This window comes from Vitis vinifera, chromosome 5, assembly GCF_030704535.1.
Source record: "Vitis vinifera cultivar Pinot Noir 40024 chromosome 5, ASM3070453v1".
Classification (NCBI taxonomy): Eukaryota; Viridiplantae; Streptophyta; class Magnoliopsida; order Vitales; family Vitaceae; genus Vitis; species Vitis vinifera.
Genome location: NC_081809.1, coordinates 11,037,602 through 11,103,434, shown reverse-complemented (window position 1 = coordinate 11,103,434; position 65,833 = coordinate 11,037,602). Strand labels below are relative to the sequence as shown.

Here is a 65,833-nt window from a genome sequence, read left to right as displayed (position 1 = left end):
TATGCCAAGCACTAGTGGCAACCATTATTAGCCTTAAAATGACCATAATATTAAGCCCCAAATGACCATGAGGATGGATTCAAAAGGGCTAAAAATGATCCTCGAAAAATCAGTTTGAAAAAACTTTTCAAAAATCACAAAAATAAATATAACAAATATCATTTTCTCAAACATGATGGTAAGACCAAAACTATGGAAGGAGACTTCACCTTGGCCCACAAATTTGACCATTGAAAGATGTTTGAAATTCTACCAAAGGGGGTTTGAAAATGAGTTTTACTACTAAATTTGCATAGAAAACACAAAAAGGCAAAAAGAGGCTGTAAAGGGTCTTTCCTAGAGAAAATCTTATTGACAAACAAATAAATACTTTGTGGCTCTGAAATTTTATTTTAAAATCAGTCAAAAAGCTTTAAAAATTATCAAAATAAAGGGGAAAATAAAATCCCTAAAATAAAAACATAGATTTCAAATCCAAATAAGTCTCATGTCAAGATTTAATCAATAGGCTTCAAAATGGTAAAATACCCAAAAAAAAAAAAACCAAACTAAAAATTATTCAAGAGATTAAGCATGTTCTTAAGTGATCAAGATGAACAAAGTGAAGAAAAAAAAAACGCTCCATAGATGAAGAACAAATATCCAACAATCAAGTGTGCAACCTTCAATATCTGCACCCAATCTACATATCATCTTTAGAATTAATATATGGAAGAAAATGAACTGAAAATAAGCACAAAAACCAGAGCTAAAGAGAACTTACCCAAGAAATCTCCTCACAAGTGAAATCACTTAGCTTATAGTATGCATAATTGTTGGGAATCTTGGATTCCTTTGTTGGGATTGAGCCCCAAAAAGCAAGACATGATGTAACAAATTAGATTTAACTATCCCCTTACTATCCCTTTGGTTTATTGACATTGATTTGTGCATTTAGCTTATGTCTTTTGCATTGTATATGACTTGGATGCATTAGGAGTTATACAGAAGATACAGGTCATGGGTTCCTTGTAAGTAAATAAGTTGTCCACAGTCGATTCATGGATTCGGGTAATCCAATAGAGACTGTAGTGCACCACTTCCTAATTGGAATGATGGTTTATCTTGGTCATCAGGATGGGTTTCCCATAATGAGCGCACTAGTGTATGTGATGCACACTAGACATGACCTATGATGAATCATGATGCAAGGCTATCAATTATCATGATTCACCAAGTTACTATACTAAATGGACTCTCAACCTTGAGAGGACATTGGGCTTGTGCCAAAACCAACATGAGGCTTTGACCTATGAGTGAGACCCTAAAGTAGTCATATAGCCCTATAGATTGGACCACTATTGTTTGAGGCTAGTGGCAACATGTATTCTCAATAGAGGCACCATGATATCTCATGGGATTGAGACAATGTGTCCCCTTGGGTGATCCAAAGGACATGTGATTATGAAATTTGTGGTCATAGTAATTCCTTTAGTTGAATTTGACATATGCTCCTTGGAGCTAGAGTATGTCAATTGATCACATAATAAGTGAAATTTATAACTCAATTATTTGTGGTAATCTTGATAGGTAATAACACGAATTTTTTAGATTACAGACATCAACTCATAGAGAGTCTGGATTCAGTGGATAGTAGGTCACGGACTTGAGCACTTAGTGTCTCGGTGTAATATATATGGGGTACTGGAGTGCAGTTGACTCTCTATAGTAGAATGTTGAGTCAATTTCATAATTTGATTCCGAGGGAGCTAGAACTCCTATAGGTCCCAATGGTTCCCATTCTGAGCTCATATTCCTTGATGTCATATTTTATGAGGGTTGAATGGGTTTTTAGTTCACTTTTGTGCATAAAGGTGTTTTGGTAATTATGCAAGGTTGCACAAGGATAAGTGAGTGGTATCTCTGGACTAGGCTAATTGATTAATTACGGTCTTAGATGGTTAATTAATCAATTAGTAACTTTTTTGAACTAAATTAAGTAACTCAAGCCTATGGTGGGCTTAAGTCACTTAACCTAATAGGAAGCCCATAAATACCCCTTTAGGGAAAGTTCTTGTCATTCTCCCCTTTAGTCTAGAGAAAGAGCCCTAGCCTCCACCTTTGAGATCTCCACCATCTCAGTCCTTAAACATAAGGAAGAGTCATCAAGCAGAAGATCATGGTGTTTTCGAGAACCATTATGACTTTGGAGTTATCTACATCAATTGGAATTGATCCAAGAATATCCAAATCAAAGGTATATGGATTTATTTTCTAAATCTATGTTTTTTATGGTATTCATATTGTTTTTGAATACCTGTTTATCTCTTATAGTAGATTTAGAGAGCTTATGATAGATTTGCATGCACCCTACACGATCTAGGGTATGAGAATAGAGTAATCTGGGGTTCCCATCAAACTCCATTCTCCTGCCCTAGATCTTGTAGGGTGCATGCATCTATCCCTAGGCATCTGTAAATCTATCACAATGAAATAAAATGGTAATAAAAATCATTATTAACTATAGATCTAGATATATGAACCTCATACATGGATATGGATGTTCCCAAATCAATTTCTTATGGTGAAGAACATATTTGAATAGTTTGGAGGTCTTATACACCTAAGATCTTTCAACGGATAACTAGAACTACAATCTTAGCACTCTAAATTGTAGGCTTCAAAATGGTGGAAACCTTGGCTCTCTCTAGAGGTAAAAGTCAACTCTCACCAAAAGTCATTAAGAAACCCTAACCCATGAAAGGGTATTTATAGGGTTTCCTACTGGGCTTAAGTGACTTGAGCCCATCAAGGCTTGATCATTTAATCTAGCCCAAAACGGGTCCTAAATGATTAATTAGCCACATAGGGCTATCTAATTTATTAATTAACCTAATCCAGAGACCTCGTTTATTATCTCTTTGTACAGCCTTGCATAATTACTAAAACCCCCTTATGCACAAGAATTAACCTAAAGTCAATCCAACACTCATAAACCTTATCATCATAGTATATGAGCTCAGAGTAGGGACCACTGAGACCCAAAGGAGTGATAGCTCCATCACAATCTAATTCCAAAGTTGATTCAACATTCCACAAAAGACAAACAACTACACTCCACACTTTATGTAAATAACAATAAGACAAAGTTTGAGTTCATGACCTACTATCCACTGCATGCAACTCCCTATGAACTGGTGTCCATAATCTAGCAAGGCAGTGTTATCACCTATCAAGATCACCTATCAAATCCTTGAGTTACAGATCCTACTTATCATGTGATCAATTAACATACTCTAACTCCAAAGAGTATGTGTCAAATTCCACTAAAAGAATTATTGTGACTACAAATTTCATGATCACATATCCTTTGGATCACCTAATGGGACATACTGTCTCAATCCCATGAGATATCATAGTGTCTCTATTAAGAATATCTGTTGTAATCGGCCTCCATCAATAGTGACTCAATCCATAAGGATATATGACCACTTTATGGTCTCACCCACAAGTCAAAGTCTCTTGTTGATTTTGGCACAAGCTCAATATCCTTTCTAGGTTGAGACTCTATGCAGTATAGTAGCTTGGTGAATTATGACAATTGATAGTCTTGCATCATGATTCACCGTAGATCCTATTTAATGTGCATCACATATACTAGTGTACTTACCATGGGAAACTCATCTCAATGACTAAGACAAGTCATCCCTCCAATTAAGAGGTGGTGTACTACAACCTCTATTGAATTACTTAAATCCATGAACCAATACACTCATAATGCACTCATGTAGGCTCTCCATTTTGTCCTCTTAGCACATGTGACACTAAGTGTCTTCCTGTACTTCTCTTTTTACATGTAGTCATCCTTTGGCTGCCTTTCGAGCTTAGTTTAGATCTCACTTAGAGGATAGGTTCCATTCAGATGTTCCTATAAGCTTAGTTCAGTTAGGTTAGTTCCTAAGTTTGGTTGCTTGTTTTTTAATGTCAATGAGCTTTGGTTTGGTCTATGCCAATTTGACATTGTTTTTATTTTTTATTTTTATTATTATCCATTGAGCTCATTTAACATCCTAAATTCATTGAATTGCAAATGTGATATTTATGGTTATATTTGTTTTATCTATTTATTTATTTATTTATTTTTTCATTTTTATTATTTATTGCATAATTCTGATGTTTAGTTTCAATTTGCTTTATACTACTTTCAACCTTATTTTATTTTGCATGGGACTCGAGCACTATATATATTGGAAATTGAGGACTACCACTTCGGAGAAAAACGTTCTTGGCAAGTCGCTAGTATGGCACAAATCAAAGTGCAGTACTATCAATATTGGAAATATGCCTCGGTCAGGCCCCACCTATTGCATGGCCATTTAGGCGCAGGTAATCCCTTTTATATGTATGCATGCAGTCAACAAGGCATAACTCATGCTTTATTGGAAATTAAGATACAAGTGAAGACCATGTTGTAACGCCCAGACATTTTCTTTTAAGGGTAATTTAGGAAATTGTTATTAATAATTTAATTAGTTAATTAATTAATTTAATAAAGTGAAAGAGGGGTAAAAGTGTAATTTTACGAATAAATACCTTAGGTATAAATTAGAAATTTTATTATTTCCCTTCTTTTCTAAATAGAGTTCCTGTTCGCAGAATTCCAGAGAACGTAAGGTTGGAGTCAGATTTCAGGGTTGAAGAACAGATAGAGATAGGTAAGATTCTAACCCCTAGTTTAATATTTTAGATTCATTGATTAATTTCAAACGCATTAGATATATTTCTTTTGGAAAACCCCAAATCTAGATTAGGGTTAGATTATTTTTTTAATTCGTTTTAATATCAAATAGTGAAAATTTAATATTTTGATTTTAGTATTGAAATTTGGGAGATCTTAAGTTTTATTAAAAAAAAAAAAAAATTGCTTGGAATATTTCGATTTTAGGTTAGGGTTAAATAAAAAAAAAAAAAAAAAGGAGAACGCGTGTGCACAGCACTGGAAGGAAGGAAGGAAGAAAATAAAAAATAAAAAATAAATAAAATGGGGGGCGTACGTGTACTGGAAGCAAATGGAAGCCTTTAATATATATATATATATATATATATATAATGAATATGATGATGGCAATGGAAAAAAAAAACTTGCTTTTTGGTTTGGTGGTTTGGTGTACCCGAGACAACTAGGTAATGGTTTAGTGGCTTTTGAATTGGTTAATTTAAAATAATAATATTTAGTTTTAGATTAATGAATAAGATAATAGTAATAATGGTATTTTTTTTAAATAGAATGAGAGATTTAGCAAAAATATATATACATATATATAGAATTTTATAATGAAATAAAATTGTAATTTAATTAAATTAGTAATGTGTTATTAGAAACAAATTGGAAATTTATTAGTTTTATTTAAATAAGGAATAGATTAGTTAAATTATAAATAAATAGTAATAATTGTTTCTCTTATGTTATATTAGGTGAAGAGTAGATTATATTTTTTCAGAATTATTCTTCTCCCAAGCTTTCAAGGACTTCTTTTGAGGTAAGGGAAGTTAATGTAATATTTATAAAATTAAATTATCTTATATGTTATTTTGAATTGTGGAAAAGAAAATGATATTTTGTTACCATGCATGGATCAAATTGTTTTGCACTAAATGTTATGTTGGAATATTTTGTTTTATTTATGACACAAAATATGGAGATATTATGTTGTGTAAATTTGAATACTTGAACGAAAACATCACTCTGGTTTATTTGGCCCTTGTCAACGGGATATAATAGTTGACTATTCGGCCCTGTCAACGAGATATAATAGTTGACCTTTACATTTCATGGTGGGAATGTAATTGATTTGGACCCCAGCCTCTAGGGGTTTGGTTAGAGGTTACTAGTACTAGTAGTGTTTGGTTCCGTCCACCAGGAACAATTTGAGGCTAGCCACCCATTTGAAAAGTCCCACCTAATTGGGCATTTGATATTTGATAACCAGAGTAATGAAACTTGAATGAATTTGATTGAATCTTATGTGAAAGTGTTTGAATTTGATATGAAATTGGTTGGTTGAATTTTGAATATATTAGTATTTTTAGAACTCTGATATTTGATGAGAAAAAAAAAATTGATATCTCCTATTTGAAATGAAAATATTTGATCCATGAATTGCATTAATATTCCTTATTGGGCTGTGAGCTCATTCCCATTTGTTGAAAATTTTCAGGTACTCTTAGTTCGGGTGAGGAGTGATGGCTAGGCTGAAGAATGGTCATCATTAGGATTTGACTTAGGATTTTATGTTGGATTTTGTTTAACTGTTAGTTATGTTCATTTGGATCATTTGATATTTGGAAGTTATTTGGAAATTGAATTTTGAGGATTTTAGATTTTGTTCCGCTACTCTGAACAGGTATTTGGTAATTGGTAACATCCAGTTACAATATGATTGTTTGGGTCAGATTATACTTTAAGCCTTCGGGTTTGAGGTGTGAAATGACCGTCACGCCCTTGGAGTGGGTCTTGGGGCGTGACAGAGTGGTATCAGAGCACTAGGTTGTGATCTTGATGGGAACTTGTTTAGTGTACCTTTGGGAATAGATGAGTGACGTATTAGTTTAAGTTTCAACTTCATCTAGTCTGATTCCTTTTATTCCTTACAATTCTGATTTGCTTATTTGACTTCTTAGTGACTAATTTAGTTACACCTATTGCTTTATAGGACACCATGCCACCAAGGAGACCTGCATCTTCCCAAAACAGTCAGGTTAATGACAATGTACCTCCAGTTGAGGGTTTGCCTCCCGTGAGTGCAGAAGGGATCTATAGGTATCTTGGGACACTAGCTGGTTTAGTTGAACGCCAAGCTCGAGCTGTTGTGACTAATGTCCAGGGACAGTCTTCATCTTCTAGGGGTAGCTCTTTTGATGACTTCAAGAAATTGGTCCTCCTTACTTTTCTGGTGCTACAGATCCCACAGAGGCAGAGGCTTGGATCCTTAAGATGGAGAAATTCTTTGGTGTCATAGATTGCTCTGAGGAGCAAAAAGCCTCTTATGCAGCTTTTATGTTAGATAAAGAGGCAGATCATTGGTGGCGTATGACTAGGAGACTTTTGGAGGATCAGGGACCCATAACATGGAGACAATTTAGGGAGGCTTTCTACAAGAAGTATTTCCCTGACAGTGTTAGGCGGCAGAAGGTGGGAGAGTTTATTCGTTTGGAACAGGGGGATGTGACTGTGACTCAGTATGAGGCCAAATTTACAGAGTTATCACGTTTTTCCCCACAGTTGATTGCTACAGAGGAGGAAAAGTCATTAAAGTTTCAGGATGGATTGAAGCCTTATTTGAAGAACAAGATATCTATTCTGAAGCTTGGTGTCTATTCAGAGGTTGTTGATAGAGCCCTTATAGCAGAGAAAGATAATGAGGAGCTTCATCAGTATAGAGAACAGCAAAGGAAGCGAAATAGGAGTGATGGTGCTCATGGTAATCAAGCACAGCGAAGGTCTACATCAGGAAGAAATCAGAATAAAGGGAAGGCAGCGCAGAATTTAGATGGGGCTTGTCCTACTTGTGGTAAGAAGCATGGGGGTAGGCCATGCTATAGAGAGACTGGAGCTTGCTTTGGTTGTGGGAAGCAAGGACATTTGATCAGAGATTGTCCAGAGAATAGGAAGTTCATCACTAGGAAGCCTAAAGAGGAAAATAAGGAGGATAAACAGAAACCCAAAGCCCAAGTACGGGTGTTTGCTATGACTCATCGAGATGCTCAGGCCACTTCTGATGTGGTGACAGGTACTCTCCGAATCCACACCTTATTTGCTAGAGTCTTGATTGATCCTGGATCAACACACTCTTTTGTTTCAGTATCTTTTGCTGGTTTGTTGGGTTTGCCTGTTGTTAGCATGGACTTTGATTTGATTGTTGCTACTCCTATGGGAGATTCTGTTGTGGCCAGTAGAATGCTTAGAAATTGTATTGTGATGATTGGTTATAGGGAAATGCCAGTTGACTTAGTACTCCTTGACCTTCAGGATTTTGATGTGATTTTGGGGATGGATTGGTTAGCTTCCTACCATGCCTCTGTTGACTGTTTTGAGAAAAGAGTGACATTTAGTATTCCTGGTCAGCCTAAGTTTAGCTTTGAAGGGAAGCATGTGGACAGACCACTGCGTATGATCTCAGCCTTGCGTGCTAGTAGCTTGCTTAAGAAGGGTTGCCAAGGATTTTTGGCTAGTGTGGTGAGTAATGAAAGTGATTTGAAGTTGGAAGACATACCCATAGTAAGAGAGTATCCTGATGTCTTTCCAGAGGATTTGTCTGGCTTGCCAGAGAGAGAGGTGGAGTTCACCATTGATCTGGTACCAGGAACAGGTCTTATGTCTAAGGCCCCATACAGGATGGCACCTGTGGAGCTTAAGGAGTTGAAAGTTCAGCTTCAAGAGTTATTAGACAAGGGTTTTATCAGGCCTAGTGTTTCACCTTGGGGAGCTCCTGTTCTATTTGTGAAAAAGAAGGATGGCTCAATGAGACTTTGCATTGACTATAGGGAGTTGAATAAGGTGACAGTGAGGAACAAGTATCCCCTTCCTCGGATTGATGATTTGTTTGATCAGCTACAAGGTGCTTGTGTGTTCTCTAAGATAGATCTTCGATCGGGTTATCACCAGTTGAGGGTTAGAGGGGAAGATGTACCCAAGACTGCTTTTTGAACTAGGTATGGGCACTATGAGTTTCTTGTTATGCCTTTTGATTTGACTAATGCACCTGCTGCTTTTATGGACTTGATGAATAGGGTATTCAAACCCTATTTAGATCAGTTTGTGGTGGTTTTTATAGATGACATCTTGGTATACTCAAGAAGTAGAGAGGAGCATGAGGGTCATTTGAGTATTGTATTACAGACCCTCAGAGATAAGCAGTTGTATGCTAAACTGAAGAAGTGTGAGTTTTGGTTAGACCGAATTTCTTTCCTTGGGCATGTGGTAAGCAATGATGGCATCTCAGTTGACCCTGGCAAGGTAGATGTTGTAGCTAATTGGAGAAGACCTAGTACTGTGACTGAGATTCGAAGTTTCTTGGGACTTGCTGGTTACTATAGGCGGTTTATAGAAGGGTTCTCTAAGATTGCCCTACCTTTAACTAAGTTGACACAGAAGGGAGTTAAGTTTGAGTGGTCTGATGATTGTGAATGTAGCTTCCAAGAGTTGAAGAATAGATTAGTGTCAGCTCCTATTTTGACTATCCCTTCAGGTTCAGGAGGATTTGTGGTGTATAGTGATGCTTCTCATCAGGGTTTAGGTTGTGTTCTTATGCAGCATGGGAGAGTTGTAGCTTATGCTTCTAGACAGTTGAAGCCTTATGAAAAGAATTACCCTACTCATGATTTGAAGTTAGCTGTTGTGGTTTTTGCACTTAAGATCTGGAGACATTTTCTTTTTGGTGAAACTTGTGAGATATTCACAGATCATAAGAGTTTGAAGTATTTATTTTCCCAAAAGGAGTTGAACATGAGACAGAGAAGATGGATAGAACTACTTAAGGACTATGATTGTGTTATTCAGTATCATCCTGGGAAGGCGAATGTTGTAGCTAATGCCTTGAGTAGGAAGTCAGTTGGTTCTCTAGCAGCTATTAGAGGCTGTCAAAGGCAGTTACTTGAAGAGTTGAGGAGTTTACAAGTCCACTTTCGAGTTATGGGCTTAGGAGCACTTGTAGCAAATTTCAGAGTACAACCAGACTTAGTTGGGAGAATTAAGACCCTACAAAAGAATGATTCCCGATTAGTGCAAGTTATGGAGGAAGTTAAGAGGGGCAGTAAGCCTGATTTTGTTTTGTCAGATGATGAGATCTTGAGATTTGGGACTAGACTTTGTGTCCCAAATGATGAAGACTTAAGGAGGGGGCTTTTAGAGGAAGCTCATTGTTCCAAGTTTGCAATCCACCCAGGAGGGACAAAGATGTACAAGGATTTGAGGCAAAACTATTGGTGGTCAGGTATGAAGCGTGATATTGCACAATTTGTGGCTCAGTGTTTAGTGTGTCAACAGGTGAAGGCTGAACATCAACGACCAGCAAGGTCTTTACAGCCACTTGCTATTCCTGAGTGGAAGTGGGAACATATTACCATGGATTTTGTGATAGGATTGCCAAGAACCTTAGGGGGTAATAATGCTATTTGGGTGATTGTTGATCGGTTGACAAAGTCTGCTCACTTTTTGCCTATGAAAGTGAACTTTTCTTTAGATCGTTTAGCTTCTCTTTATGTGAAGGAGATTGTGAGAATGCATGGAGTACCAGTTTCTATAGTGTCTGACAGAGATCCTCGTTTCACTTCTAGATTCTGGCATAGTCTACAAAAAGCTTTGGGCACTAAGTTGAGTTTTAATACTGCTTTCCATCCTCAAACTGATGGCCAATCAGAAAGGGTAATTCAGGTTTTGGAAGACTTGTTGAGAGCTTGTATTTTGGACCTGCAAGGTAATTGGGATGATCATTTACCTTTAGTAGAGTTTGCCTATAACAATAGTTTTCAAGCTAGCATTGGGATGACACCTTTTGAGGCATTATATGGTAGGAAATGTCGATCTCCTATTTGTTGGAATGATGTTGGAGAAAGGAAACTTTTAGGGCCTGAACTTGTGCAGTTGACTGTTGAAAAGGTTGCTTTGATTAAGGAAAGATTAAAAGCAGCTCAAAGTAGACATAAGAGTTATGCTAATCATCGTAGGCGAGATTTGGAGTTTGAGGTGGGTGATCATGTGTTCTTGAAAGTTTCACCTATGAAGTCTGTGATGAGATTTGGGAGAAAAGGAAAACTTAGTCCTCGTTTTGTGGGTCCGTTTGAAATATTAGAAAGAGTAGGCACTTTGGCATATAAAGTAGCCTTGCCCCCAAGCCTGTCTGAGGTTCATAATGTGTTTCATGTTTCGACTCTAAGGAAGTATATTTATGATCCTTCTCATGTTGTGGAGTTGGAGCCTATTCAAATTTTTGAGGACTTGACCTATGAAGAGGTACCCGTTCAAATTGTGGATGTGATGGATAAGGTACTACGACATGCTGTTGTCAAGTTGGTAAAGGTCCAGTGGAGCAATCATAGTATCCGAGAGGCTACTTGGGAGTTAGAATAAGAGATGAGAGAAAAACATCCTCAATTATTCCAAGACTCAGGTATGTCAAGTTTAGAGGACTAAACTTTTGTTAAGGAGGGGAGGATGTAACGCCCAGACATTTTCTTTTAAGGGTAATTTAGGAAATTGTTATTAATAATTTAATTAGTTAATTAATTAATTTAATAAAGTGAAAGAGGGGTAAAAGTGTAATTTTACGAATAAATACCTTAGGTATAAATTAGAAATTTTATTATTTCCCTTTTTTTCTGAATAGAGTTCCTGTTCGCAGAATTCCAGAGAACGTAGGGTTGGAGTCAGATTTCAGGGTTGAAGAACAGATCTCTATAGGTAAGATTCTAACCCCTAGTTTAATATTTTAGATTCATTGATTAATTTCAAACGCATTAGATATATTTTTTTTTGGAAAACCCCAAATCTAGATTAGGGTTAGATTATTTTTTTAATTCGTTTTAATATCAAATAGTGAAAATTTAATATTTTGATTTTAGTATTGGAATTTGGGAGATCTTAAGTTTTATTAAAAAAAAAAAAAATTGCTTGGAATATTTCGATTTTAGGTTAGGGTTAAATAAAAAAAAAAAAAAAAAAAAAGGAAAACGCGTGTGCACAGCACTGGAAGGAAGGAAGGAAGAAAATAAAAAATAAAAAATAAATAAAATGGGGGGCGTACGTGTACTGGAAGCAAATGGAAGCCTTTAATATATATATATATATATATATATATATATAATGAATATAATGATGGCAATGGAAAAAAAAAAAAACTTGCTTTTTGGTTTGGTGGTTTGGTGTACCCGAGACAACTAGGTAATGGTTTAGTGGCTTTTGAATTGGTTAATTTAAAATAATAATATTTAGTTTTAGATTAATGAATAAGATAATAGTAATAATGGTATTTTTTTTAAATAGAATGAGAGATTTAGCAAAAAAAAAAATATATATATATATATATATATATATATATATATATATATATATATATATACATAGAATTTTATAATGAAATAAAATTGTAATTTAATTAAATTAGTAATGTGTTATTAGAAACAAATTGGAAATTTATTAGTTTTATTTAAATAAGGAATAGATTAGTTAAATTATAAATAAATAGTAATAATTGTTTCTCTTATGTTATATTAGGTGAAGAGTAGATTATATTTTTTCAGAATTATTCTTCTCCCAAGCTTTCAAGGACTTCTTTTGAGGTAAGGGAAGTTAATGTAATATTTATAAAATTAAATTATCTTATATGTTATTTTGAATTGTGGAAAAGAAAATGATATTTTGTTACCATGCATGGATCAAATTGTTTTGCACTAAATGTTATGTTGGAATATTTTGTTTTATTTATGACACAAAATATGGAGATATTATGTTGTGTAAATTTGAATACTTGAACGAAAACATCACTCTGGTTTATTTGGCCCTTGTCAACGGGATATAATAGTTGACCTTTACATTTCATGGTGGGAATGTAATTGATTTGGACCCCAGCCTCTAGGGGTTTGGTTAGAGGTTACTAGTACTAGTAGTGTTTGGTTCCGTCCACCAGGAACAATTTGAGGCTAGCCACCCATTTGAAAAGTCCCACCTAATTGGGCATTTGATATTTGATAACCAGAGTAATGAAACTTGAATGAATTTGATTGAATCTTATGTGAAAGTGTTTGAATTTGATATGAAATTGGTTGGTTGAATTTTGAATATATTAGTATTTTTGGAACTCTGATATTTGATGAGAAAAAAAAATTGATATCTCCTATTTGAAATGAAAATATTTGATCCATGAATTGCATTAATATTCCTTATTGGGCTGTGAGCTCATTCTCAATTGTTGAAAATTTTCAGGTACTCTTAGTTCGGGTGAGGAGTGATGGCTAGGCTGAAGAATGGTCATCATTAGGATTTGACTTAGGATTTTATGTTGGATTTTGTTTAACTGTTAGTTATGTTCATTTGGATCATTTGATATTTGGAAGTTATTTGGAAATTGAATTTTGAGGATTTTAGATTTTGTTCCGCTACTCTGAACAGGTATTTGGTAATTGGTAACATCCAGTTACAATATGATTGTTTGGGTCAGATTATACTTTAAGCCTTCGGGTTTGAGGTGTGAAATGATCGTCACGCCCTTGGAGTGGGTCTTGGGACGTGACACATGTTATGGATACCCATGCAACAAGTAAAAGGAAAAGACTAGGGCACATGGAGATGAGGAAGTATGATCCACCAGAATTTGAAAAGGTGTGGGGACAGAAAATGGGAAAGAGGATTCGAAAAGAGTGGAGGTGGGAGTTTCAAAGGGTTCTGCATGGGAAAACAAAGGATTTTGAAAGAAAATATATGGAAGGGCTATTTTTAGGACAAAATAATCTGATAAAGGGAAAGGGTTCTGATTTTGAGTAGGGAGAAGAAGAAAAAAGAAAAGGTATAAACAAGAAAAGAAATGACCAGAACATTTTCAGGAAAGACAGCCACTGGAAATCATCACCTATCTGTTTTTGGAGGAATTCATCAACAGCGCACCTTCTCTCAGATCAACCCGACGTCTCTAGATTTTAGGATCAATATTCAGCATGCACCATCAATAATCATCAACACACACCATCAAGTCTTTTTTTTATTTTATTTTTTATTTATTTCTAAATATTGAATTGCTTTAGAAGGAAGTTTGAGTGTAGTCGAGAGAATTTATTGATGTCAATACAAGGGTTTAATGGATTTAGTATGTGTTAGTGGAGAAATGGAGTGGCAACCATGTTAATGGAGATGTGAGGTGCATGAATTTTCATTGGTAAAAATATGAATTCGATGGAGATGTGTTAGTGGAAATGTGAAGCTGAATTTTATGAATTAAATTAAGGCATAAAGTGGCTTCTTATAAGGTAATTTTATGAATTAAATTAAGGCATAAAGTGGTTGGATATGTGTGTGCATGGTTGAATTTTTTTATTAAAATTCGATGGATGAAATGGTTGCATATAGTGAATATACGGTGTTTGAGAGTTCATTGAAAATTAATGGATAAAGTATGTTGCATAGTGGAAGATGGTGGCTGGATTATTTAAATGGAATATGGGCATGAACATGTGGTTTAAGAATTTGGTGGAAAGATTAAAGCGGGTTGCAAGGAAGGACATCTCCACAGGCTATAATCACTTGGAATCTCCACAGGTTGCCACTTGGAGATAGCTTCAGCATGCATCAGATTTTATTTTTTTTTTAAGAGGATGAGGCTACCACTTTGAACATCCACTACAAATCAGTTTTTTTTTTTTTTTTGAAAAAAAAAAAAAAAGAGGTTGTCACTTTGAGAATATGGCACTACCAAATTTTGTGGAGACATCCACACATTTTAATCAAATTTGGAGGGCAACAAAAAACTATGACAAGCAGATGCCACTTTGAGGACATCTTGAGATTTTCTTTTAGAACATGTAACCCATATAAAGCATCATATTGGAAGGATTAATAGCGTCCTAACAATCGCTCATTTTACATGGTTGAAGGTAAGTTTTCTTTTTAAATTCTCATTTTAGTTTAATTTAATTTATTCTATTAGTTTAGGTTGAGTTATAATTTGTGATCAGTAATTTAACCGATTCATTGTGTTGTAGTTCATGCTTTGATTTGGTTTGATCCCACACTTTTAGTTTGAGTATTCCTTACATTTTTAGTAAATTGGCTTCTATGTGATGAAGTTGTTATTTTCAAACTTGTCTTGATTTATCTTAATTCATTTTAGTTAGTTCAGAATTTTTCATTATAGTTCACTTGATTAATTGTTTCATGGAACAAAATTTTTATTTTGAAGCTTGTGTTATTTTAGTTTAATTCATTCAAGATCATTAAGAACTTTTATAGTTTTAATTAATTAGTTTGATTGATTCAATGTAATGATGTCTTATCTTGCAAAGTCGGATAATTGTAGTGCTTAATATTTTTGTTTTAGGTTTTGAGTTATTAGGTTGTTTTCCATGCTATCAAAATTTGATCTTGCAAAGTTGAATAGTTTTAGTACTTAATTTTTTTTGTTTCAGTTTTTGTGTTATTAGGTTTTTATCTATTATATTTAAAGTTCACATCTTTAAAAATTGGGTAGTTCTTAGTTTTTTTTTTTTTTTCTTGTTATTATGCATGTCTTTGACTGTGCTATGTTATTAAAATTCTCATCTTTGAAAGACTATTAATTCTTAGGTTTTAAATTTCTTTGTTATTATATTTGTAAATTGATGGTTATTTTTAGTAAAGGTTAATTTCATCCTTAGAAGATTGGTTTCTCTTTAGGTTTGAGATCTTTTGAGTTTTATTCATGCTACTAAAAGTCTTGATTTTTTGTTTTGTTTTGTTTTTTCTTTTTTTTCTTTTTTTATGAAAGCCTAGAAAATTCTTAAGATTTACTATACTTGTTAAAGTATTAAAGTTGGATTATTTGATTTTGAAAGCATTGTTAATTCGTTTAGTATTTAATCTCCTTGTTAATACATGGTGTTGAATCATTTATTTTGAAAGCATATTGTTTTGTTAGGGACTTAGATCTCCATGTTAAAACTCATGTTTGATCATTTATATTCGAAAGCTTGTTAATTGTTTGTGATTTAGTTAAAATTCATGATGTTGGTTGTTTATCTTTGAAAGACTTCTTTTTTTAGGAAAAGTTTTAGAAATTGACATTTTGAATTGAGTCAAAATTACTTCTTTTCTTTCAAAAATGATTTTTTTTCTCAATCATAGGTATGGCTCCTAGATCACAAATGAAAGGTAGCTAAAAAAGTGATCTAAGTGGAGCTTCTCTTGTTTTCAAATTCTTTTAAGAAAGAAATAAAAAATACTTATTTTGTGTCCATTGATTAGGATTTATCAAATCACTTGGTTTCTTTTTTCTTTTTTTTTCTAAAATCATTTTCAAAACTGTTTAAACCAATAAAAGGCTTTAGAAAAACATTCATTCTAGGTTTAGCCAAAAAACACATTTTCTTTGGAAATTATGCAACTTATTTCAATCTAAGTTGCATTTTCAAAATTTTGTTTTGTTACACATAAGTTTGAGCTTGTGCTCCCAAGCTAATGGGAATACACAGGTTAAACTTATAAATATTGAATGGAGACTTGATGGAACCCCTATATGAAAGAATTTTTCAAAACTCATCCTTGTTGTTGGTTTCCACTCAACAACTAACCCTTTAGATTTAAAATTCATTTTGATAGTTTTATAATGTTTAAAAAAAATCAAAAAATTGTACAAAGTTTGTTACTTCTTGAACTTGATTCTAAAATTATTTGAGTTGAAAAGTTTTTCTCAAAGTCGAGTTATGATCATATCTTTTAGCATGTTTTGTTTAGGCACACTTCTGTACACTTGAGAAATATTTGCAAAATTAAATTACCTTTTGATCATTTTAATTTAAATGAATTTTTTTTTCTAGATTCTTGACTTCTTAAAATTGAATTTTGACATATAAAATATTAAAAAAATATGTTTTCTTGAGGAAGATATGATTTTTCAAATTCGTAGCTACTGCACATGACCGAATCTGGATAACTAATCGAGTATAGTGTCCTAAAATTTCTTTCAAAGGCTTTTTTACCATGGATTATCTTTTTTTACAATCTAAACATCTTAAAAGACTTGTATGATTTTTTTGTATGAATTTAGAAGGCTTCCAGGTATTTGTTTAAAATTCAGTTTACACTAGTTACTATTTTCTACCTAGTTTTGGACCTTTTGGAACTTTTGAGTGTTTTTGCTTAAATCTATTATCTGAATGAGTTTTTGGGCTTTTGTATGTAGTTCTAGATGTGTAGGAGATGGTTTTTGAAAATGTTTGTAATTAAATTCCACTTCAAGATATTTTTTTTAGGATTTGTTTCGTGATACTCTCTTTTTTTACTACATATTGATGATCTTTTACTTTACTTGACTTTGTTATTTATTTTTGAATTATTTGACTTATCTGGGCTCAACTTTTGCTATGGTATTGTATATTAGGCATAATGAGGATGTTGTATAATTCATTCTATGATCAAATAATGCTTCTAGGTATTTAATTAAGACTTTTCTGGTAAATGCTATTATTCTACCCATTTGTTGTATGTCTTGTCTTAGTCACTAATTTTGATATCTATACCTCTCTTGTACATTAGCTTAGCTTTAACATTGAATTGCATGTATGTCATATACGATAGTTAATATTATTTAGGGTCTCAAACTAATTTTTGACAATGTATGAAGGCTTGTTTTGTTGATTGCATAAGATGTACATCTTCAAATTTATTTGTACTTTGTCATTCAATTTTGCTAAGTTCTTAGTATTTTATTTGAATTATGTATATACAATGTGTATTAGGATTCATCATCATAATTTGTCATAATACTTATTCTAACCCAATCTAGCATTTTTGGAAGCACCTCTTAAATTATGCATGTTATCCAGGTATGTCTCTTCCCCTTTTATCCTTTTAAGTTCTATAGATATGCTTTGTGTGTAAAATACCCTCATGCTTGATTGTGTTTTGGTTTGCTTTGACTAGTTCCTAGTCTTTTGAATAGAATGGAATGCATGTCGTTTGTTATATATCTTGTTGTTTTAACTAACTTTGATGTCTTATGATAGCGCTTAAGAAGCAGTTTAGGTACGTATAATATCCTTTCTTTACGATTGTGTTTTGAATTCTTGCTTCGCATGCTAGAGTTAGAAAAATTTTGAAATCACCTTAGTCTATTTAGGTATTCATAATCAACTGATTAATTGCCACATTTCCCTCAACTTAGCTAATAGAGACCTCTTTAAGGCTTAGAGAGGTGCTACCTCTTTGAGTATCTTCCCAATAGGTAAATGATTCCCAAACTTAGACTCGGATTTTCATAGACAACTTTCCTAAAAAAAAATGTTATTTTTTTAAGGTTTTATTTCTTATTTTGTTTTCCCTTTAAAAAAATAAATAAAATAAGTGGCGACTCCATTTTTTATAAAATATAGTTTTTCACCTTAATCAAAAGCTAGTCTCATCGTACGAGTGGGAAAGCACATGAAAAATGCGGGTCCACGACCTAAGTCATGTACAATGTAAGAGACATGGGCCCAATTCAGGTTAGATTAAGTAATCCAAGCCCATGTAGGCTCAAGTCACTTAAACCTAATTAGAAACCCTAAAAAACCCCCTATGGGTTAAACTTTCCATCACTTTTTTTCTTCCACCATCCAAAGAGAGAAGAAAGAGTCCTAGCCTCCACCCTCCCAAACTCCCCACCATTTGTGTGCTAAGGAACAAGGTTGAGTCATAGGGTGGAATATCATAGGTCTATAAGATTTTCGATGATATTGTTTTGAATCTTCAACACTTGGATTTAAGGTTTGGGAACATTTAAACCTAAAGGTTAGTACTTTAACCCTAAAGATCATTTAAAAAAAATGGTATGGCTTCTCTTGCTTAAATCTAAGATGCCAACAACTAGTATAAAAGCATAATGTCTTTATTTAGGGTGTGCTGACCTCTTTTTTGCAACCTTGGTATTATCCCTTAGACATGGGACGCATGTATGTTTCTTTTTCATTATTACATGTGTTGATTGAATGGGATAATTGTCTTCTTTCTTTGATTTTTCATAGATTTGGTTGTGAGCTCAATTAAAGGAGCTAAGGTTTCTTTTTTTTTTTTTTTTTTTTTTTTTTGTAAGGTTTTAATATTTTCCATAGATTGGGATGTAAGCTCCATTATAGGAGTATATGATTTATTTTTATGATGTAAAGTCATGTTTTTTTATCATTTATGAAGGGCTACAAGAAAAGAATTCCTTAATGATACCAATAAAGATTTGATCTTTATCAAAGCATCATTTATGAAGCACCAAGGAGTTTAAGGGCTATGGAAAAATGATGAATCCTTACTTTGAATGAAACAAAAAAAAAATGAAGGAGAAAGTTTCTTTCATTTTTTTTTTTTTCGTTTTTTTTAGTTCCATAACAGCACAACAATATTCACTTTGACTCAAAATCGATGCTACCTCTCATAAGTTTCTTAGGGTAAGTTGCATATGGTTTTGAAGTTTAGGAAGTCATAAATCCAATGCTTTAAACTGTTCACAAATCGGAGTTGAAATGAGGGAGATTTGACTATTTAAAGCAAGGCTACACAAAAGGTATGCTATTATGGGATTGCATATGGTCTAATTCATTTTGGTTGTTTGAACTCAATTTTTGGGCCACTTGTTGGGCTTGAAAGTTGCTAAATTGTAGACAGCTATGTAGGAGCTTCTTATGATAAGTTTTGATGTCAAATATTGGTGTTAATTTATGGCAAATAAAAGACCAATGACTCTTATTCACATCACAATTGGAAAGTTGTGAAAAATATCTCTTGGTCATGGGAACTCCTTTTGATTATTTCCTTATTATGCATATTGAGTATATTGCATGTTATGAGAAGTACTTTCAAAGTTGCTAATTCTGAATTTTTTTTATGGAAAATAAACTTTCATGAGAAGTTTATTTTCAAATTAAAATTTTATTCAAGGAATGTTTTATATAGAAATATTTTTTAAAATTATGAGAGAATCTAGTTTCCTTTTCTAAAAAATCCTTAAAAGATCCTTTTTTTCATTCTAATTTTGAGATCTTCAAAGACTTAAGTTTCTCTATTAAATGAAAATTCTCTTATTTTAAAATCTTGATAAAATTGAATATTCCTTATAAGTACAAGTATTCTAATTTAGTGAATAAATAAAGTTTTTGAAAATTCTCTTGATGGATAATTTATTTTAAGAAGGATACCAAAATTATTGAAAGCCTCTCCTATAAACAATATGAAACTTTTAATAATTTGATGGAGGTAAATTTCTTTAAAAATATGTCCTAGACAATATATTTATTAAATGGAATTGTGTGAAGAAGGAAAATTTTTATGAAAATAAATTTTAAAATTGGAGAGTGGATATTTTATCAAAATTTATTTTTAGATAAAATAATCTCATGGAAATTTTAAATTTTTCCTCAGTATTCTCCTATTTCACTAGGTTTCCAATTTAGAAATAAATATTTTTAGAAATTCTCAAATACGATAATTTCTTCATCAAGATAATTACTAATGTTTTAAAAATCTCTTTTACAAATTATTAAATTGGAGAGGTTCGGGTCATAGGCAAGCCCATAGCCTCCAAGATCAAGCTTATCTTGATTTTGGGTGCATCACCATCCTAAAGATGGGGTGACCCAAGAAAACAAGGGATATGTACTATCCTATTTGGACAAGACTATATATGTTTGTAGTAGAAGTGACCAATCCTAAAGATGAAACTCTTCACTTAGTAACATTGATATCAAGGATCTTGATCACACGCTTAACTTAAACATGAAGTGGTAGAATCACCTAAAGTAGTCCCACTTGCATGGGTTAAGAGCTAAACAAAATGGTATGTTGATCAATGCCTGAAGATAACTTTTAAAGTTTAAGGCAAGTTGATCAATTAGAAAGGGTCTCTACCTTAGTAATAGGAGTCATGACTTGCCTAAAGTAGGTTTGATTCTTATGATATTAGGATACCTGGCGAAAAGGACATGTAGTTTGAGAGTACTACATTTTTTCTAAATTAATTACCAACATGCCTTGACTACTCAGTTCTCTTTATAAATGCATGAAATTATCTTATTTGTTATGAATATCATGTCTTGAACCTAATCACTTCTATTCTTACTTTTGAGTTGGACCTAGTTATAGACTAAAATTTAATCTGGATATAGTAATTAGTTGAATATAAGTTAATTTTAGGTAGAGTTTGTTATTTTCTTTTAACAAACCTAGCATAAACAAAGAGAGGTATATCAAAGATGTCATAAGACGGATGAGAAGACCAAGTCTCTTATACTTGGGTCTTCGGATTTACTATCATGGTTTATGATATTCTCTTTGAAGTTGTAAGGATTATTTGGTAATAAGGGTAAGTCAATTAGACAACTTGCCTTTTGGATTATTATAAACACTAGGATTCATGTTATCTTAAAGATCTTACCAAATTCCTTTGATATGGGTAAGGGGATTCTCAAATATTAGAAGTGTGTTTATATGGAAGTCAACGGTTCTTCTACCAAGAAGAAGAACAACAACACCAAATAAGGAAAGTTCAAGAAAAGGAATGAGAAAACAAGCTCAAGGGTAATGATTCCTTTGTAACCCTTTGGGATATTGAAAAGTAATGCTTGGATTACCTAAGGAAAAAGAAAAAGTACACATCATGTTCTTGTTGTTGAATACATAGTGGTGGATTTCACCAATTGTGATGGATAGATTTCAAGCCCGTTCTATGTAGTTATTTATAAGGTTTTCAACAAGTGAGAAGGTCACATAATGGGAATGTACTTACCTTAGTTTCAATTGTAAGGATAGTTGTGCAGGATAGTCGAAGATATTACATCTTTTATGTGAGACTCTATTATCACATGGCTAAGGAATGAGAATGGTCATATCTCACTAAAAGAAATAACCTAGCACTAATTAAAAATTTGGATTCTAAAGCCTAGGTTATTTTAATCTAAACAAGATCCAAATACTAGTTAAGTCTAGACATTATGATTCTAGAGGTTCTTTCAAATTTGAATCATGTATAAATGGTAAAATGACCAAGAGGCCCTTTATTGATAAATGACATAGAATCAAGGAATGTTTAGAATTAGTGCATACTCTTTTAGAGTTCATACATAGAGAGAGGGTATGGGTATTTCATCACTTTTTATTGACGAATACAAGTTTGGATATGTGTACCTAGTAAATAGGAAAATTGATATCTTAGATAAATTCATTAAATTTAAGGCAAAATTGGATAACCTATTGGGTAAACATATCAAAGCACTTTGATTAGATCGAGGTGGTGTGTCTAGTAGGTTTGACTCTTTCCAAAAGGAGCACGAGATAAATCCCAATTGTGTGCACCAGGGACTCCATTATATAATGGAGTAATAGAAAAAAGATATTGAACTTTGATACACATAGTGAGATTGATGATTGGTTTCTCATTACTTCCCATATTCTTTTGGGGATTTGTCTTGGAGATTGTGTTATACATTCTTTAGCTAAGAAGTATATCAGTTTATAAGATATCCAAAAGGATTTTAGGGTCATTAATTTATGTTCAGGGTAATTAAAAGGTGTTTTGTTGATACAAATACTAGTTTTCTGATAAAGATTATATGATAAGTAATAAGGCAAAGAAAGATATAGATTGGAGAACACTAGAAGATAGTCTCACATTGGACAGGATATTATAGATCTAGAGGTATAAAGACATACCATTCTTATTACTTCTAGTACATAAGTGCCTCATCATAATGAGAGGTTTATACCCCACAAATTATATTGAAGCAGTGAGCATGTTGGTGCTCATAACTCGACAAAGAGTTATGAAAGGATAGTTAGAATCCTTGTGATTCTAATATAGTTTGGGTTCCTATAAAAGCACCTAAAGAGATAAAACTCATAGGTGTAAGTTGGTCTACAAGAGGAACAAAGGAGTAGATGGAAATGTTGAGATTTTGTGTGGCTAGATTGTAACTAAAAGTTATAGTTTGAAACATTGTTTCTACTATAAGAAACCTTTACACTTGTAGCCATACTCAAATCCATGTGAGTACTACTATCCATACGGTGTATCTCATTTATGAGATATTGCAATAGGATGTTAAGAGAGTGTTCTTAAATGATTATCTTGATATTAGCATCTATATGATGTAACCAAACATTTTCATAGCAAATGGTTATGTGTGTACAAGAAGGTGCATGGAAGCGTGGTAGTATTCTAAGTTATTGTGTTATAGATGACAACCTGCTCATTGAGAATGATGTAGGGATATTGTCATTAGTCAAGATTTGGTTGTCAACTCAGTTCTAGAAAGGACACAATATATTCTTGAGTTTAAAGTCCATAGGGATTACAAGAATAGGACAATTGTGTTATGTCAAGCATGTGCTCAAGTATCTTTCAAGAGCGAGGGATTATGTGTTTGTGTTCTAAAGTGTTGAAATAGTATAGAGGGCGACGTGATGGTTGACAAGATACCTTTTGTGGGGAACCTAGTGGATCCCTTTATGAAGACATTAACAGAAAGAGTCTTTATTGGTCATAGGGATAACATAGGTTTCAAATTAGCATCTAGAATGCTTTAATAGCATTACTTTAAGGGTTAGTGGGAAAATGTTAGGATAGAACCCTTAAAAGCATGACATGATGTAATAGATTTGGAATTCATTATTTATTTAATGATATTTTAGTTTTACTTTTATCCATCCTTATTCCATGTGGTTTACTTTATGAGCATTTTCTCATAGCATTTTTTACATTGTACATGATTTGGGTGCATTAAGAGTTGCATGGAAGATCCAAGTCATAGGTTCTTTGCAAATAGATGACTTATTCACAACCGGTTTATGAGTCTAAACAACACATTAGAGGCTATAGTGCACCACCTCTTAATTAGAAAGATAGTTGGTTTTGGCTATCGGGATGAGTTTCTCATGATGAGTGCATTAGTGTGTATAGTTACACATTGATGTGACCTATACGATGATTCATAACTTAAGGCTATCAAGTAGTCATAACTTCACTAATTTGTTTCATTATGTTGTCTCTCAACCTTCAGAGAATATTAAACTTGTACTAAAGTCAGCAGTAACTTTAATCTATGAGTAAAATTATAAGCTAATCATATATTCGTTATGGATTTAGTCACTGTTGATAGAAGTTGGTAGCAATAGGTATTCTCAATTAATGTTTAAAATATCGATAAACACGAATATATCAATACTTGGATTTTACGGATATATCGGAAATATCAAAGAAATATTAGTGGATATTTTGACAAAAATATCAATAGAACATAAATAGTCTAAAATTCATGAAAATGTTTAGAAAACGCTAAAAAAATGATAAAATAAGTAAGAATACACATATTAAAGTTATTTTGTAAATGTAATTGACATAAGTACCATTAAAGATAATATTTATTAAATTTTTATAAAAAAAAAGCTTAAATTCCTTTAATATATTTATATTCATTTATTTTAAAATTTTAAAAATACTTTTATTAAAACATGTTTTATTATATTCTAAATAAAAAATTAAATTGATTTCTATAAAATATTTTATTTGAGATTTTATTTCTAAAATTTTATTACAAATATGTGGTGGCAACTTTTTCTATTAACATTAATTTATTTAAATAATTAAAATTATTAATAATTTATCTTGTCAAATTAATTTTAATTTATAAAATATTAGGACTTTGTTATTTTTTTTTATATTATAAGAATTTTTTAGTAAAATTATATTTTTAATATTTAAAAAAAAACATTTAAAATTAAAAGGATAAAGAAAAAAAATTAAGAGTGAAGTGATAGTAATTTTTAAAAATAGGATTAATGAGATAAATATGAAAATTAGTTAAATATAAAGTGATAATAATAAAATGATAATATAAATTTAAACCCTTACAAAAACACGGGTGAAATCTAGGTCATCGAATTGTCAAAAATTCAAATATGACTGTTGGATAAATTTAAAAAAAAATTAAAAAAATCATCGATTTTTCTAGGTTCTTCTCTGCTACTCCGCATGTCACCCCACACTCAATTTTTTTTTTTTTTGCCGATATTTCGTCAATATTATCAATATTTTGTCCAAATTTCCACCGATCGATAATCGATGTTCAATATCATGTCAAACACCACCGATATTCGATATATCAACCATATTTTGTGGAAAAAATCCAAAATTTTAATCCTTGTTCTCAATAGAGGCACCATTATATCTCATGAGATTGAGATAGAGTGTCCCATTTGATGATCCTAAAAGATGTGTTTATGAAAACTATGGTCATAGTGGTTCCTTAAATGAAACTTAACATAGGCTTTTTAAGATATAAGAGATGTCAGTTGAACACATAATAGGAGAATTTGTAACTACTCAAGGATAGTAGAGGTAGTCTTGAAAGACTAGTTTTCACCTTGTTAGACTACGAATACTAGTTCATAGAAAGACTAAATGTAATAGATAGTAGGTCATGAACCCAAATACATAGTGTCTAATTGGTATTTATATAGGATATTGAAGTTCAATTGATCATTTACAGTAAGATGTTAAATCAACTTTAAAATTGGATTCTAAGAAAGCCAATACTCCTATAGGTCATAGTGGTCCCCATTCTAAGCTTATATATCTATTGGCATGGGTTATGAGGGTTAGATTGGCTTTAGGTTCACTTTTTGTGCATAAGGGTGTTCCGGTAATTACGTAAGGATGCACAAAGGTAAGTGAATAAGGTCTTTGGATTGAGCTAATTGATTAACTAGTGACCTTTTTAGGTTAATTAATCAATTAGGACCTAATTTGGGCTACAAATTAAGTGACAAGCCCATGTGAGCTCAAGTCACTTAAACCTAGTTAAGAACCCTATAAATACTTCCTAGGGGTTAAGGATTCCATCACTTTTTGTCTTCCACTATCTAGATAAAAGAGAGTGTCCGAGGCTCCACCCTCCCAAACTGCCCACCGTTTGTGTGCTAAGGAACAAGGTTGAGTCATTGAGCAAAAAATCATAGGTTTATGAGACTTCCAATGACATAGTTTTGATTCTTCAGCGGTTGAATTTAAGGTTTAGAAACATCCAAAGCTAAAGGTTAGTATTTTAAACCTAAAAATCAATTATTATTATTATTTTTTTTTTGTAAAAATTGGTATTTCTTTTGTTGTTTAGATTTAAGATGCCTATAATTATTGCACCCTAATAGTCCCTTTGCCAACATAATGTTTTTGTGCCTTGAACTCATGACCCTTGACCATGATACTATTTCTTGAATTGAGTTTTGGCCATCCCATTTGAAAACAAAATTAACGTCTAAAAAAGGTAAGTTAAACCTTTTATAGCATTCAACCACCATCATTTGAGTGACTCATCCTCAAACTTAAGAGTGATATTATTGCATCTTAACATAAACCATGAGATTTTGTAAAAATAAGACAAAACAAATAGCAATTAAAAAAAAAAATCAAATGAGTTTTTTTTTAAGTATATAAAATTTATATCTTAATATGGCACTAAACAAAATTTGGAACTTATATAGGAGTGATTTTGAGAAGGTTAGAAACATTGTCTAATGCTTAAAAGCATTTCCTTACATTAATTAGGTGCTTGAAAATTTTTAAAAAATCACTTTTAGAAATCTAAAGAATCTCATGAAGTGATTTCTTGATAGTCAAATGATTTTTCTTCAACAATCACTTGGTAAATAATGTCAATTTCTTTTTTTTTTTTTTTACAACCAAATAACGATGTTTGTTAGTGTCTCTTATAGAGGCATTATCAATAAAAAATACTTTAGAACAACTTTTTTACTAGAATAACTTTTAAACTTATTAATATCAAATTAAATAAAAATTTAGAATTAAATTGCAATCTATCCCTTTTCTAATATTGTCTCCAACTTTCATATTATTGATATAAAAATAACTCCCTTGAAACATATTTCACTAAGGTAGTGGGTATTTAATAAAACTTAGGCGGTGTTTGTTTTTTTACTTAACTCTAAATAGAACTTTAATGCTTAATAATGTTAAATATTAAGTTATTTATTTTTGTAATATTTTATTTCTATTGAGCATTAAAAAGTAAAGAAAAATCAATATATTACTTTTTTCATTTAGAAAAAGTCAAATATTTTGGTTTTTTCTATTCAACAAAAAATTTATAATAAGTTATAAAAGAAAATTAGAAAAACAAACAACCTAAAATCTAAAAGCAAATTGTTTTCAACAAAAAACTAAAAAAACAAACATTCTCTTAATCTTTATTACTTAATGACTTAAATTGACTTTAAGTTAAATTGTTCTTAAGTTAACTTAAAACTTATTACTTATATTTTTTACTTTAAATATTAAGGTTGTTTGATAAAATTAATTTATAATTTATTTTTAAATTATTGAATTGTCATATCTACTTCATTAGTTGTAATTAATGTTTACTATTAAAAAATTTAACTAATATTTTTATTTATTAATCTTAAGCAATACATTTGTTTACATCTATGCTTAAAAAGTATTATAGATTTGTAATATAACCTTAAAATATTTAATAGAAAAAATGAGTTATGGATTTCGGGTTATGATTATTAAATATATTCTCACTAGATGTAGGCAAATAAGAAAAAAAAAATGGGATTAAAATTAAATTAACTATTTTGTGGGTGTTTGATAAAACTTAATAGTTGTTATTTAATAGTTTAAGTTAACTTTAAGTTAAATTGTTTTTAATTTGTTAACTTAAAATTTATTACTTATTTTTTACTTATTTGGCAAAATTAATTTAAAATTTATTCTAAACCATTAAATTGACATATTTATCCTCGTTAATTTTTGTTAATAGTCGTCCTAGTTGATTTTAACTCATATTTATTTTAGTAAATTTTAATCAATAAATTATTTATAAAAAATCTATGTTTAAAGTATTGAAAATATATATGATAATTATAAAATATTGATTATAAAAAATGAGTATTGGATGAGAAATCATAATTCTTAAATATTTTCTAAGGACAATTCACACACAAAGGATTTGAGATTAATAATAAGTTAATTATTTTAACTCAATACTTAAAATTATTTTTAATTTTAAATTGTAATATTAAATTATTTTAACAAATATACCTAATTTATTTAATGACTTGAATTAAGTTATTAAGTCAAATTAAGTTAATTAAGTTGATTTACTAAACTCTCTTTTTTTTAACTAATATTTAAAATTATTTTTAAATTTAAGTTATGACATTAAACTATTTTATTAAATATGCTTAATATACTTAATAATTTAAATTAACTTTATTGTGTCATTTAAACTTGGGGATTTGGAAAAGAAAATGGGGGAAGAGGAGGAAGGGGTGGGTACCAACCGTAACCAATATTTGGATGCGTTAGCCACCGAACTGGACATAACGTGTTGGCTCCCGGAGGCAACACGCTCCTCTCCAACTCCACCCTCGGGTAACGATATCATCCAATTCAAATGCCCGCAAACGTAATAAATATGAAAAACAAAAAAAAGGATACAGAGAAGAGAGAGGCAAACACGCAAAACGCACGCCCACAGATCCGTTTCCAACAAAAATTTCGGCAGCTCTCTTCTCTCCGATCCGATCGGATACCATTGTCTGCAATCTAGGGTTTTTCTATTCTTTAAAATTCCTATAATTCTTTCCTAAATTTCAAGTCATTCTTCTTTTCTTTTTACAGTTGAACGGCACCTTTTTAATTCTTTGTTTGCGGAATTCTTTCTCAGTTTTTGTGTCCAAACCTATTGATCTGAATCATATTGCGGTTCCTAGGGTTTGTTTCTAGGGTTCTGTTGGTGGTGCTTGGGAATTGCCGGAGTTCTTTTTGTTGGTTGGTTAGGGTTTGGTGGTGCAATTTTGAGGAAGATTTGGGTGTGGGGATGGGAATTCAGTGTTGATTTTTCGAGATTTGGGTCCGTGGAGTTCGTTTTGCGTTGCTTAAATGGCTTCAGCTCAGGTGTTGCGGAAACAGGAGCATTTGGAAGCTGGAAAGCGACGGGTATGATTTCTTTTTAATTGGTTTTGGGTGAATGTTGAAATGGGATTGTTATTTTTTAATCAATTTTAATTGATCAAGTGTTGGTATTTGAATTCACATGAAAAGTAGCCACATGGTTCGGCAAGGGCTGGATTGTTCAAAGTGAAATTATTTCTTTTCAGCAATGGGTTTGTGATGATGTGCATTTACTCATTCCGGAAACCAATTACTCTCAGTATGAAGTTTATTACACAATTGTGTGAACATGGAGTTTCTGTGGGTTTTAGTAATTGGGTAAAGTTTATTATAGGAGTATCAGGGAGAACTTAGAATGTTTTTGTGAACCTTTCTCATACTGGTACCTGCACATCTATGATCATGACAAAGGGGCCTAATTCTTTTATCCCCAATGACGGATTGGCCAAAGAAGAATCATGTAGAGGAAGTGTCATCACAACCAATGAATACCAATGAAAAATAAAGGAATGTAAGGAAATAACAAGAATAGACATTGTATTGCATTTGGATGTTGGCAACTGCATTGTTATGAATTTGAAGTATCACTTTAGATGGAGTGGATTGAAAGAAATGACGTGAGGTGGTTCATGTTAACTACCTTGAGTTACGTTGAGTTAACTCCCTGGAAGGAAGATATTGAAAATAACGAGGGATGAAGATACTCCAGCTTATGTTAAAATTCAAAATTATTATTATTTTTTCTTCTAAAGAATTTAAATTTTTTTCTTATTTATGCGTTAAAACACGGTTTTGTTTAGTTGATGAGATATGATAAGATATGTATATTTTATTGTATCATATCCCATTGGATAAGATATGAATATCCCTGGATATTATTCCTAATAGGGTATGATATATTTGGATATTATATTCAATGGATATGACATCTTAAGATATTACATGCAATGAGATATGTTATGTTAATATTTAATTTGTAAAAAAATAAAAAATAAAATGAAATATATATTATTTTTCAATGTTTGATATTTATTTAAAATAAAAATTTTATTGCATTCTAATATTTACTATTAAAAAAGTATCAATATTTTCTCATGTTTGGTGTTAGAAATTGTTCAATAATTTAAAATTTAGTAAATAGATTTTTTATTTATTTATTAACAATATTCATGATTAAAACATTTAAAATTTATAAATAAAAAATTTATATTATGTTATTAAATATATAAAAATAATTTATATACATATCAAATAATACATATGTTAGTATTATCTTACAATATATTTTATAAATATTTTTTTAGTTCTTATTTTTAATAAAAATTTAATTTTTTAATAATTTTTTTTTATTTTGCAAAACAAGTAAATATAAAAAATAAAATAATAGATTAAAAATATAGGTTTTTGATCCATGGACATATTCCAAAGAGTGAATAATATATTTCACTATATATTTTATCCCATATTTGGTTGAACATAGGATTAGATAAGTGATAGGATAACTTATCCTATCACATTATCAACCGAACATAATATGTTAACCTCTCTCTTATCCTATTCCATGCTATATCCAACCAACCAAACATGATCATAGGGATTTTTTTTTTTCCTTTTTTCCTTAATATAAAATTCTAAGCATTCCATGGCTCGGTTAGTATGCATGTTTCTGAACGTAAAAGACTACTTTTAGTATTCAAAGTACCTTTTGAACTATGAATTACCAACTCATGAAATTTTAGCTGAATTTCCTTAAAAACAGACCTCTCTTATCGCCTAAGTACTGTAAGAAATGGATATTCTCCTAATCTGGATAACATACATCTAGTTCATGAGGGTCCATCAACTATTTAAGTAGAGGACTATGACCCAACCCAAATTGTTCAACTGCCATCTTAGACCTGGTTGTAACTGCTCATACACATGGTCAGACCCACTCAAACAAGACCAGGAATCATCCTTGTGATTCTGATAAGAAGCATGAGATGTAGTAGCATAATAGCATTTAGGTTGTCAAAACAATAATAAGAATTGCAACAATGTAAGAAAGGTTGTATTGGCCAATGATTGATAAAGATGAGTAACTGGATTTATTTATCTAACCTAATGTATCCTTCTAACCTTTTCTGGAAATGATCTGCTCAGAACAAGATGATTGCATTAAGGTGCCTTTCCTAGGAAAAAAAAAATATGAATACATATGGCTGAGGACTTAAATGACTAAAATGTAATACCATTTAAATGCCTCATAACTTAAGTGACATTATGATAAATCTTGTTAATTATTACATAGTAAGTTAGTAACTTCCCAAATCAATGAGGTTCATGCTGTGTATTGCATGGTATTTCTCTCATGTGCGCTCCAAGTGATTTTAGTTTTCCTTCTCAAATAGAAGCTGTAGTTGCTTTACATTATGGGTATATTTTTTTTGCATTTACTCAAGATACAATAGATGAATCGATCTTTTTTGCAGTTCAGTGTTTTTGTCTTTTTAAACTTTTATTTTCAATTTTTTTTTTCATTTTTCAATTGTTTTTCTCTCAGCCAAATATCTGAAAATATCACTTATATGTGGCTTTTCTTTTCCTTTATTTTCCAATTTGTGTGATTGTCAAGCTTCATTTGAGGTGCTTTTTCATTTCTCTTGCAGCTTGAGGAGTTCCGTAAGAAAAAAGCAGCAGACCGAGCCAAAAAGGTTGCATCCATTAGCCAACTTCAGAGTGCTGATGTTAGCCTATGTGTACAACCTTTAGAAAATGAACAAGTACGAGTTATGGATTCAGATGGAGCAGGGATTTCTGATGGAGTTGGTGAAGCTGTCACCAAAGTTATTAACAATGATAACAAGAAAATTGAGATTTTCCAGAACAGTGAGCCATGTTCATCAGACATTTATGCTAAACCTCCTTTTTCTACAAAAGATTACAAAGCATTTTCTGCAGATTCAGTGCAGACACAAGTCAATGACCAAGGATTTAATAGGTATGATGCTTCTGGGTTTCTTGGATTAGTAGGCCAACTGGCAAAAGAGAAAAATGATGATGGTGGTATTCATGCTGGAGCTGAAGGAAGCGCATATGAGATTGTATCTGACCAGTCTATTGCTTTTCCACAAGCAATTCGGGACACTGATAGCAGTTCTAGTCAATCTAATTTTCATAGGATGGAGGAAACCCAACAAAAAGACCACAAAAGTTCTTTAAAAAGTTTTACAGTCATAGATCCTGGCATTTCTCAGGTTCCACTTGCAAATGCCTCATCTGAGAATTCTGGGAATGCCATACTACCGAATAACTATGGCTATGCTAACATGAAGTCTAGTGCAGGTACATCCTCGTTATATGAAATTACTACTCATTTTTGAATTTAGATTACTTTAATGTTTTCATTTATATAACCAAAAGTTTTTGTTTTTAGTGTTCTGTTTTTGGTCTTCGTATTTCCTTTTTTGCAAAAACTGATCACTATTTTCTCTTTTGTGCTTTTATGGTAGATTCTGTTCACCCTATCACAACTGCAAAACAGTCTGCTTTTGGAGTTGGGCAAGATGTGCCCGGCAGTGTTGATTTTAATGTTCATATGCTTTCTAATAAGGAGGATAAAAAGCTTAGTAGCTCTTTTGGTTATTTACCTAGTACACATGGGGCATCTCCACTGGCATCTGAATCTTCCTCTACGAGTTTTGCTTTTGATGTTCGAGGTTCCTCCAATCATTTACCTCTATATTCAGTGACACCTGAAACAAACGCTAGGAGGTCCCGCCCATCTTTTCTTGATTCTATTAACGTGCCTAGAGTTCCTTCTGCATCGCATCTTCCACTTACTGAACCAGGAAAGGCTGAGCCTTTTTTTTCTAGTAGTTCAAAAGTTAACAGCATGGATGTTCTGGGATCATCTGCATCTACAAAGTCGCTTGCTGAGTCTGAAAATTTTGAACCTTTCTCAAAAGCCGGAAATTCTAATGGTCCTAGTCTATTTGACCATTCCATAAACTCTTCAGTTTCTGTCGGTAATAGGGTTGAGATGTTGAGGCATGGCCTTGATCAAAACAGCCTGGAGAGGAAATTCGAATTTCATTCCCAAAAACAGAATGAAGATTTTGCTGCTTTGGAACAGGTTCTTATATTTTCTACTATTTCATTTCAGTTACACCTTGCTTCTGTTTGTCTCTTTTTCCATTTGTCTCATATTTTGTTTCATTTGTATTGCTGTGCACATGCGTATGTGACTTGAACTTCTGACCTCATATTGGATCATTGGAAATGTTATCAAAGGCCATTGTGCTACAAGGTGCATGGTAATTTGTATGCCATTTGATTTAGCTTGAAAAACGAGTCTTATCAAAAAAAAAAAAAAAAAAAAAATTAGCTTTGAAAAATGAAAGCTATTTTCAAAATTTGGAGTCAATCATTTTAAAGTATTGAAGTGTTTGTTGGATCTTTCTATGCCATTGGACACATGTATCTAATAGAGGACCTCCATTCAAGAAATAAAACTCCAAACCCTTGGGTCTTTTTAGAGGAGGGGGGAGGGATGGAGTTGAAGGTAATTAAATTTGATTTTGATTATTTTATTTGATAAGTTTTTTAGTATTGTCATGAATATTCATAGCTAATTTAGTTTGGCTATTTTGAACTAGATGCTCTACTGAATGTACAAGAAACAATTAAATAGGGTCTTGGTTATATGGCTAAATTTATATGTGGCAGTTTGAAAATTGAAAATTTTATAGGCATATTATGTTTTTTTTTTCCTTTTTTTAGTTCTGGTTTTGTTTTGATTTTGTTTTATTTTTTATTTTTTATGTTTTTATTTTTTGTTTTCTTTGGTTTCTGATGTTGATACCTTGGAGGTTTTTCTTTTACTTTATACTGTTTTTCTTCTCATGCAGCATATTGAAGATTTGACTCAAGAGAAGTTCTCTTTGCAACGAGCCCTTGAGGCTTCACGAGCTTTAGCAGAGTCATTAGCTGCTGAAAATTCTTCTCTTACAGATAGTTACAACCAACAGGTTAGTTGATTATATATATATATATTTTGATGGCCAAACAATAGTTGCATAATTTTTTTTTTTTGATGGGAATAGATACAAGATAGAATTAAAGGAGCCAAAAAGGGGGTGATCCCCGTTCCTGGGAAGCATACAAGTTATACCCAAAAGAGAGAAAAGAAAAAAAGAGTAATAAAATTAATCTTTTGGATCATTGATTGCTCATGCTATCAATGAAAACAAAAGTGCCAGTACCTAAAAGCGCCAATTAAGAAAAAGGGGTGTACACCTGATGCATTAGAAGTAAACAAGGGACCTGAAAAGCAAAAAGTGATACAACCAATACCTACAACCACATTCTAACTACTTAGAACACAAACACTTTTTTTTTTTGATAGGAAACGACAAAGGGATATAAAACCAGCTTTAAAAACCATCTTGAAGCAACCATTGAGACTATTGGTATAGATTATAAATAAGGGAATCCTTAAGAGATTGATTTAGGCATTACACCCCTTCAAAGGATCTTCAATACATCCTTGCAAAATTGTACTAGCTTTTCAATTTCTTCTTACTTCCTTTTCTTCTGTACTGTTGTTGGTAGTTCTCTTGGCTTTCCTTTTCTTCTTGACTCTTGTTGGGCAAAGGACTTCTTGTAGCCTTTTTTTTTTTTAATAATATTTTCTTCCGTGCAGTTAATTCTCTAGTCCTGAGAACTTTAAAAGAGTGGCATGTGATTGGCTGCTTTTGTATGACCATATTTTGATTCATTGAACCATCCTTCTGATATATATATAAGCTCATATCCTAACAACTTAAGCTTGTAGGAAAGTTGGCAACTTAAAAAAGTTAGTGCACAAAAGGGCCTTAGAAATACAACATATGGCTTAATCAAGATTTGACTAGCAGCTTGGGCTGCTCCTTTTGGTTCCCTTGTTCAGCTAACAAGATTGCTAATCGTTTAGCTAAACATGGAGCCAAGCAGGTGGTTTCTCTTGTAGGGGATTTTTTACCCCTTTGAGTTATACATTGTTGCATATTTTGGGTATGTTCTTGTATCATATTGTTCGGTGTAGTTCTTTTGGTGCTCTTCTTAGGCTTTCTTTTGATCATCATTTGTATTTTGGAAGGATTTTATTTATCTCTCTTATATCTAAAATTGATATCAACGAATGTTTAGCTTTTTATTATTTATTTATTTATTTTTAAATTAAGCTAGTATGCAGAGCCCAGTAATTTGGCAAGGGGCCTCATGCACCTTAGGTCTTCAACCCCTCTGTTTGAGGCTTCAACCCCTCTGTTTGAGGCCCTAGGAACTTAAAACCTAAATTGACTAAATTGTTTTACAAACTAAATTTTACAAGAACTTGATTATTGTTGTCCTATTCATAGCTAGGACTTCATCCCCTCATCCCACATGAGTTGGGTCAAGTAAGCAATTACCCAAGCATAACCTAAGGAACAAGGCATGTTGCCCCAGGCTTGATCCAATCCAATCACAAAGTTAGTCAACCTGAATTGATCCTTACTTAAAAGATTGAGCTTAGGTTAATTTGTTTTGGTGGGAGAAATTGTGCTTTCCTTTCTTCTCCATAGAGGCAGAAAAATGATTTTCCTTCATTAATTCACATAAGACTGATAGCAATTTTTTATGTCCGTTGGTTATCTTGTTGGTGTACCTATTTTTAATTTTTTAGTTCTAATACTTCTTGTTCTCTCCCTAGGGAAGTGTTGTCAATCAACTAAAATCTGACATGGAGAAATTACAAGAGGAGATCAAAGCCCAATTGGTGAGTATCATAGATATTGTGTGACTATATGGTATGTCTATTTATGTATTTATGATTGTTCTAGTTTGAAACTTATCAATAAGATTAACTGTAGATAAGACATAAGTATGTACATAGAAGAAGGCTCAATTCCTTCTTCTATGAATTGATTTGATAAGATTCAAGGGCTAAAGTATTCCTTCCTTACGAATCTAGTCTTATGGGTTGGCATGCATATAGAGGAAGGCTCAATGCCTTTAATTGATTGTGTAGGATGGGTGGGATCTAGCTGACCCAGCCATGTTGAACGACACCTTTGGGACGTACTTCCAGCCAGTCAGCTTAGAAACCTGCAAAAGATGGGTGAACTGTTATTATATAGAATAGGTTTCTATTTGTGTTTGTATCTGTGTGTGTTCGTGTGCATGTGTGAGAAAATAGCTTGGTAATTTTAACATAGATTACCAAGTATTGTATTAATTCAGATTTTGGAATTTATAATTGGAATCTAACTCAAAGTACACAATTACCTCTGTTTAACTCTATAAAGAGATATCTTAAGTTTGCAAACTTTGTTCTTCATAACCTTGTCACCAAACCCAGGTGGGTATCCATGTATTCCTCTTCTTCTAAGTTTCCATGTAAGAAATCATTTTTCACATCAAATTGCTGCAAGGGTTGATCAATATTATAGCAGCTAAAGTCAATAATATACGAATAGTGTTTATTTTTTGCCTTAGGTGCAAAGGTCTCTTCGTAGTCACTGCCATAAATTTGGGTGAATCCCTTGGTTACCAACCTAACTTATAGCCTATCGTTTATCTTCTACATACCAAGCCTTTATTACCCAAATTCTTCTATTGAATTTGGGTGAAAATCCACTTATAGCCTATCATTTTTCTTCCCTTTGGGAAGCTTGAGTAAATTCCTTGGGCTTGCATCTCCTCATTAATTGCTTTCCTCTAATTCTTATCTTTTAAGTGCCTCTTGGATTGTGTTTGGGATTTAATAGAAGAATTTGGGCAGTAAAGGCTTGGTATGTAGAAGATAAACGATGTTATAAGGTAAAATTTGAAATAGGATGTTGAGTGCATTTTCTAGTGCCTTTCCTTAATGCTGCAAGAGTCCAACACAAATCACAATTGACACTAGAATGAGTATTTTCATTACTTGATTCAAGGTTGGATGATGGGATATGAGAGGATGCTCTGGATTTTCCCTTCATTGAATCCACTTTTAGTTTAGAGGTGTTTCTTGGAAGCACATTTTCCCTTTCCTTGAGCTGATCCTTAGGCTTGTTGGTTGGAATTTCAATGGGAGAATCTTTTAAAATTTCCTTTAAGTTTGGTGTTGCTTCATTGGAAATTTGTTGGAATTTCTCATGTTCACTGGTTGATTCATTAGAGCGTTCCAAGAGCATTTGAAACAATAGAATATTGGTGCAAAATCGTAACATTTTGGGGCTGAAAAATCTTGGATGGTAGGGAAAGTTGATGTGAAATATGAGATAAGAGACATTTAGCACATGAAGCGGTTATGGAAAGACACCCCCACCATTCATCATCAGATTTCAAATTTTACCTCATTAAATTGTTTATCTTTTACATACCGAGCCTTTATTACCCAAATGTCTTCTATTGAAAAACAAGTAAAGGGTAGGGCTGTTTGAGACGGTAATGTATTTTCACCAGTTTACAACTCTTTATGGAAATGACAACAAAGTTTTAGGTTTGTGGAGAAAATGGTTTCAATCTCAAGGAAATTATAATGGGGAACTAACTCACCAACAATTAAGGTTGGTTTGGAAAGAAAAACAAGTGAACAACAATGAAGGCTCTATGGATCTTGTTTGTGTTAGACTTCTTGCTTTGATAAGATGTTGACAAAAGGGTAATCTCTCTTGTATTTCATTGCCTTATGATTTACAATATATATATATACCAACGAAGGGTTTACAAGATCCTTTTAAATTAGGCAACTTGATTTCTAAGGTCTTATTATCGGGGTTCAAACTATTGGTAGAGATCAGTACGACTTGGGTATGGTTGGTACCGGACCAACATTTGAGTTTAGTATTTGGTTGAATTATGAATAGTCTTGGTTGAATGAAGATAAATCGGTGGTCTTGGTGCGAATTGCATAGAAACTTTGAGACAACTCCGAGATGATGTTGATACTAAGCTATTCAGGTGAAGGGTCATGAGAAAAATAGTAATTTCCAAGTAGAAATGGTTGAGAAAAGGAGAAAATCAAAAGCCACAGAAAAAAGAACTATGTATGGAGAGTTTAGACCCTCTATCTGCATCTTCATCCTTCAAACTTTGAGCTTTTGCATCTTTGTATGGTTGTTTTGTCTTCAATCTCTAGCCTAGAGCCTTCAAACATCAAATAAAGGGGTATTGTGTAGAGAAACAGGGAGTTGTCGATTTAAAGATGAAATGGATATTGTACAGAGAAGGGGAATAGGTGTTTGACACGTTATATGGGTTATGGGCATTGGATAGAATTAAGAATTTGGGTTTTGAATCATGGGTATTTGTCTTTTAACTAGATAATGAGTATTTGGCGGACACTTTTACTTAAATGGATAATAGAAATTTGATGGAAATTAAGATTATAGCAAGTGAATAATAAATATTTGGGTTTATATCAAATAAGTAGGGAATGAATATTAATATAACAAATAAAATGAATAAATAAAAAAAGAAAAAATATATATATAATAAAATTAATGAATAAATGTATAAAAAACATATATATTTTTAAATATGCTCATTCAAATAGAATTTTTATAATTGTTTTATTTAGAATATATTTGATAGGAAAAATGATGTTTATTTTTTTAAAGATAATCCATGGTTTTATTTTTTTAATAATTGAGAATATTTTTTTAAAAATATCAAAATATTTAATTTAAACAAATTTGTTATAAAAAATAAATTCCTTTTATAATTTTCATTCTTATTTTTTGAAAATAAGAAAATATTTAGGATGAAGTGATTAAATAAAAAAGTTATAAATTTTTAATATTGCTATAAATCATTCTAAAGGTATGCTTCTAACACTGCTTGAATAATTTTATATATAATAGAAGATAATTTTATCAATATTTTAGTTTATCTATTTGTATTTATTTATTTTTATTAATTCTTGCAATCATTTTAAAATTTTTTGAGCTTTTAAACTAGAACATTTTGTGTATCACCCGATACCGATCCAAGATGCTGAGACTGGTGTGCCTTGAGACCCTTCGACCCAGTGATTGATACGCGACTTTGAACCATGACTATTATGGAGTTTACCTAGGCTTCTTGGTACAAAATCTTAGATCAACTTTTACAAGAAAGGAATAATATTTGGTAGGAAAAGTAATAGCAATATATATTTTTTTATAAGTAAAGTAATTTCATTAAAGGCCAAAAGGCAAAGGAAAGAGTATGCACGGAGTATACCAAGATACAAAGAAGCAAAACACCAAAGGGCAAACAAGCCTCAACCTTAAGTGGTGGCTAGCCAATCTACAAAATCTATCAAAGAGAAAGTGTGTTCCTTTATATATACCTAAGCCCAATTCACAAAAGTGTACAAAAAAATGGACTTAATATCTTGGTCGTTCCTCTCAATATCATCGAAGGCCCTCCTATTCCTTTCTTTCCAAATGGTCCACATCAGGCAGAGGGGGGCCGCTCTCCAAGCTTTCTCTCTTTTCTTGCCCACAAAAGAACCATGCCAACCTAGGAGGTTCTTTTTCACAGAGGAGTGCATCACCCATTGCACCCTAAAGAGTGAGAGAATCAAAAGCCATAACATTATGGTCTTTTCACAAAACAAAAGAAGGTGATCTATGGTCTCCTCCTCATTTTTACACAAAAAGCACCTGTTGGGAGTGCTCCAACCGAATCTCTTCAGACGGTCAGTGGTGGGCAGCCTACTCCAAGCCGCCTCCCAACCAAAGAAGCTAGCTCTAATTGGGACCCAAGGTGTCCAAATAGTTCTGGCCGGGAAGGGGGTTTTGATGCCCCTTGAGAGAGAGCTATAAAATGATTTAACTGAAAAGGTTTCATTCTTGTTCTCTTTCCATTGGAGCGAATTGTTCACACCTCTTCTAATGGTCATAGGGAGGAGCTTGCCTAACAAGCTTTCAACTTCTCCCACCTCCTAATAATTAAGGTGTCTATTAAAACGAGGCTCCCAGCTTCCCCCAACTCCATCTTCCTCCCAAGCCTCAGCAACCCAACTATCTTTGTTGACAGAGAGATTAAACAAGGTGGGGAAAGCTTCTTCCAAGGATTGGTTTTCACGCCACAAGTTTTTCCAAAACTTCACTCTAGTGCCATCCCCTACAAAGAAGCGGGAGTGAGAACGGAAGCTCTCCCAACCATTTCTGATGGCCTTCCAAACCCCCACCCTATAACGATCTCTTACACCTTTGGAGCACCATCCCCCATCTTGAAGGTCATACTTACTAGAGATAATTTGTTTCCATAGGGACTCATTCTCATTATCAAATCTCCACAACCACTTCCCAAGAAGGGCCTTGTTAAAAATAGCTAGATTGCGAATGCCTAAGCCTCCATCCTTTTTAGCAGCACAGATAACCTTCCAACTTACTAAGTGAGGCTTGTTCTCTAAGGCACCACTGCCCCATAAGAAATCCCTTTGGATCTTTTCGAGCCTTGTACACACCTTCTTAGGGATCACAAATAGGGAAAGGAAGTAGGTTGGGAGGTTGGAGAGGGTGCTTTTTAACAAGGTAAGACGGCCACCTTTGGAGAGGTATTGCCTTTTCCAGAGAGACAACCTTTTCCTGAATTTTTTTTCCATTGTATCCCATACCCTGGTGGATTTGTAGGGGGCTCCAAGGGGGAGACCCAAATAGGTGGTAGGAAGAATCCCTATCTTGCATCCCAGAACCGAGGCGAGGGTCTCCATAGGAATGCCTTCCCCCACTGGAAAGGCCTCAGTTTTGCTCAGATTGACTTTTAATCCTGAAATCGCCTCAAACCACATGAAATTCCAGCTAAGATATTGCAGCTGATCTGCTTCGGCGTCACAGAAGATCAAGGTGTCATCGGCAAACAAGAGATGGGACACGATCAGCCCCTCTCTTCCTCCCACTCTGAAGCCAGAAATAAAGCCCCCGTTTCTTGCACAAGACAATAGTTGGCTAAGGGCTTCCATGGCAAAAAGGAAAAGATAGGGGGAAAGGGGGTCCCGCTGTCTCAATCCCCTAGAGCTATGAAAGAAGCCCGAAGGGCTTCCATTGATGAGGATCGAGAAGGTTGTCGTAGAGCAGCACCATTTCATCCAATTAATCCATCTATGCCCAAATCCCATCTTGGACATCACCTCCATGAGAAAGTCCCAATTGACATGGTCAAAAGCTTTCTCGATGTCCATCTTAAGAAGGAGACCTGACTTGTTGTCTTTCAATCTAGAATCAAGGGTTTCGTTAGCAATAAGAACGGTGTCCAATATCTGTCTCCCTTGGATGAAAGCTTGTTGAGAATCAGAAATCACCTCCCCCATCACTGATTTCAACCTATTTGCTAGGACTTTGGCTAGCAGTTTGTACACACTCCCTACCAGGCTGATTGGTCTGAAATCTCTTAGGTCTTCGGCCCCCTCCTTTTTGGGAATGAGCAAAAGGAACGTGGAGTTTAAGCTTCTCTGGAAGGTTCCATGGAGGTGAAACTCCCTGAAGAGACCCAAAATTTCTGGTTTAACAACGTCCCAACAAAACAACCAAAAAGCCATTGTGAAGCTGTCTGGGCCTGGGGCTTTGTCCTCACAGCAGCTACTAAGGGCTGCAAAGATTTCCTCCTCAGAGAACATAACTTCCAGGCTGCTGGCCACTCCTTCTCCCAGCTCCTTGAAATTGAGACCATTGATACTAGGCCTCCAATCCCCAGATTCTGAGAGGAGGGACTGGTAGGTTCTGCAAACACTATCTTTTATATCTTCAATGGAAGAGAGAGTCATCCCATTCACTCTAATTTTAGATAGGAAGTTCCTCCTTGCCCTAGCATTGGCCATTTTGTGGAAATATTTGTTATTTTTGTCGCCTTCTCTTAACCAGATTTCTCTTGACTTTTGCCTCCAAGAAGTTTCTTCCATAAGGGCCCATTTCTTATAGTCCTCAAGAGCCAGATTTTTAGCCTCCATATCTTCAGGGTTAAGAGGGTTCTCCTTCTCCTTGGCTTCCCAACACTGCAGGCGGGCGAAGGCCTCTGCTCTATTGGAAAAGACGTTGCCTACCACCTCCTTGTTCCAGATTTTCAGGTCCTTCTTAAGTGCTTTGAGTTTCTCAGCAATGCAGTGGCTGCTATAGCCTTCTACAGAATACCCATTCCACCAGCTTCTTACTAGGTCTTTGAATCCATCTATTTTCAGCCACATATTTTCAAAACGGAAGGGATTTTTCCTGAAGAGAAACCTCTAGCTTCTAGGACTATGGGGCTGTGATCGGAGACCATACGAGGTAGAGCTGATTGTGTGATGGCGGAAAAGTGGTCCTCCCATTGATCCGAAATCAGGAAGCGGTCTAACCCAGAGGCAGCTTGAGAGTTCAAACCCCCTATCTAAGTGAAGGGACCTCCGGTCAGTGGAAAATCCCTTAGCCCCAGTTCCCCTATCACCTCTGAAAATCTCCTCATTTCAGCTGTGGGGCTAGGGGCATTCCTTCTTTCCTCTGGGAATCTTACAGAGTTAAAATCCCCTCCTATGCACCAAGGGTCATCCCAGAGGCCACGGATGGCTCCAAGCTCCTCCCAAAAATCTTCTTTTTCGTTGCTAATCACTAGCCCGTACACTTTAGAGAAAATCCAAGAGAAGCCATCAGCACAATTTCTAAATCGAACAGAGATGGAGTGCCCTCCGCTTTCAACCTCCAAATTCTCCAAGACTCTGTTATCCCAGAAGAGAAGGAGGCTTCCTGCTGCTCCCCTAGCGTCCACTGACACCCAATTAAGAAATCTTCCTACACCCACGCTTTTTACCATTTGCAGAGACATTTCTTTCACCTTCGTCTCTAAGAGGCAAACCAAATCTGGTTTTTGATTCCTCACCACTCCCTTGATTAGCTTTCTTTTCTCAAGATGATTAAGCCCACAAACATTCCATCAGAGAATTTTGATTCTCATTAATCCACTAGAATCAAAACCCTGGAGCTCAGGCCTGATTTTTTGGTTATCCTTGAGGTCCCCCCAGAGCTAATAGAGCATTCCAATCTTTTTAACTCTCTTTCAAAGCGGGTGATACAAGCTTTTTTCTTTTTCCTTCTCTTGTTAAAGGTGCTACTTCCAGTTCTCAGCTTCAATTTCTTGAGCAAGCCCAGGATTTCAACTTCATGCCCTTCGACGGGCATTCCCAAGACTTTACTAAAGTGGTAAAGTTTGGAAAGCTCCCCTTCTGACCATCCTTCTGCACACGGAGGAGCATTCGATAGGTTTCTCTGATTCGCCACGTCTTTTTCCAGATCAGGGTTCGGGATCTTTGTCGACCCATCCTTCATCAGCGTCACTTCTGCCTCTCTAAGCGTCGGCTCTAGTAGACCAAGGCAAGAACCCCTTTCCCTCTCAAGCCCCGAACCCCAGAAAGGAGTAGAAGAAGAGGACTCCCCTCTCGGGGAGATCGGAGGCAGAGGGATCGTACCTTGAGGGTTGCGAGCTCCAATATGGGATGGGGGGGGGGGGGGGGGGGGGGGAGAGGACCCATTTGCAGGCGGCGGCGCATCCATTTGGGGTGACGCTTCCCTCAGAGGGTGCCTGTCGGAGACGGGAGATGAAGCAGGGGCTGGAGAAGGAGCGGGGGCTCCTCTCCTCCGGCGCGGCGAGCAGATGGGGCTTCCATGCCCTAAGTCAAGTGAAGGGGCTGGGCCGAGGGGATTAAAAGATCCCAAAGAGGCTGAGGCTTGGGCCTTCCCAAGCCTAGGCCCAAAAGGGAAGGCACAGGCCAAGCCCGAATGGGCCATGGTGTCCTTACGCTGGCCTGTGACCACGTCGTAGGCATGGGAGGGGGGGGGGGGGGGGGGATGTCTGAGGGAGGGGCACGACTTCCCATGACCAACGGGAGCAGCTTTTCAGGCTGCGGAGAGACTAAAGGTGAGGGCTGGGCGCCTACGCTCCTCTTGGCGGGTGACGGGGCCGCCTCGTCTTCCTCGAGCTTCCAAGCACCGGCTCCAGGGGAGGGGAGCACAGTGGAGATGCAGGCCTCGTTTTCCCACCAGAGCTGCAAGGCGAAGCAAAAGGGACCAGCTACAACCTGCAGTGAGCTTGGGTGCTCCCATCCTTTGATTTCAATGAGGATTTTGGCCCACTTGAGGTTCCGACGCTCGGCTTTGTTTTCGTCCACAGCCACGAACCTTCCGCAAGAGTCTCCAAACTTTCTGAAGAGACTTCTTCCCCAAAGATGCAGAGGGAGGCCAAGAATTCTGACCCAAACAAGGCGCGGGTCCCCTTTGTCTCCCTCAAAACAGCCCACCAAAGGCTTCCACTTTTCAAGGCAGAAGCTTCTTCCTCTAAAGCGTCTCGCTCCTGATTGAAACACCCTCTTTGCTTCATCTGCAAATTCAAATTCCAGAAGTAGGAGATTTTCTCTTACATTTGACAACCAAAGGCTCCCTTCCAAGAACCAGGAGCTTTTTGCCCACGACCCGAAGGAAGCAAGGTTAGGGAGGTGGTCAGAGTCTCCCTCCCAAAAGCCCACAAGGCACTTGCCCAGCAACTCCTCATTTCTAACGAGAGCTTCTTTCTCAGCTTCTATCCAGACGGCGTCACGCGGCGCGGGGCAATCCCGCAGAGAAGAAGAGTCTCTGATTATACTACTGCTAGGGGCTTGAGCAGGAGTGTGGTTTTCCATCAGAGCTCCATTCCACTGTAGGGGAGAGACTCCCAAGCTTCTCAGCTTACTAGCAAGAACTTTCCATCCTCCTATAAGCCCTCTTCCTTCAGGGAAGGCCAAGGAGAATCTCTTGTTCTCTGCATCTCTTACAACACAAAACAAGAATCTCCCTGCATTATTCCTATGGAGCTCCAAATTGTAGGCTCTATTTCCTTCCGACCAAAACTTCCTGAAAGGAGCTCTTTCCTTTAGCCCATAGCATGACTCAACCCCTTCTAACAGTAGGGATAGACCTTTCCCTCCAAATCTGATCCATGAAGAAAACTTAGGGCCTCTTTCACAGATCTTCCCATGCACTTTTCCTTTGTGCTCCTCTATGCTAATCTCAAACGTCTTCAACTCGACACCGAACCAGCACCTACCTCCAGGGGAGGATACCGGCATCCTCACAGGAATATAGGTAAAAAAGTAATAGCAATATATATGGATCTTCATATAACACTATACCCAAAATAATTAATTGATCTTGTGGGCTATTCTTCCAACATGACTAGTGAAAAGGTTAATATCAATGTCTTGAGGCATATTAGTAAGCCTTTCAAAGTTGTAAGTCTCGAGCATTTTGTCCCTTGATTAGACAATGGTGAGATAGGGAATAATCTTTCTTGTATTGCCCTATAGCTTGTGATACATGCACTTTAGGTAGATGGTATTTCTTGTGTTCCCTTTTGAAGATAATGATGATTATTGATCATATACATATTAGAAGGCCTTTCAGCTTAGTCCTCAACACCTTGTCCATTGCTTGGACAATGGCAAGATGATGAATGATCTTTTTTCCACTATTCTATGACTTCAGGTTTGTGGTATTTGTTATTATTGGGGTCTTTGGTAATTATGGGGTTTCCCCTATCAAATATGATGGTTATTAACTTGGTATATATTAGAGGGAACCTTAGAGATGAAGTGCTTTGCTGGGGAGGTCATGCTTTTAATTCTTTAAGTGATTTGGTTGGAGGGAACGTCAAGATTTTTTAAGATAAGGAGAGGCCCATAGAATTGTTGTGGGATGTTGTCTGCTATCTCATTTCTCTTTTAGGCTTAATTTCTAAAGAGTTTCTAAGGAATCTTTTTAGCATGATTATGTGGTATTAGAAAGATGTGTGAGTTATGGGAACATGTTAAGTTTAGGATAGTATGGGAAACTTAGCTTTAGTTAAACCTTACTTTCATGGTTTTTATCTAGGAAAACCAGATTGGATGGGGGTTAGTGGTGCTTTTAGATATCACCGTGCTAATACGATCAAAGCTTTCTCAAAGTTAGTAAGTTCTAGATTGGCTATTAAGGTCAAGATCCTAGCCATGTTGGAAGACTTGGTCGAGGCAATGCCTTTGGGTATTAATAACCTTAGAGTAGAAGGGTTTCAACAATTGTTCTCTTAGAGGTAGCCTAATTAGAAGGAGTGGTGGTGTTTAGGTTAGGGTTTGTGGGGGTGGGGGGAGGCTTGGGATGGAATGCTTGGATTCACAAGATTATAAATCCTTTAAGTGAGTTGGGTTGCTCTTACTCTTGGATATCTATGTTGCTAACTAGTTATCATGGTCATGTTGTTAGGGGCTTGTATTGGGGATTTTCTTGCCACTAGGTTTGTATATTTCTTAGGATTCCTTCTAGATTTTGTGGTGGTCTAGGTTTATTCTTACATTCTCTTGGTAAGTTATTTTTATTGTTTTCTTTTGGTTTGGATGGAAGGCTATAATGGTTTTTGGCCTCAAACTCTTAGCTAGATGGTTGGTGGAGGAATTTTTAGTGACCAAGGGTAGTGTCATCTTGTCTATCTTTGGATTGGTTGATATTCGATGGTATCAAATGAGAAGTCCTAGCCTACTTAAGGCCTTAAAAAGTTATATGCTTTGGGAACTAAAATGTGATGTGGAAGATGATTCAAGTTGTGGTCATTTCCTGGGTTATTTTGGGGAAAAGAGGTGCCTCATGGTGTGTAAGAAAGAGGGGGATAAAGAGAGAGGTGTGATATCCTAGCTTGCCTGAGGCCTTAAAAAGTTACTTACCTTAGGGACTAGAACATGATATTGGAAGATGATTCAAGTGGTGGTTATTTCTTGGATTACGATGGGAAAAGTGGTGCTTTAAGGTGTATGTGTATACGGGAAGAGAGCGAAAGAGAGGAAGATGATTCAAGTGGTGGTTGTCCTTTGGGATATTTTGGGAAAGAGAGGGAGGGGGGTAGGGAGAGTGATAGTGGAAGATGATTCAAGTGGTGGTTATCCTTTGGGTTATTATGGGAAACAAAGGTGCTTTATGGTGTGGGTGTGCATGTGGGGGGTATGGGGTTGTGTGCGTGTGTGTGTGAGAGAGATAAGTAGCCTAGAGAGAGAAAGAGAGTGAGAGCATGTGCTTGCAAGTAGAGAATTGCATTATTTTAACTTGTGTTACTTATACCTTAATTTTGTAGATGTAAGAGTTCTGCTTGTTTATTGGTGTCTTTTATGGTTTATTATGTTTGCAAGGCTTGTAATATACCAATTATTGCAGACATGTCTTCAGTTTGTTTAGCCATTCCATCTTATATTGTCTTATCTGTCTATCTTCATTTTTTCTATCTTTGATGGTTTAGGTGGACCTTGAGTCCTTCAAAATTGAATATGCAAATGCACAACTAGAATGTAATGCAGCTGATGAACGTGCTAAGTTATTAGCTTCTGAAGTCATTGGCTTAGAAGAGAAGGTAGCTTATTTGCTTGGTATATTTTTGTTTAACTTCTTTGGTTTTTTTTCTTTAATTGAATTTTATTTCCATGTTGGGACTCTTGGATTCTCATTGCACCCCTTTATGGAGGTGGAAGGCGATCTATTGCACTTCCATATGAGGAATTTGGAAAGATAAAAAATTTTCCTTTAAATTTCATCCATGGTTTACCAGCTTGGGATACAAACTTGGAGAAGGAATGTTACATTTTCTGAAGTCATCAGAAGCTTTATTTGCTCAAATGTGGTTCACAGACACAATTTATTTCTTTTTAGTATATTCATTTTTTTATTTTATAATTTTGTGTTTTAAGCAATACAGTGGAATACTTATTCTCTCTCTCTCTCAAGAAAAGAAGGAAAAAAAAAAAAAAAGAGGAGTGCATAAATCTAAATGCTAATAAAGAAATTAAAACGAGATGTACTCCCCTTGAAGCTGACCAGTGATGACTTTCAGGATTTGATATTCAGCTACATGCATGCAGCATAAGCACATCTAATTCCAAACACTAGGAACCAAGGGCAATGCAACTTGGTATGTTGCCTTTGGTCACCACAGCTGGCAGAGATGCTGTAATTAAACAAGAATGAACTAGTGTAGAAAGCAAGTGCATGATAAGTTCATGCATCATGCCCAAATTTAAACTAAACAATAATTTTTTTTGCATGAAACTAATAATTTCTCTGTGAAAATAACAAGTTCATTGTGATGATAAACAAGCTCAAATCTTCTTTCTTAGCTTCAGTTACTCTTTTCTGGATGTGGGCTGCAGACATGCACCCTTGCTGAAGACTGCTCAGCATTTTGGTGCTTGAAAATTTATTTGCTACAGATTTACTTATTATTGAATTTTTTTTATTGTTCACAAAGATTTTCTGATTATAGAATATTGTGACATCTTTTTATTCTTGTTAGACAACCAATTTTCTTAAAAGCTTAAACTTGTAGGATTTGGGTCTACAATGCAACCCCATACCTATATATGGAGAGATACGCAGACCCATAGGCAAACAACCACAACTAGACTTTTTTGGGCTTAATCATTTGGGGAAATAAACACACAGTGAAGTTTGAATGCATGACCTCCCATCAAATGAGGGTTTGATACTTGTTAGACAATCAATTTTCCTATAAGCTTAAGCTTGTAGGATTTGGTCTCACAATGTATATCATGCTATTTAACAATTCTCTTTAGATATATTATGGTGAACTTTGTTTCATGATAATGGCCCATCTCATTATATATGAACCTGCTATTTTTTTATTGCTTACATTTTTTATTTAATAAATTTATATAGGCACTAAGACTGAGGTCTAGTGAACTAAAGCTGGAGAGGCAACTGGAGAACTCAAATGCGGAAATTTCTTCATTCAAGTATGCATTACAATTTCTTTGATAGAAAAAGAAGAATTTCTTGATACATCTTAAGGCTCACTTGATAGTTTTTGCTCCTACATAATTTTTTACATGACAGAATTTGTTAAAAACTAGATATGAGGAACTGTTGTTGTCATTTTATGTTATGCAGAATAGTTAGGGTTCAAATGAACTAAAAGTGAACCATGGAATTAGCAAGCCTGAAAAGTGGAAAATTACTGTATTGTAGTGAGTGCGATCTGTTATGGATGCTGCTCTTGAGGCCTTTTCAAAATAACCTTACATATCAGGAAGAGAAGTATTATGGATGATTGATAAGAAAGTTCCCTGGACTTACTCTCGTGTATTGTAGTACAAAAGTTTCATACACCTGTTTACTCACATCTGGACAGAGTTGATATGGATCACATTTTTCTGTGGGCAAGGTATTGTTTGAAAGGATTAAGTTGATTAATCCCCTCTTATTGCCCCTTTAGACCTTTATGATGATGATACATATTGGATATTTTATTGGTACAGGTTGATAATTGTGATGATTTAAATTTTCATTTGAACTTGACTGAAAATTTTATAAAAAAATATCTGACTGTAAAGGCTGAGAAAAATATCTAAGCACTGGAAATGAATAAGAATGGATATTAACTGGTATTTTTAATTTATCTTTCATCCTCTATGTCCAATCTTCTTAGCTTGGTGAGACCAAGAGACCGCTATCTCTAATTTTTTGCCCACTCATTTTCTGTCATGGAATTTTAATTTTCGCTGAAACCCTTTAGATCATGAAATTGAGGAATGAACTCCTCTAATAGCTTCTCCGGTAGAAGTGTATCTATTGCCTTTTGACCTTTATGTGGAGGTTTGGTCTTTGACTCCCTTGGGTTTGTTCTTGGTTATTTCATTCTCCAAAACTCTTCTCATTTCACCATTCCTCCCCTTTTTACTTCGAAATTTTATAGCCTCTCCTAATATTAAGGTTTGTGAGATTGAGGACCTCGAAAGACTCATGAGGCATGACCACTCTTTATTGCGTACACTTATCTCCATGTGTCCCAAATGCGAGTTTGGGCACTATCTTCTTCATGCTTATTCTCAGTAAAATCTTTCATCTTCACTTTGTCCAATATATTAAATTCAGTCTCTTTCCATCTAGCCAATTTTTTATGGAAATCTAGTCCCATTTAAGATCAAGGCCTTTGTTTGGTAGTGGCACATAAGAAGGTAAATACCAATGACATGCTACATTTGAGAAGACCTTTTAAAGCCCTTAGTCCTGATTGGTGCATCCTCTGTTAGGGGAGTGAAGAGACAATTGACCATCTCTTTCTAAATTGTTCAATTACTCTGGGGTTATGACACAAACCATTCAGACAAGCCGGGATGGATTGGGTTAAGCCTAGGAGTTTATGAGACATGTTGATTATTTCATATATGGGTTTAGGGAACTCCATTAGAGGCAAGACCTTGAGGAAAATTGCTTGTCTCACTTTGATATGGATCGTGTGGTGAAAGAGAAATGTTAGGATCTTTGAGGATAAATGGAGGATGTTAGAGATGTTGTGGGATTCACTTCACTTCTTTTCTTCTTTTTAGGCCTTTTGTATTGATGACTTCAAAGACATCCCTCTAAATGTCATTCAGCTCAATTGGCATATGATGTGTATACCAATAGTGTTGGATCAACTTTGAGAGGAGCTTAGCTAGTTTGAGGAGTTGAAATCTTGTAAACTTTTTTGTGATATATCTTTTTGTATTTATCTCCTTGTAGAGTGGAGAAGTTCTTTGTTTTGATCAGGTTTGTGTATTTATGGGAAGGATTCCTCATCCTTTTCACGAACTCTCTATTTATAATTGATACATCTCGTATTTATGATAAAAATAAAGAAATAAAGGCTTATGTATGACTTTTGACTAATAAGAAGGTTAATATCAATCACATGCTCCAAAATTGGAGGCCTTGCAAAGCTGTCAATTCATATGATGTGTCATGTGTGAGGAGAGTGAAGAATCAGTTGATCATAATTTCCTTTACTGCCTGTTGCCTTAGTTGGTTCATTCTTACTGGGATCGGCTGGGTCTCACCGTGTAGAGTGGAGAGGTGTTGATCATTTATTTCAAGGGTTTTTAGGGACATCCAAGAGGAAAGAGTTTATTGAGTATTACTAGCCTCAACATGATTTGGATTATATGGTGGGAAAGAAATCCAATGATTTTTTAACATGTTTGTAGGATAGTAGATGCAATTTGGGACTTGTTTTTCTCTTCTTGCTCTCTTTAAGCTTTTGTGAATGAAGCCTTCATGTGCTTCTTATATTATAGATTGGCTGTGAAGTCTTTTCATGTATACTCACTGCCTCCTGAGATTGAGAGCTATGTCAAGTTAAACCTTGATGGATGTTCTTTGGGTATCCTAGGGTAGCTTGGGATTAGAGAACTACTTAAGAGTAAATAAAGCCTACACTAAACCTGTAGGTGAGGTTTCACTATTGAGGGCTGAGATTGTGGCTCTTTTGAAGGGCCTTGTACAGGTTAAAAAGTTTGGGGCCTTTCTAATCATGTAGTAGAGGGGGATTCTGTTGTCATTTTATGTGTGACTAAGAAGGAAGTAGGCTCATGGAGGTTTGATGATTGGCTCCACCAAATGTTTGGTATCACTACGAAGTTGGGGTGCTCCTTTTGCTGGCATTCAGATATTGGTCCAGAACTTGAATGGGGCTTCTGAGTTAATATATTAATTAAATATAAATGTTGGTTAGTAACTGAATTTTGATCAGTCATGATTATTATTTAATTTAAGAGACTAGCAATCTTTGTTGGTCTCTCTAGGGTATGTAGTTAAGGTAAGGAAAGGAATTTTTTCAAGAGAAAAGAAGAGAAAAGTTCCTTCCCCCTGAAAATAGAATAAAAAAGAAAACAAGGTGTATTAGGAGAAAGTGGGGTAAAAACTCATGCAAAACCTGAGGCCATGTGATTCCTCAAATCAATGAGAAGAGCTTTCTGCTCTGCACTGATGGGTGTTACTGTTATTCATTAGAATTCTATCAATAGCTTGTTAACCCATATTACACTGGGCATTTCTATTAGTGTTAAAAATGGTGGTAGAAAAGTGAATCTGAATATTATTTCACTTGATGAAACTAGCGTACAGAGACAGGTTATATGGATTACACGGTTAGCAAACTAAATCCTAACAAAACCACAAAACCAGGAAACTAAGTTATCAGATAATACAACAATCTTATCCCCTAATAATTCGACCTAACAAACTCAAATTATTCCTACTTATCCGAATAATACAAATTCCAGATTTCCAACAATTAGCATTATGTTTGACTACATTATAAGGAGGGAGCTACCATATTCTCTGCAGAGCAGCGTGGGGCTGGGCAGGAAACAACACAACTACTTCCGATAATAGGATAATGAGGTATTCCCCTTAATAAAGTGGTTGCACATGCCCAAGTAGAGATTATTGTCTGAATCCTATCAATGATCACTTGCACCAAGTCAAACCTGCCCTTAATAAAAATTCACCAATGAACCTAATTGCTGCAATCAAAGCACAGATCAACAACTAAGCTTGACTTGGAAAATCTTGATATACTTTGTCAAAATTAACTTTAGGGAGGGCTTAAAATCTTTCTTAAATGTCTATGTATATGTGTGTGTGTGTGTGTGGTTTTGTACATGAGGAAATCTGTCCTATTATTAAGTAGCAATAAGGTTTTTTGGTTTTCTTTTAATGTTGCTGGGATCTGGTACATTAATTGTTGAAGATGATGTCTTCATTGTAAAAAGAGATAAGTGAATGTTCCTTTATAGCAAGAATATAAACTTCTCTGATATTCTCTTGTCTACTTGTATATGTCAAAGCCACTTAGTGATTATTAGTTAGAATGATTTTGAATATGTTTTGTAGTTGGGAAGGAGCTATTCTATTAATAGGTGTTTTGTCCACTTTAATATTAAATAATATACTGATATGCTTTTGGTTGCCAATTAATGCTTTTACCTGAAGAGTGGTTACCAATTGATGCTTTTACCTGAAGAGAAACCATGATTGTTGATAATGTGAGTCCCTATCTGGATAGTTGAGGGTGGCTATTGAATGGATTCCTAAATTTAAAATGCAACTTGGGTGCTTTTTCTTGAAGGTTTTTTGGGGGTTTTAGTTTTTATTTTTTATTTAAAATTACATAAGCTTGGTAGGTCTCACTTGGTGATTTTTCATGGTAAGCTTTCTTTATTGTGACATGCCTTTGACAGTGACATGCCTTATGATGAATCTTGCAGAAAGAAAGTTTCTAGCTTAGAGAAAGAACGTCAGGATTTGCAGTTAACTATTGATGCTCTTCAAGAAGGTAACCATACTTAAATTGTGGTTAGTTACTCTTTTTATTTTTACAAGTAGAAGTTTTATTGAAAAAGGAGGAGCTAGTGATAAAGGGGCTGAACCCCCTCCCACCCCTCAACCAAAAACGATCTTGGAGAGAGCTAATCAGAAAGCCTTTATTTATTTATTTTTTTTACAGCGAAACAAGTGTGCAAATGAAGTCCCAACAGCTCTGTGATATTGCCTACTTAGGGAACAACCTCAACCACTTTTATGTTCCATGCAGAAACTGGTCTGAGGTTCCTCATAACCACTTTTATGTTACCTGCAGAAATAGACCCAAGGTCTGGCCTCACTTGAAATATAGGCTGGCAAACTTGACTTCACCCAGTGAAATGGTCTTGTCTATCCCCTCCAAGCCCTTAATATAGAAAATCCCTTAGAATATTCTGAATGCTGAGTGCTACTCCACATTGGGACTTTAAAGATGGAAAGGTTATAGGCTGGAATGTGTGCTAAACAAGCCTGAATCAAAGTGATTCTACCTTCTAACATAAATAGGGCTTTCTTCTGCCTGTTAAACCTTTCGGAAGTTCTTCTTCCCACCACCAGATGCAACAATGGGCTCCTCTAAGCTTGCCACTTAGTGGAAGCCCAAGTTAAGGGAGGGGACAGTTGCTAATCCTACAGCCCAAAAGAGACACCACCCTTCTTAAAATCAATTAAAAAAAAGAAATATACTCCTAGATGATATTTATGCTTTAAAGTACTTTTTTTTTTACAGGCATGGCATTTTTGAATTTACTCCTAGATGATACATATGCTTGCAATTGCCTCCTTTACTTATTTTTTTTTTATAAGGCTCTTTATTGTTCTTATTTCCCCAACACAGAGAAAAAATTGTTGCAAAAAAAGGTGCGAAAAGCTTCTGCTAATGGAAAATCTATTGATGCTAGCAAGAGTCCTACTGATAGAAAGGATGTATCAACTTCTACGGACGATCTAGGTATGTGTGAATTTTGCTCTTATATGTATATATATATATTACATTTGAAAACATTTGTAACATTTATTGATTGGCCACCTTGTCCTTTCTTGCAAATTTTTTGTATGAGCCTGTTTGTTTTTTTGAAAATGTTGTTCTCTTGCCTTGTAAACTCTATTTACATTCCTTAATTAATAAATTGACTTATTAATTAATTAATTAATTTTTTAAAATCCTTGAGGAATGGTTGCAATTTTATTCTGTGAACGTGAATTGAAGGTATCATGTCCTTCTGAATGTTAGAGAATTAGCAAGAAGAGGTGTTTGGTGGGCTGGGGTTGAGCCCACTACAAGGTGAACACAAGTAACGATCTTCAAATAGAATACCTGGAATATTTTATGTACTTGACAAGTCATCCTTAGGTGAAGTTCCTTCTGCCCCATTGTGCTTAAAAATAATTACATGTTCTTTAGTTGGTCAAATTGGATATGGTGTGAACTAAAACTCTAGTTGATATTTGTAGGCTTACCATGTAGTATCAATTAAGCTTTCATCAGCAGGTTTTTGAACTAAATATCAACATTTCTTTTAAGCTGAACCGAATTTCTTACATAATTTATGTTGTGTGTTTGTGTGTATACTTGTATTAAAATTTAAATGCATGCGAGTTGTCAGGTAGGTGATTTTAGTTGAGATCTTGATACTAACCTGACCTCAAACTTAGTTGTTCCAATAATCAACCCAAAATCTATCCCATTATTAAAATAGGGAAGAAATCCAACCTAAACTTACATGTGGTTGGTTGGATTACCTCTTTTGTACTTGCATATTATAGATATGTACCATAAGTTGATTAAGTTTTCCATTCAAGTCAATCAGTAGAAAGATGGCTGGGTTGTGTTTTTGGATCAGAAACAAACATTTTCATGCATTCAAGTTAAATAGAAAGAAGGACAAGCAATCCTTTCAAGATTTACAATTGCTGATCAGAAAGTAAACATGAATACTGCTTCACAAAAACTAAGACCATATGCACAGATGATAGGGAGAAAAAGTAATGTACTCAACACTATAAAACTCTATACATTCAAGGGGGAGTGGGGGAAGTCTCCAACAAAGGACTCGAAGTGCTTTGCTCCCTGCTTGGCTAATTGGTGAAAGATGGCTGGATTATTAGCTGAACTTTATAACAAATTCAGTTGTCAAAAATTTATTTATCTTTGCCAGTGCTCCCTGGGTATCATTTATCATTTATTATTTTATAGATGTTTTAATTTTTTTCTATGATTTCTTTTCTCATTTGGGTGTTGAATTTCTTGATCCAGTTAACGAGGACAATGCCTGTATGATTCCAGAAACATCTAGCCTGGAAATGCTTAATTCTGCATCTGTTCAAGCCAATGAACTCTCCAGTTTCCCTTTGCTTCCTGACGGTGGACAGATGAATTTTGAAGTTTCATCAGTGAATATTCCTGCTGATCAGATGAGAATGATTCAGAACATCAATGCATTAATTTCTGAGGTAGCATCTATTCCACAATTCTGTATTCATTAAGTTCCAGTCCTTTCATCAGATCTTGCCATATCTCTTAACTGATTGATGAACTAGTTGAAGTGGGTTGCTGGATATAGCTTTTAACAACGATAATCAATGGGCTCTTTTGTTTGCAGTTAGCATTGGAGAAAGAAGAGTTGATGCAAGCTTTGGTAACTGAATCATCTCAAAGTTCCAAGCTGAAGGTAAATTTAAGCTAAAAGAACTTTATATTGTGGTAACACTGCTCATATTTGATGCTCTTATCCAGATAATACACTATTGATTATACTGATCAAGCACTTGTGGTAACTAAGGTCTGAGTTTTGACGTCAAATCTTTGATCACTCTAGGTGTGAAAAATGCTGTGGAAATCTACAAGATGTCTCATTTTTTGTCAGGTTTTTGCTGGCAATTTGGTAAAAAACATGGGCCCTTTACATAATAAGCATTGAAAAAACATACACATGGACATAAAACAAAAAAAGAAGTCATATAAATAGATGTACTAGCTAATTGCAAATGGGCATATTTAACAATACCAAGATTTTAGAATCAAGTCTATGTTGCATCTTCTAGGATTCAGAGCAGGAATACAACACAATATAGAAATGCCAATACAGAAAATGCTAAAAAAATAGGACAAGGAAACACAGTAGCCATAAAAAACCAAGTGGACATTTCATTTCTCAATCCTAGACTAAAGCAACCCATACTTATGGCTTAAGCTTAGGTAGTGATCACTTTGGTTTGGGTTAATGAAAATGAATTCCAATAATTCTTGTTGGCCTTGAGCCATCCTTGATGACCTTCCTTATTCTTGTCCTCCATCATTTAGGGGACAGAAGATTTATTTATAAATGGAATTATTAGATATTGAACATTACCTTTTGATTTCAAAAAGAAAAGAAAATTATTTAACAAATCTACAACTTTCTGCACAGAAAAATACAAGTTGTATACTGCATTGCAAGTACATTTATAACCTTTTCATTATAGTTATATAATCTTTTCAAGTATATTCTAACATTTTCACAGAAAAAGAAACATGCCTTGTCTATTCTGGGGCATAGAAAAAGCTTTTGGTATTTTGTGTGAAGACAACTTCTACACTTTTGTGCAAGTAAATTTGTAATATTTCATTAGACTCTAACCTTCTTACAACCATATATATAAACCTATGTATTTGCTATATTTGTTAACCTTGTTAATGTTATTTTTATGTCAAGCTTTCTACAAATCAATACTACATTAAAAATATTTTTTCAAATAGGTATCCTTAACTAATTTTTTGGATATATAGATTAAAGGTACCCAGATATCCTAAAATTTGTGGTTCACAGAATAAAAAACTAGTCATGTTGAGCTTCTAACTCCAATACCTGAGTCCATCTAGCTTTTGATGAAAAGGCCATTCTCATGCCTCACATAATTGTATAGAGTTTTCCTTTGTTGGAGACTTTTACCTCCAATACGTCTTCAAAGTTAGAGCCCCAGGCTACCTTTCACGAACTAAAGTTTGTGAAATGATTAATGAAAAAAAAGGGATGAAAAGTTGTTGAGCAGTGGCACTAGTACATTTTAACTGAGAGTAGCTACTTCATGCAATGTATCCAATTCTACTACATGTTAATTATTATTCTTTATATTTATATTAGTGAATAATTCTCTTTTCATGTCTACATATTTACATTTTAATAATTAGTAGAAGGAAAATTTTCATAAATTATCAATTAGGATAGAGATGATGGAATTATCATCATAAAATCAATTTATGTTCTTAAAGAATTTTTAATTATTACCTATAATTGATTTATAATATCAAGTGTTAGAGGATTGACAGAAACATCTTTTATGAAAGGAAAAATAATTATTGCATTGAATCTCTTCTTTTTTTTTTTCTTTTTTTTTTTTTTTTGGTGGGGGGGGGGGGGGGGGGGGGGGCGAGAGAATTTTTCTATTGATATTATCTTTGCCTTCTGTTTTCTCTGGTAGTGGAATGTATTATTGAAGTTATGAATTGGATTTGTATTCAATTTTGAACATAGGGGGGGGTCAAGTTTATGATTACTGACTCCATTTTTTGGGGGTTCAAAAAATACAAATCCAATTCATTTGTTATGTGTATCATTTCACTATTATTTATATCATTTAAATATTATTTACTTTTTAAATGAAGGATTTGAACAAGGAGTTGTCCAGAAAACTTGAGGTTCAAACTCAAAGATTAGAGCTCTTGACTTCTCAAAGTATGGCCAATGAAGTTATCCAAGCAAGACAACCAGATTCTCGCATTATGCATGACAATGCTGCATATGCAGATGAAGGAGATGAGGTACTGTCTTATCAGCAATTATTATATGTTTAGAATAAAATATTCTGCCAAATTTTCTTGGAGGCCTACATATGCTGTGGTGTAGGACCTAGTAAAATTGGTATTCTTTGTGAAAATGTAGTATTTAGGTCAGCTATAAGCAGTTAAACCAAAGTAAAATTGGAAAAGGGAGATACCTTAGTGGATGTACTGTTCATAAAGCATCCTTGAACATGTACTGTCCTTGGTTTCCTGAGTGCTAGATATTTTTAAGTCCATAAGAAGATACTTGTTAGTTCACTTATTCTTTTCACTTCTCTTCCTGTCCTCTTATAGATGTTTGTTTGGTTTTTTTCTTTTTTCTTTCTTTTTTATTTTTTTAATACAAATCTATTATCTGTTGCAAATTAATTATTTTTTTTATCTTCATCGGCTGTTTCTAACTTTTGAGATTGGCATTCACAAATTGTCTTCTTCCATTTGCATTTCTTTTTGTCTAAAATACAAAGTTTGTATCTCCAATTTTGAAGTTACCATTTCCTTTTTAGCCCTCTGTAAGGATGTGCACCGTCTTACAGTCAATAATCTGGATCAGCTTCTCATAATGATGCACTGACTTCCATATTTTTCTATTTATCGAATGAAATATTTTTTTTCCAACTAATTCAAGCTATGCCATGGGCCTTTTTTAACCTACCCTAATTTCCTGGTCCTTAGAGGTTAGCAAGTCTTATTGTTGCTGTAAGACCCTTATGATTGTTTCATAGGGGACCATTTTGCGTCTATCAAAAAAAATAGGGGACCATTTTGCTCTCATAAACCTCCATGTGAACAATCCATACTTGAATCTCTCTTCTTATTGGGCTATCAGTCATAATAGATTTAGGCTATGTTTGGTTCCCGGAAAATTTGAGGGAAAATGCGAGGGAAAGAAAATACAAAGGAAAAGTAGAAGGAAAGAAAAAGTGAAGGAAAATAAAAAAATAGATTAAAAGTTGATAAATTATTTTTTTTGTTACTTCAAACTCATTTTATTTATTTTAACTCATCAATATAAAGATTAAATAATTTAAAAATACATAAGTTTTTAATTAGTTTTAATTATATTTGATTTTCTTTGATATTTTTCATAGGACAACCAAACATGAGAAAATCATTTTCCTTATCATTTTTTTTCTTTTCTTTGTACTTTCCGGGAACCAAACATAGCCTTAGGGAATGCTCTGGTCACAAGACATGCTGTCTAAAAAGTTGTAAACAGAGGCACAGGAAAACTGTGAAGTCTTTTCTAGCCAAACCATTATGGATGACAATGAACAATTTTTTTTCTTTGCTACTGTGATCTCAACCCCTTCAAAGGTTCTTCCACTGTGCTCCCTTTAAATGCACCACACCACACTAATGGGAACAACCTGCCAGATCTCCTCTCTTCCCAGTGAACTTCTCATGTACTCAAAATCAACTCCATTCACTAAGGGGGAACTGATTTAGTCCAATAGTAACAAAATAAATGACCATAATTCACTGGCTGCTTTTCAATGCTGGAGATGATTGGCTGGTTTGTTTTTACTCACATAAGACACCAATCAGCAAGGAATGTATCCCTCTTCGAAGCTGTGGTTAGTACCCTTTCCTGCACAGTTGAGCACTAAAAGAGAATGCCAATTTTGACAGGCAATTTTCTGGAAAACCCTCCCTAACTCCAAGAAGCTGCATATCGAGGTACTCTATTAGGAAGCACTCATGAGCCTTCAAGCACCATGTCATTATATCCATCCCTTCATTCCTGAAATCCACAATACGTAGCTGATCCAGTGAGGAGTCTGGCCAATTCCAACTCCCAGTTATTGAAGTTCCATTGATATCTTTTTTCCTTTAAACTTGATGTTTTAATATCTTGTGGGAGATGTCGAATGAAAGATTAAATCTTTTACTGACCAATTCAAGATGAGCACTTCTGCAGTTCTACAGCCTTATTATCTACTCTTCCATACTTTCGATTGATGATTGCAGATTGTCAATGTATTTGTTACAGTTTCAGCATCTGTAGTTTGGTTGCAATGAGATATTAATCATGTTCCCATTTTTCTCCAACTAGGTGGTGGAAAGGGTCTTGGGGTGGATAATGAGGCTCTTTCCAGGAGGACCAGCAAAGCGACGAACCAGCAAGCTGCTTTGATATTTTCAGTGAGGCATCAAGAGCGCTTATTTCTGAGATCTATTTTGTTCCTCCCCACCAAAACCTCCCTTTTACCGGTGGTCAATCTGTATATTGTGAGTGACCTATAATTAATTATACAGCCATTCTTTTTAGTAGAAGAAAATGGAGCTTGTTTTGAGAGGCAATTCCCTTATTCCCTTACCATCTACCATTGACTGGAAGTTGGAATAGTCATTTCTTAGACAGATGGCAATAAAGAAATCCCTTATTGCTGTAATGTAATACCAGTTTGTATTTGGGTCTTGAAATTTTGGTGGGACATGTAAGAGAGAGAGAGAGAGAGAGATTGTGGGAGGAATTGAGAGACTAACATGAATTAGTTTCTGTTCTGTCAATATTCGAAATTTGGGGCTTAAGCCAATATATGATTACAAATGATTTTGGTATTTCAAGTCTTTTTTGTCCCCAGAGTTATTGTAGTCAACCCATTTTGCATATTCATCATTCCTTATTGCAGTTGGAAGAACTGGTTTGGACCCAACTATTGGTTCAGTTTGCTAGATACATAAACGATTACTTATCAAAACAACCAACATAACTTGAACGTCTGGAAGAAGATGTTCTTTCATAATAGTTATTATCGAAAAACCATATGGTGAAACGAAGTTAAACCCACCAAATATCTTTTTCCATCTACTTGAATTAATATTTTTTTAACATAAAATTAACTTTTAATCAAATCATCAGAGTACCATTGAAGTTCATTTTTTTTTTTAATATTTTTTGTTTTTAAATTATTTCTAATTGTGTTTTTTTAACCATTTTTACAACAAATTTTTGTAAAATTTTTACAATATTTTATGTGGTACAAACATAATATTAGTTATAGATAAAAATTGTATAAAAAATAATTAAAATTAACTTTGAACTTTTCTCAAATACTTTTTTTGTTGCTAACAAACAAACTTCCAAAAAAAATAAAAATAAATAAAAAGTTTAACCTTTGGGTTTTTTTGTTAAAAAAAAAAATTGAGAGAAGAAGAAGGTGGATGTGGAAGAGAATAACAAGTCTATTTTTTAAGAAGAATAATATGATATCTTCTTCGGTTTTTTTTTTCTTCTTATTTTCTTCCATTTCCCTCCTTTTCCTTTGAATGCCATTCCTCTCCTTCTTTAAAATTTTATGATTTTTGATTTTATTTTTAACATTGAAAGAAAATTGAAATATGATAAGGGTTTTGAATGGTTAAATTTGAAAGGGTTGAAAAAAATGGTATTTTTAAATATTATATATATATATATATATATATATATATATATATATATTATTATTAAAAATAAAAAGAAATAATTGAATGTATAAATGGTTTAGATGGATGCATTTAACAATTTTCTTTCCGCATAACCTACAGATTATTTTTTAACTCCCTACAAGTAAAGATGAAAAAGTGAGGATACGATACTTTAATTGTTCTTAAAGCAAGGCCAGTAACATAATTTTCCGTTAACAATTTTAATGTTGGATTATAGATTTTGGAATGTATTACATTGCAAATTTATAAAATTAAAAAGCTTATTAATGACATTTAAAATTGAAATGTGATAACGATCATATGTTGGTAATCAAAATAATTGAATGATTACAAGAAATAATTTAAAAACAAAATAGGTATTTGTAGGTTGATTCATAGTTGGGGATTAAGAAAATCTTATAACTTAAAACATTTGTTGATTGCTAATAAATTTAGAAAAAAAGATTTTTTTTTGTTTGTTTTGTTTTTGTTTTTGTTTTTGTTTTTTGTTTTTTGTTTTTGTTTTTTTTTTTGGGTGGTATGAGAACCTTTTAAAAATATATTAAAATTATTTTAGGATAGTGGAAAATTAATCTAAAATATAATTCTTAAAAATTCAAACAATAATAAAGAACAATGTGTGATACCAAAGAGTCGTCAGTTTTTGCTACTACACTTGCTGACTCGCATTAGCCCTCTCCCTTGCCTATTATGGTTGGTGTTCCCAGAGATGAGAGTACTGACATGTCACTAGGATTAGAGGATTTTTGCTTAAGCATTTGACCCTAAGATTTCCAAATGACTTAGTCATCTTAGAGCAAGCTTGATTAGAGGATTTTGGCATGATCTGTAGTTATTGCATAATTGGATGAAATTCGTTCTTCGGTCATAGTACTATATCGTTGCATTGGACCTAAACACTCTTATGGAGGTTCGTTCTATTGGATCACCCGGTCGTTATATATATTCTCTTCGACTTTAAACATTGATCCTTCGTTTTCCTTTTTAAACCTACATTGATCTCCTGTTTTCCTTTTTGAACCCACATTTTAGTATTTTCTCTTCGGCTTTGTTTGATTTCCAAGAAAGTGGTGAAGGTCTATGGATCGTGTTTTCTTACTTTTTTTTTTTTGTTTGGCTTGCCAAGAAAATGAAGTTAAGGGGGGTTTTGATTTATGTTTGGTTTCTCTTTCTTGATCACTTGCACGGATAAGGATTTCATTTAGGACTATTGAAATAAGATGAAACACCATTACTGTCACGTCCCAAAACCCGCTCCAAGGGCATGATGGTCATTTCACACTTCAAGCCCGAAAGTTCAAAGTGGAAACAACACAAACATTCATATTGTAATTGAAAATTTACTAATTACTAAAATCCTATTCAGAACAAAAATTCTAAAATCTCCAAATAATTTTTTTTTTTTGAAACTAACACATTAAACCAAATGTTATTGTCCAAATAACTCCATACTCAAATAATACTAATGGAAAACAAATTTTAACATCTAAACAATGCTTAAAAATAAAGAGAGTTTTGACACATGTCCTAACAAACCAATTTCCCCTCCTAATTTTCACTCCTCGCCCGAACTAAGGGTACTTGGAAAATTATCAACAAAGGGGAATGAGTTCAAAGCCCAATAATAAATATTAATATAATTTCATAGATCAAATAGTTTTATTCATGCTTACAAATAGGAGATTTAGTGTAAAGTCATTTTCATAAGAATGTTTGAGTACAAATATGCTAAGACATTTTAAGGTGTTTAACCAAACATTTTCCTATATATAAAAATCATTTTATATCCAATTCAATTGTTTTCATTATGGTTATCAAATAACAAATAGTGTCAATTTAAGTGAGACTTTACAAATAGGTGGCTAGTCTCGAATGTTCCTTTTAAGATGGATGGAACCAAACACTACTAATACTAGTAACCTCGAACCAAATACTACTAATGCTAGTAACCTCTAACTAAACCCCTAGAGGTTGGGGTCCAAATCAATTACATTTCCCACCATGAAAATATAAAGGTCAACTATTATATCCCATTGACAAAGGCCAAATAAACTAGAGTCAAATTCTTTATTTTATTTATTCCAACTTACAAAAGTAGAAAATCCCCAAGTATTTCGATATAAACAAAATAAATGTTATAACACATTTTTTTCCATACAAAAATATATTTGATCCATGCTTAAAAGCAAAATTAACAATTACACATTTTAAACAACATATATATATATATATATATATATATATATATATATATATATATATATATAAATTATTTTCCTTTGCAAAAATTGTATTAATTTCTCTTACCTCAAAAGAAGTCCTCAAAAACTTTAGAGAAAAATAATCCTGGAAAATCTGCTCTTCACCTAACAAAGTATAAGAGAAATAACCATTACTATTTATTTAAAATTATAGGTTTAACAATTCTAAAATTTTAAGTATTCAAATTAATGTTTCTAATTATGAAAGATAATGTAATCTATTTATATTTTAGAAAGCTTAATAAATTTCTAATTCATATAAAACTTAAATTTTATTTTCAATTTATTTCCTAGGACACAACATAATTTAATTAAATTGTAATTTATTTCACTAATTAAATTCTAGGCTATTTATTAACTTACACCCATCATTAGTATAATTATAATACCAAAAACTTTACTTCCTTTTATTTATAAATTCTATTCTCTCACTTTCAAGTTTTTATTTTCACCAAACATAAACTATACACAACAACTCTCCATCATTGCTAATATAATAATAATAATATATATATATATATATATATATATATATATATATTAATCACCAAACACCATCCGTACACATCTTCCTTTATTATTAATATTATTTTTATTTTATTATTTTTATTTTTCCCATCATACTCATTCTTTTTCACACGCTCAACACCCAATCTTGCATATTATATATATATATATATTTTTTTTTTTTTTTTTCTTTCCTAAAATTTTCCAATCCTTTAAGCCATATAATAATATATTTATTTACTCATGTAATTTTTTTTTTGAAATTTCAATGCTTAGATCTATTCATCTAAGAAAATTTTGAATTTCCTTATTTTCATCAATGAGACAACCTATATTCATAATTTCAATATTTTGACATAAAAGTTTTTAAATAGATTAACCCTAACCTAAATCAAAATCTTTCAAAGAATCTTTTTTTTTTTTTTTTCTAAAAACTTAAGATTTCCCAATTTCCAACAATAAATCAACCCATAATATTAAATTTCTAATATTTGATATTAAAACAAATTAAAAAAAAACTAACCCTAATCTAAATTAAAAAATTTTCAAAGAATATCTAGCGTGTTTAGAACTAATTAAAGAAATTAATATATTAATTTAGGGTTAGAATCTTACCTGAAAAAATTTGACCTTCAAACTTTGAACCTCTAACCCTTGAGCCCTAGGATTTCAAATTCTCTAATTTTGGTTGATAGGGTTTTCTGAATAAAGAAGGCAAGAGGAAGATCTAATTTATACCTAGGATTATTAATTGTAAAAGAACTCTTTCACCCTTAATGAGTTTAATTAATTAGTTAATTACTTTGTAATTTACTATTTTCCCCTAGACTAAATTTTAGGGTGTTACATCCTCTCCTCCTTAAAACAGTTTAATCCTCTCAACTTGACATACCTAGGTCTTGAAAAAGATGTGGGTGCTTTTCTCTCATCTCCTCTTCTAATTCCCAAGAGGCTTCTCGAATACTATGATTGCTCCATTGGATTTTTACTAACTTGACAACAACATGACGTAGTACTTTGTCCATCACATCCACAATCTGAATTGGTACTTCTTCATAAGTTAAGTCTTTAGAAATTTGAATAGGCTCAAACTCCACAATATGAGAGGGGTTAAAAACATATTTCCTCAAAGTCGAAACGTGGAATACATTATGAATCTTAGACAGGCTTGGGGATAAGGCCACTTTATATGCCAAAGTGCCTACTCTTTCTAATATTTTAAATGGACCCACAAATCGAGAACTGAACTTTCCCTTTTTCCCAAATCTCATCACATATTTCATAGGCGATACTTTTAAGAAAACATGATCACCTACCTCAAACTCCAAATCCCACCTGCGATTGTCAGCATAACTTTTCTGTCTACTTTGAGCCGCTTTTAATAGCTCTTTAATTAAGACAACTTTTTCAACTGTCAACTGCACAAGTTCAGGCCCCAAAAGTTTCTTTTCTCCAACATCATCCCAGTAAATAAGAGATCGACATTTCCTACCATATAGCCCCTCAAAAGGTGTCATCCCAATGCTAGCTTGAAAGTTATTATTATAGGTAAACTCTACTAAAGGTAAGTAATCATCCCAACAACCTTTTAAGTCTAAAGTACAAGCTCTTAACAAATCTTCCAAAACTTGAATTACCCTTTCTGATTGACCATCAGTCTGAGGATGGAAAGCAATACTGAAACTCAACTTAGTACCCAAAGCTTTTTGTAGACTATCCCAAAATCTAGAAGTAAAACGAGGATCTCTATCAGATACTATAGAAACAGGTACGCCATGCATTCTCACAATCTCCCTGACATATAAAAAAGCTAGATGGTCCATAGAGAAGTTGACTTTCATAGGCAAGAAGTGAGCAGACTTTGTCAATCGATCAAAAATCACCCAAATAGTATTATTGGCCCCTAAGGTCCTTGGTAACCCTGTCACAAAATCCATAGTAATATGTTCTCACTTCCACTCAGGAATAGAAAGTGGTTGCAATGACCTTGTTGGTCGTTGATGCTTAGCTTTCACTTGTCGACACACCAAACAC

The 65,833-nt window shown here is 33.9% G+C and overlaps 1 protein-coding gene across 1 annotated transcript; it reads left to right on the top strand.

The window, feature by feature from the left end:
• The first annotated feature begins 28,010 nt into the window (after window positions 1-28,010).
• On the top strand, window positions 28,011-60,170 carry LOC100251145 (protein BLISTER). The gene is made up of 13 exons (XM_002282702.5): window positions 28,011-28,694; window positions 31,298-31,973; window positions 32,141-32,763; window positions 33,539-33,658; window positions 35,362-35,427; window positions 46,884-46,994; window positions 48,314-48,390; window positions 52,684-52,751; window positions 53,616-53,729; window positions 55,035-55,231; window positions 55,381-55,449; window positions 57,423-57,578; window positions 59,656-60,170. The coding sequence occupies exons 1-13, from the start codon at window positions 28,638-28,640 to the stop codon at window positions 59,734-59,736; spliced, it is 2,415 nt and encodes an 804-aa protein (XP_002282738.1). The 5' UTR covers window positions 28,011-28,637; the 3' UTR covers window positions 59,737-60,170.
• Window positions 60,171-65,833: the final 5,663 nt, after the last annotated feature.

Coding starts and splice junctions, on each gene's coding strand:
- LOC100251145 (XM_002282702.5), top strand. CDS start 28,638: ATGGCTTCAGCTCAGGTGTTGCGGAAACAGGAGCATTTGGAAGCTGGA. Junction 35,428..46,883: donor AGGAGATCAAAGCCCAATTG/GTGAGTATCATA, acceptor TTGATGGTTTAG/GTGGACCTTGAGTCCTTCAA. Junction 46,995..48,313: donor TCATTGGCTTAGAAGAGAAG/GTAGCTTATTTG, acceptor AAATTTATATAG/GCACTAAGACTGAGGTCTAG.